Raw genomic sequence first — 72,089 nt, forward strand, 5'->3', positions numbered from 1 at the left:
CTTTTTGTAAATGGATGATTATGTCAGACTGAGGGTTTATTTCAAAAGGCTGAGTAAGTAATTAGAAATCTCCTGCATAACTTCTTCAAAGTGATGACAAACATGAGCATTTTAGACCATTGATTCACAACTAAAGATGGTTTTGCCTCCCCCACCCTTGCTCCCATGTGATAATTGGCAGTATTTGAGGATATTTCGGGTGTCACACTGGAGAGGGGTACTATTGGCATCTACTGGATACAGGCCAGGGATGCTGCTAAACATCCTACAATGCACAAGATAGCCCTCACACAAATAATTATTTGGCTCAAAATGCTAATAATGGCAAAGTTGAGAACCCCTGGCCTAGATAGTATCATACATAGAGTGACTGCTAAAAACAAAATCTAGCTAATCATAATCCTGGTCACTTTGCTTTAATTTTAAAAGCTGAAGGAATAAGCTCAAAAATTATACATTTTTAATTTTATTTTTTCTATTTATTTTCATATTATATGCAGTTATACATTTCAGGTTGAGCTTCTGCTTTGGTAGTTTTCAATGCATAACAAATTAGAGAAATGTAAACTATCATTTCTCTTATCAGATTGAGAGAGGAGATCCAGAAAGGCATAGTTTAGATTCAGATCTTGTGAATTTCAGTCAACTGTTCTCCCATTCTTCTCTATTCAAGCTGGTTTACAAAGAAACAGAGAAATAAGTAGAAGGATCATAAATACATAATAGATGGATAGAAGACAGATGAAGACAGATGATAGACAGATGAGAGAGAGAGAGAGAGATATTGAGAGAGAGAGAGAGAAAGAGAGAGAGAGAGAAAGGATAGGTAAAAAGAGCTTGGACCCTAGAGTCAGACTCCCTAAGTGTGCATTCCGGTTTCGTGAGTTACTAGTTGTGCAGCATTTGACAAACACTTAACAATTTAGAAACCTATGTTTTTAAAAACATATAATTGGGATAATATAATAAACCTACTTCATTAGGGTTGTCCTTAAGATTAAACTCACAGAATCCTTAGAGCCACACCTTACATATAATGTATTCAAAAATATCAACCCTCTATATAGCTACTTATACATTTTTACCTCAAATAATAGTGCTTTAAAAGATAAAGAATCTTATTACCTAAAATTATTTTATCTTTTCTGAAAGTGTAGATATTCTGAAAATTACACAATTATTTTGAAGAGCTTCAAATGATGGACATATATATATAACACTGCTTCTCTGTAAAGCTAGTCCAATTGTCATTGCATTACTGATCACCATTGGAAACGAGGAATAAAATGAAATTAGTGTTTTACCAGAAAATAACTAGATTTGCCAATCCTGCTTTTTCATATAAATATATATATATGGTTCATATACGTATATATATGGTTCATATATATATGGTTCATATATATCTATGGTTCATATATATCTATGGTTCATATATGTATGGTTCATATATATCTATGGTTCATATATATATGGTTCATATATATCTATGGTTCATATATATATGGTTCATATATATCTATGGTTCATATATATCTATGGTTCATATATATATGGTTCATATATATCTATGGTTCATATATCTATGGTTCATATATATATGGTTCATATATATCTATGGTTCATATATATGGTTCATATATATCTATGGTTCATATATATATGGTTCATATATATATGGTTCATATGTATCTATGGTTCATATATATATGGTTCATATATATCTATGGTTCATATATCTATGGTTCATATATATATGGTTCATATATATCTATGGTTCATATATATGGTTCATATATATATATATATGGTTCATATATATATATGGTTCATATATATATATATGGTTTTTTAACCATCATTTGAAATGTAGAGTGAAAATGAAATGTCTGCATCATCAGAAAATAGCTGGATTGACCAATGATGCTTTTTCATTTATATGTACGTATTGGTGTTTTCATGCTTCTGATCTAAATTGCCCAGGCTTCAATAATTTATTTGCCAGGCTTCTAAACTGCTTTGGGTGGTTTTGATTGAAGTTAACTCATTTTTTCATCACTGTCATTGATCTAAGTCTTCCTACACTTTTCTTCTTCAGTAACTTAACAGTTTCTTAACTTCAGTTTCTTAACAGTAACTTAAAAAAAAATGTATCCTTGTCTTCGACTTTCTACTTTAATCTTTCTTATCTTAAAATGTCTTATCTCACCGTCTGTGCTGGCTTGTTCCAAATGACTGTCACCTGAGGACTGACCTCTGTTATTCACTATTAAGTGATTAAATTCAGCAGGCACAGGAGAGCTTATTTTTAGACAGACTAAAGAATTCGACATCATGAATTATTATATGCTCAACCTTTGGCTCTTTAAAGACCACTAAGAACATTTATACCAACATCCTTAATTTATATAATAATAAAGCTACTCATAAACTTTACTATATGGTTGTATAAACATAAATTGTTGCATTTTAAACACGTAGTTATATAAATAACAGTAGAAATGATTGAGTAAATCTTTAGGTTTTTCATTTATCAATTTTAATGTTTAACACAAAGGATACTAGCATTCTACAGTGGAGGCTTATATGGAGAGAGATTTGGAATTTTCCTCTTTTAAACAAAATATCCTCTAAATCTTGCTCATAAAATTAGTTCATTGTAAAAATCGCAATTATCTGGAGATTCACCTTCTAATATTAACTTTGAATGAAAGAGTTGGAGGTAAAGAAATCTGGTGATTTGGGCATTTCAGTAGTATTGGCAGCTCTAACCCATGAAAATGGAAAAATCTCACTATTAAGTTTGCTGGACCACATTATTGATTTTTCAACATAATATCAATAAGAACATAATACATATTTTTTGAATGCTCAGATTTGCAGAGAAATAACCAATGACAAGAGAGATAATAAAATCAGATAAATAAAGGAAAGTAAGTCAAATTGCTATTTTCATATATCAATACCAAAACCATACACTTTTCAGAAAGATTTCTTATATAGAACTTTCTATACCATATGCTGAGTAACTGAGGAAGTTTCACAATCTTTTCTTGAAATACCAGATGCTAGGTTTGATGAATTAAGAAAGCTGGGCTTGAAATGTCTAATAATATATCTAGTTCTAAAACAGTATAATGTTATATTAATATGAAATATAAATTCAGGGCTACAAAAGGTAAAAGGGAATTTTGCTTTCTTAGTTTAAACTCTTCCTTATTATCATTTTTATTTTAATCACCACGGTTTAGGAATATATTGTCTGCCATTTATTTCCTGGGTTAATATCTCTCTGATACCTCTTATATACTCCATGCAACCATTTCTCCCAGTATCTTAGGCTAAACTTCAATGGTTTAACTGCATGTCTAAAAAAGATCAGCCTGGTGCCTTGCAGAAGTGTCACTGGAACTTGACATGAAAACTCATGTTTGTTTGTTTGTTTTTCATCTTCCTGTCCTCTGCTTCCATATAATCAGCTCAAGTGAACATAGCACAGGAAACAGATCAAGATGTTCTTTCCTTCTCAACACTAACACACTAGTTGGCCTTTGGTAAATAAATCATTTGTCTGGGAGCTGCTTCTTTCCCCTCCAAATTGGTATTTATTTGGAAAATAAACACTTTTTCTTAGACTTACATTTTTGAGATTCCACAAATTAAATGCCTGTAAAAATTCTTTGGGTTTTCTTAGAGAGTAAATAAACCACAACATTATAAATTAGAATTCAATGTGACCTAGCCTATGTTTGATTCATGAAGTTTTGCAGTGGAGCATTTAATACATTCTGGTAATGCTTTGATTTGCATATCTTATATGTGGAACAGCCACTCAAATTTGTGACAGCTTCCTTAAGATTCACCTTGGTCAAGAATTCCTAGAAGATGCAGCAGAGGTTCATAAAATATCTTTGGGAATACCAGAAAGATCAGTCAAAGTGTAGGAAAGATTTTGGGAAATACAAGTTTGTTATGACTCTTTTTTTTTTAGTTGTTTGTGAGATTAAAATATTATAAAAGAGAAGAATCTTGGACTTAAAGGCATATTAAAAATTAGGACTCTGTAATGTGCCAACCAAGGACTGCTTTTTTCTCCATTTTCAACAGGAACAACAACAACAAATGTCCAGTGACTCTTATAGAACATGATTTCTACTACATTCTTGAGTCAATAATATGAAAGCTATGAGAAGTGTGGTTTGAAAATCCAATTAAAATTAAAAGCTAAATATTCTAAGTCAACTTTTATACATAGAATTAACCTTATATAGACAGTATATTTTTAAAAATTAGCATGGAAAGCTATCATATGACAGATATTTTAGATTGTGATGTTTAGTTAAAAGTGTGTACAACTGATTCTACCGTGCACTACTCTTAACCTGTCACTGAGATTCCAGGAACCTTGTTCTTCACAGTGGGCTAACTGTTCCATCTTGCCCATTTCCGTTTATATTTTTTCTCCACCTTTTTCTTTAGCTCATTCTATGTGATTCCCATTCCCATTTTTAAATATTTGAGGGCCCTTAAAATGACACAGCTATTCTCTGAATAATTCTGAATTCATTGAGAGCTGTCTACGGCCATACCACCCTGAATATGCCCAATCTCGTCTGAATTCATTGAGAGATCATTTTTTAAATCTGTTAGAGGAATTTTGGTTTCTGGTAACAGTAAAGTCGCCTTGTGCAAACCATCTCTTTCATAAACAGACAAGCAACAATGAAATCTGGACAAAATACAATCAGACAAACAAATAAGCAAATTTTTGTTTGAATGCATCAAAGAATACTGAAGAAACCAGGACTTTTAAGGGTAGAATCCTGAAAAAAAAAAATGAAGAAAATGCGATACATATACACCATGGAATACTATGCAGCCATAAAAAGAATGAGATAATATCCTTTGCAGGGAGACCATTATCTTTAACAAACTAACACAGGAACAGAAAACCAATTACCACATGTTCTCACTTATAATTGGAAGCTAAATGATGAGAACACATGGACACATAGAGGGGAAAAACACATACTGGGGCCCGCTGGAAGGTGGAGGGAGGAAGGATGTGGAGGATCAGGAAAGATAACTAATGGGTACTATGTTTAATACCTGGGTGATAATATAATCTGTACAACAAACCCCCATGAGACAAGTTTACCTATGTAACAAACCTGCACTTGTAACCCTGAACTTACAATAAAAGTTTAAAAAAAAAAAAAAGAAAGAAGCTCTTTGAGGTCAGCCTAACCCTACTTCTCCCTAAGGGCAAGATTCTTAAGTGACAACAGTTGAGAAGTTAAGAAGTTGGAGCAGAGAGTGATAGCTAGAAGAGAGGTATTGAGTTCAGCATCAGTCAGTCTCCTGCGGCTTGGTCTCAGTAATTATGACTCAGATTATAGAAAATCATTCCCTTGTTTATAAATATTAGCTGCCTTCAATATTTATAAGACTTTTAGATCTTCACCTTTAGCTTAAATACTTTTGGCCATCCATGAACCAATTCTCTTGACTTCTACCTTCTAACCCAAATACATCTGGGAAGCCCAACTGAAACCCCAGAAGTAGTCATGACATCAGGTAAATATCAAAACTTAAGTTTTTTTGCTTATCTTTCTAATTTATGTCATGTAAGTAAGAGCTATTTTGCCAAATTCCTCTACACTTGATTCAGATTATAATGAACTGAAAGCAAGAAGACAATTCTATTTGAATGTTTTTAGTTTCTATTAATATATTTTTATTTAATCCATGAGAATTTACTTTTAGGTAGTATAAAGCTCTTTCTTTTTTTTACAAGTTATCTAAATATAAATCATTTTATATGCTAAAACTTTATTTTGTATTTTATACATCATTTCTTTTATGCATCATCATGTCCAACTCCAGAATTTAGGTAATTTAATATTTGTTCAGAGTGACTAATTTGTCAATGTGCTGATATTGTTGTCAAAATAGCTGAAAAATAGCAAAACTATGTTTCTACAATAAAAACTATTTATTAAAAAGTATAGGCTCCTATAGGCATGTCAACATACATTATGGGCTTAGCACAGTTTCTGGTACTAGTCAATTTAATGGTAAATATGAGTTTTTAATGGATGACATCACTTACAGTTATTTTTATTATTACAGTTTCATTTTATGCAAATAATATAGTTTCCTTTTCTTAAGTCACTGCTGTCTGTTGTGTGGTTCTTGAGTCCTTGGTAACAAAATCAATAGAGGAATAATTAGAATAAAAAAAACATAAACTTCTATTTATTTTTGTCAAAAACGAATAAAGGAATTAAGCTTTACTAATATTTAATATACGTCATCAGGACCCTTCGGTCAGATGTCATATCAAATGGAGTAGAGTTAAAATATTTAAAAAGGCCATAATTGTTCAGAATTCATGTGGCCACAGACAGTAAGCACATTTGGGATTAATCAAAGTTGAAAGACACCAGGTATTTAAAATAAATCCAGTTGTAACATTCAAAAATTTGAGGTTTTGTTTTTCTTCTTCTCCCCCCCGCACTGGATCAGCTGCTACAGAGATTAGGTTTCTCATTTCTGTATCCATACATAAAAATCTGCATTAAAATTTCTGTTCCTGGAAATAGGGTAGAAACCAGAAAAATCTGCAGAACATCTGATTAGTTTAAAACACAATTAAATGGATGACTAGTGATTGGAATTTAGTCATTTTGGGAATTAAATCCTGTGGAGCACAGCTGCCAAAAGCATCCTATATTTCACAGATTAGACAATGTTTAATTAATAGATTAAAAGTAAGCCAACCAAAACATAAGCGGTATTCACACTTGTATTTTGACTAGCCAAATATAATGTGTGGCAGGAAATTTAGGCTTATTTAATAGGGAGTCACTCAATTTCAAGCTAAAAAGCATTTCCTGGTCTGGCCATACATCACTGCACTTGAGTCATGATCAATTTGATATATATTCACTATTTATTTAGCTCATCATATAATACTATTCATGACACATAATAGAGGACATTATTTTGTACAAAAATTTTCTGCCATGATATTTTTAGAATATTTATTCAAAAATGATCTTTTCTTTTCTTTTTTTTTTTTTTAAATTATACTTAAGTTCTGGGACACTCGTGCAGAACATGCAGGTTTGTTACATAGGTATACATGTGCCATGGTGGTTTGCTGCACCCATCAACCCATCATCTACATTAGGTATTTCTCCTAATATCCCTCCCCTTGCCTCCCACCCCTAGACAGGACCCAGTGTGTGATGTTTTCCTCCCTGTGCCCATATGTTCTCATTATTCAACTCTCACTTATGAGTGAAAACATGCAGTGTTTGATTTTCTGTTCCCGTGTTAGTTTGCTGAGAATGATGGTTTCTAGCTTCATCCATGTCCTTGCAGAGGACATGAACTCATTCTTTTTTATGGTTGTATAGTATTCCATGAGGATGTGGAGAAATAGGAATGCTTTTACACTATTGGTTGGAATGTAAATTAGTTCAACCATTGTGGAAGACCGTGTGGCAATTCCTCAAGGATCTAGAACCAGAAATACCATTTGACCCAGCAATCCCACTACTAGGTATATATCCAAAGGATTATAAATCATTCAACTATAAAGACACATGCACACATGTTTATTGCAGTACTATTCACAATAGCAAAGACTTGGAACCAACCCAAATGTCCATCAATAATAGACTGGATAAAGAAAATGTGACACATATACATCAAAAATATTTTCTCTTTTTTTTTTTTTTTGAGGCAGAGTCTCACTCAGTCACCCAGGCTGGAGTGCAGTGGCGCGATCTCGGCTCACGGCAAGCTCCGCCTCCCGGGGTCATGCCAATCTCCTGCCTCAGCCTCCCGAGTAGCTGGGACTACAGGCGCCCGCCACCACGCCTGGCTAATTTTTTGTATTTTTAGTAGAGAGGGGGTTTCACCATGTTAGCCAGGATGGTCTTGATCTCCTGACCTCGTGATCCGCCCATCTCGGCCCCCCAAAGTGTTGGGATTACAGGTGTGAGCCACCGCGCCCAGCCATCAAAAATATTTTCTAAATGAAAATTACAGAGGATATATTTATGGGTATTTGACAAATATATTTGTCAAAATATATATTGTGCAGGCACGCACAATATTATGCCTCTTTCTTGTCTCAGCCAGTAGATGATTCCTTTTTTACAAGTGGGTTCTATAGTTCCATATGCTTGCATCCTATTTATTGGAAAATATTGAGAAGTCTTGAGTCCTGAGAACTACATCTCTACATATATTTATGTACACCCAAACAGATGACTGGTAAATGTGTTGCTGTCAGCTCTTTTTCCTGGTCAGAACTTTCTGTCCTCCACAGAGAGTCAGCTCTATTACTGGAGCTTCAGGGTGGTAACCAAGCACAATCTAAAAAAAAAGCCTTAAAATGTGAGCTTTAATATTAAAAGCAACAGTCTCAAAACCATAGTTAATATTCACCATCTTTCTTCTGCTTACCTTCAGCTAACGCTTCAATAGATCTACCTTTCTTTCTCAAAGTTGTCATCAAACCTTCATGAGATGTGAGTCCCGATTACCTTGCCCTTACCAGGACATGGCTAAAGTCATAATCAGCTTATTTTTTTTTTTATTATCTCACATAGAAACGCCAAGAGGTTCCTCTAGGAATCTTCTGAGTTTCAGACATCTTCACTGAGTCTTTCATGTTGCAAAAACCTTCATTTCTCAGCATGTTAATGGCCAGTTATCCCCACCCTACTACAGTAACTTCTTTCATGCTTGCTTTTCTATTGGTATGAGGAACTCAAAAATGACAGGATAAGAGTTGTAGCTATAAATTGATTGTAATTTTACTGAGAACCTGATGGAAGCCTGAAGACAAAGAATTCTGATCCTATAAGCCTCAGGTTCTGATAAGAATTACATGGAGATAAGAATTACATAGTCACCTCAGGTGCGGTGACTCATTCCTGTAATCCCAGCATTTTGGGAGGCCAAGGAGGGCAGATTGCCTGAGGTCAGGAGTTTGAGACCAGTCTGGCCAAAATGGTGAAACCCTGTCTCTACTAAAAATACAAAAAAATTAGATGGGTGTGGTGGCAGGTGCCTGTAAGCCCAGCTACTCGGGAGGCTGAGGCAGGGGGATTGCTTGAACCAGGAAAGTGGGGGTTGCAGTGAGCTGGGATCGTGCCACTGAACTTCCACTCTTACTTCTATTCCTTGATTCCTGCGCCCATGCCCTCTATCTGTTGGAAACACAGTACGATATAAGTCATTGGTTCAAAGAATACAGCTTTTAAAAATATGTTTTCGTGTTTGCTCAGGACAGCAGCTACTCAGTAATGCAGTATCTGACTGGGCTCACGAATCTTATGGTCATGTACTCATTGTCAAATTCTCTTTGATTTAAATGCATCCCTTGGCCCTAGACAACGCCAGCTGAAACCTGTGACAGTAAGTCACAGTTCTAAAAGTCTTTATATAGTTTCTTTTGCGTGGAGTAGCTCTTCAGCTTAATTAGATCTCATCTGTCAATTTTGGCTTTTGTTGCAATTGCTTTTAGTGTTTTAGTCATGAAGTATTTTCCTATACCTATGTCCTGAGTGGTATTGCCTAGGTTTTCTTCTAGGGTTTTTATGGTACTAGGTCTTATGTTTTAGTCTTTAATCCATCTGAGTTAATTGTTGTATAAGGTGTAAGGAAGGGGTCCAGTTTCACTTTTCTGCATATGGCTAGCCAGTTTTCCCAAGACCGTTTATTAAACAGGGAATCCTTTCCCCATTGCTTGTTTGTGTCAGGTTTGTCAAAGATCAGATGGTTGTGGATGTGAGGCATTATTTCTGAGGCCTCTGTTCTGTTCCATTGCTCTATATATCTGTTTTGGTACCAGTACCATGCTGTTTTGGTTACTGTAGCCTTGTAGTATAGTTTGAAATCAGGTAGCGTGATGCCTCCAGCTTTGTTGTTTTTGCTTAGGATTTTCATGGCTATATGAGCTCTTTTTTGGTTCCATATGAAATTTAAAGTAGTTTTTTCTAATTCTGTGAAGAAAGTCAATGGTAGCTTGATGTGGATAGCATTGAATCTATAAATTACTTTGCACTGTTCACAATAGAAAAGACTTGGAACGAACCCAAATGCCCATCAGTGATAGTCTGGATAAAGAAAATGTCGCTCATATACACCATGGAATACTATGCAGCCATAAAAAAGGAGTTCATGTCCTTTGCAGGGACATGGATGAATCTGGAAGCCATCATTCTCAGCAAAGTAACATAGGAACATAAAACCAAACACTGCATGTTTTTACTTGTAAGTGGGAGTTGAACAATGAGAACACATGGACACAGGGAGGAGAAAATCACACACCAGGGCAGTTGGGGGTTGAGGGACTAGGGGAGGGATAACATTGGAAGAAATACCTAATGTAGATGATGGGTTGATGGGTGCAGCAAACCACCATGATATGTGTATACCTATGTAAGTAACCTGCACGTTCTGCACATGTATCCCAGAATTTAAGTTATAATTTTTTTAAAAAAGTATTTATATAGAGGTGAAAAAAAGGCACTGAGGGCAGAGATAACAAACTCATATCCAGAATACAATTTAAATCTCAGGGATGATAAGCAACCCTCCCCTCCATGTAGTAAAGATGTAGACAATCAATCTAAGTAGTACCATATCAAGAGCTTAGTTAGCATCAGTCATACATTCAGCAACGACAGCAGATAAATTAGTCTTGTTGAGAAAAGCCCTATGTTATTGTGCTCATTAATAGGCACTGCATGTATCACCATGTCTATTTCATTCATAGGCCCACTGTACAAGTACTGAAATGGCTGATGACAGAGGATGTTTGACCGAGATGAGTCGTCTTGTTCACTTACTTTTGAAGTACCTCTTTTGAATGAGGCTTTAACATGACACAAAAACAAATCTGCATTTGTGTCCACTCCTATACCTCCATCAGCATGCCACTTCTCCTGATCTCTTACTTAGCCGCTGGACCTTTCTCTCTTCCTCCTTTCAGACCTCTCACCAACAAACCAAATCATTGCCACTTCTCAAGTTTGCAAGCATACCTTTACCTCTGATGACTTCTTCCATGAAACTAAGGTGATAACAATGTGTATTGTTCACAGTTCAGCTTGTTGGGAAGATTTTCCTCTCATCCCTGTCCTCATAGCTATATCTAAATGTGGATGTGGAGCAGTGGTAGTCCATTTTTAGCTTGTAGTAACATATGGAGTGAGTCATCAACAACTGCTGTTCTAGTATGTATCTATGCATGTATTGATTTATTGTGTAAACATTTCTTCTCTATAAATAAAATAAAATATAATTTGAATTAAATGTAGAACTTCGGGTAAAAGAAAAAATAGTAAAAAGAGAAGGCCAGGAATAAAATGTTGTTCATAAAATCAGACTGTGAAGTTTGGTGCACTGAAAAGATACAGAAATTGCTGCTGGGATAATAGAGCACACATCATGGATTTCCTTTGTAAAATATGTTTCTCTTCAGTGACAATACATTCGTGAAATATTTCATACCATCTGGTAGAGTTTAAGTATATGTGTGCCTCCCAAATTTATATGTTGGAACTCAAACCCCACAGTGATGGTATTAAGACGTGGGACTTTTAGTAAGTAGTTAGGTTATGAGGGCACAGCCCCCATGAAGGAATTAATGCTCAAGGGAACTAGCTAGTACTTTTTAGTCCTTCCGTCCCTTCCACCATGTGAGTACATAATGTTTGCCCCCTCAGGAAGATGCAGCAACAATGTCCCTTCTCAGGAGCAGAGACCAGACCCTCAATAGGTACTGAATCTGCTGGCACTTTAATTTTGTACTCCCAGCCTCAATAACTGTGAGCCATAAGTTTATGCAGTTTATATGTTACTCAGTCTCAGGTATTTTGTTATAGCAGCATAAAAGGACTAAGATACCATCTATTACATAATCAAAAAATATAACAAGAGAAAAAGGAAAAGTAGCAAATTCAACTGAGAAAATAAGGAGATGGCAGAAGGTTGATAAAAGTAAAAAGTAAACATATGAACAAAAGCTGATTCTTTGAAAAAATAAACTAAACTCTAGCCAGACTAACCAAGACAAGAACAGAGAAGACAAAAATTACCAGTATCAGAAATGAAATGAAAGTCATCGCTTATTAGCCCAAGGACTATAATAGGATAGTAAAGGAATACTAAGAATGACTATTGCCATAAATTTGATAACTTACATAAAATGAATCAATTTCTTGAAAGACTCAAACTAATGAAACTCACACAAGGAGAAATAGATAACATGATAGCCCTATACCAATTAAAAATTTTGACTCAATAATTAATAACCTTTGAAAAAATGTAGTACCAGGCCCAGATAATTTTGTATTCTACTAAACACTTCAGAAGAAAATAATACCAATATCCACAATCTTTTCTAGAAAAGTAGAAGCAGAGGGAATACTTCCTAACTCCCTCCCTGAGGCCAGAATTAACCTAATGCAGACCATTTATCCTCTTAAACACGGATGCAAAAATCCCTCGTAAAATAATGGCTAATTGAATCCAACAATATATAGAAAGAATTATATACCAAGACCAAGTAAGATTTATTTTAGGTAAGCAAGTCTGGTGTAACATTAAAAAATCAATCAACATAATCCACCATATCAGCAGGATAAAGAAAAATTATATTATCTTATCAATTGATGCATGAAAAGCATTGATAAAATCCAATACCTATTCATGACAAAAAAAAGTTTGGAAAACTAGGAATGAAGAATAATTTCCTTAACTGGATGAAAACATTTACTAAAAAAAAAACATATATTTGATGGTCAGAGATTGGACGCTTTCCTACTGATGTCCTTGGAAACAAGGCAAAGATTTTTTCTTTCACACTCCTATACAACATGTATTAAAGGACAAACTATTACAGTAGGATAGTTTGACAGTTCCTTACCTTATGAACTACAAATCATGCTTTTAGGTATTTATCTGACTGATTTAAAAAATAGAACACATACAAACCTGCATGTGGATATCTATGGCAGACCTATTCATAATTGTCAAAAACTTGAAGTAACTAATATCTCCCTTAAGAGGTAAGTGGATAAAGACAGAGTGGTACATGTATATGATGAAATACTATTCAGCAACAAGGAATGTACTATCAAGCCATGCAAACACATGAATGAATCTTAAATTCATATTTCTATCTGAAAGAAGAGTCTGAAAAGCCATATACTATATGATTCCAATGATATAATGTTCTGGAAAAGGTAAAACAATAGAGGCATTTAAAAACATCAGTGGATTCCAGGAATACAGGGTAGGGGCAGAGGTAAATAGGTAAATCACATGGGATCTTTTAGGGTGGTGGAAAACATTCTGCATGAAACTGTAATTGTGGAAACATGGTACCATGCATTTGTCAAAGCCTATAGGGCACAAAGACTAAAACTGAACACTATGGCAAAAACCCTTGTGATGGTTAATATTACGTATCAACTTGATTGGATTGAAGGATGCTTGGATAGCTGGTAAAGTATTGTTTCTGGGTGTGTCTGTAAGGGTGTTGCTGGAGGAGATTAATATTTGAGTCAGTGGACTGGGAAAGGAGGACTCATGCTCAATGTGGGTGGGCATCATTCAATCAGCTGCCAGCATGGCTAGAACAAAGCAGGTGAAAGAAGGTAGGATAAGCTGGCTTACTGAGTCTTCTGGCTTCCATCTTACTCCCATGCTGGATGCTTCCTGCACTTGGACATCAGACTCCAGGTTCTTTGGTCTTTGGACACTTGGACTTACACCAGTGGTTCGCCAGGGGCTCTCAGGCCTTCAGCCACAGACTGAAGGTTGTACTGTTGGATTCCCTACTTTTGAGGCTTTTGGACTCAGCCTGAGCCACTACTGGCTTCCTTCCTCCTCAGCTTGCAGACAGCCTATCATGGGACACACCTTTGATTGTGTGAGTTAATTCTCTTTAATAAACTCCCTTTCATATATACATATATCCTATTAGTTCTGTCCCTCTGGAGAATCCTGACTAATACAACCCTTAGGTATGGAAAACATTAACATCATTTAGGAGGTCAGGAATTATCAGAATAGAATGAAGAACGAGACAAACTAACCATATAACAAATTAAAAAAAAAAAAAAAACCTGGAAGCGCTGACCTCAGCGATTTTGGAAGGGAGTTTTTGAAACTAAACGTGGTAAGAACCAGATGTAAATATTGTACTCTAGATGATAGATTTCTCCCAACTAGGTACAGGTTAACAATTCTGAAGCCATATATATTCGAATATATATATGAAGGACATATATTAGAATTGAACAATTAAACTAAAGAATGATGAACAGTGGGAATCAGTTTCTCACGTTTAAAGTGGGCCATTACAGACCAGCAAAAGTAGAATTGTAGAATGATCAATGTGGTAATAAATTAGAAATCATCACTATGAACTCATGCTTGGCTTAAAATAGGTACATATAGTTATATAAAATAGGATAGAGAATTATGTGTGTATGCATATATGCATGAGTGTATCTGTATATATACACATATGATAACACATATAGGAACATATATAGTTACTATATGGTTAACCTATATGTAGTTAACAGCACATATAGAAACATATACAGTTCCTTATTCTCTCAGCTAAGCAGATCCAGAGGCAATGACACACCAGTGGCAACCATGACACCTAGTACCCAGATTTTGGTTTCTAATATCATTTTCAGTAGAAGGAAACAGTGAGTCTTAGAAAAATGTCTCATTCCAGGACTTGAAAGGAAATATATATGATGAGTTTGAAGCATATTATAATGCCAGAAAGTAGAATACTAAAACAAACAAAAGACACCCAAAAAACAAAAAGCAGCATCGGAAGTAAATAAAAGGGACACAAGAGCTAACTAAAAAAGCTACTAATGTCCATACCTGCAACAGTTTGGGCAACAGAATAAATAAAGTGGTATTAGATTAAAACCCAAAGTGTAAAATAAATATCCACGAGTCTATATTGATGGAAATAAATTACTGAACTAAAAAAATAGGTTGAGAAGAAAAAGTAAATCTCTTATGCAGATTAATTCAAGTAATTTATGTAGATGTTCTACCCTCAAAAATAGAGAGCATAACTTCCCAAATATTTTTAAGCCACAGCAACTTCCTTCCTAAGTATACAGTATGGATAGGAGAAAAAAGAGTAACTTGAAAGTGGAGAAACTTCAAATAAACAAACAAAAAACAACTAATCTGCCAAACAATCAAAGTCAACATCAACAGTCCTGTTGATAGTATATATCCTTGGTATTATGTCATGTAACATTACCTTGTGGTCTTCCACCCCAAAACACATAATCGGGCTTGTCATAAAAAAAAAAAAAAAGCAAAAAAACAACAACAACAACAAAAAAAAACGAAAACAAAACAACAACAAAAAATCTCCCAAAGGAGGGAGAGTCTACAAAATACCTCACCAGTAACACTCAAAACTGTCAAGGTTATCAAAAACAAGCAAAACCTAAGAAATTGTCTCAGTCAAAAGGAGCAACCACTAGACATAATGTGGTACGTTGAAACAGACTGTGGAACAGAAAAAGAATGTAAGGTAAAAAACTAAGAAAATCTGAATAAAGTATGAACTTTAGTTAAAAAAAAAAGTGCATATCAATATTAGCTCATTTGTTAGGACAAATGTACCATACTAATGTAAGCTGTCAACAATAGGGAAGACCAGGTATGAAAAATAAGTAAACTCTGTACTCTTTTCACGATTTTTCTCTAAATCTAAAACTCTTTTCGAATAAAAGTTTATATTAAAAACTGAGCATATTAGTTCCAAGATTAAAAGGAAAAAAAGGATATATTTTACAAATAAGAGAACTCAAAATTATAAGTTATTATTATTATAAGTTAACATTTAAATTATATTATTATAAGTTAAATTATATTATTATTATAAGTAAACATTTAAAAATAGATAAAATAAGATATTAAGAATGAATAAATAATTGACTTTATAACAAAGGACAAAATTTGAAAATGAAAAGCCACAACATAAAAATTTGAGCATAATAACTCTGAAGAGACCAGATAGTTTTGTGAAGCTGTGAGAATCTAAAAGTTTGTGAGGTTAAGGATAAGCTTTAGTGAAATTGAAAATGGTGATATCTCACGGTAACAAGAGATACGTTGAAATAGTCATATCCAGAAAACAAAAGAAAAGGAGGGATGGTGTATGGATGCGGGGGACGGGGGGGATCTATGTAGAAACAAACCACATTTTCTAGTGACATCAATCTTGCACAATAGGATTGCTGTAAACTTTGGTTCTGGAATATGAAATCCATCAGGGCTGAACCTCAGAACAGAGGACTATTTTTATATTTTTGTTTGCCTTTACTTTATACTTGCTTCTGAAACCACTGGAGACAAGCTAAGCTTTCCAAAGAAGTGATTTGCTTCTAGACCTCAGATAAAGTTGAAAGGTGATAAGAAGCCATGGGTGGTAGTGCCTTAAAAATGATGCATTTCTCTGAACTGTTAAAATGAAAATTAAACTGAAAAAAAGAAAAGAAAAAGAACTTTGATGTGTGAATGTATACTTAAAAGTTTAGATGTGGCATTTCTTGAAAGTAAGATCATATTAAAAATTAAGTGACTACATAAAAATTTCAATCATGCCAGGTGCTATTGTCTATCTTGAATATAAAAATTAACTAGAATTATTAAGGGTATACATATCTTCAGTTGAATCATATTATTCCAAATGAATATATATTACAGCATACACATTTCTTATGGTCTCCTAATACTTGAAAACAGAGAGAAATGTTCATGTTGAATAATCTGAGTCAGTTTTCAGATTGTTTTTTGTCTTTACTTTTATCCTGTACTGTCTTCAACATGTTTAATACACTTGCAGAGAAGCTAAAAAGTTTTTATAAAACAAGTACATCTGTCTCTGAGTTTCACCATCAACACAACTTCTTTCCTCAACAAATGCGTTCAAGTCAAAATACTCCCAGAGGCAAAGCTCTAAAAAAAAGGCAAATGGGAATCAAGGTATCTGTTATACATCTAAATACTTTAATAATTCATTAATTTAGAAATTTTTACCCTTTCCTTTATCATATAACACTTTTTTGAGAGAAAGAGGAAGAACTAAATATTTTATGCAAATATGAAAATAATATTTAATATAAATGTTTAAAATACTTGGTATATAAAAGTTCATTTTTATAGTGAATAGTTGAAATTTTTCAAAGTTGTTTTCCATAAAAGGGTAAATTATTCATTTGTGCATAACTCAAAAAGCATATTAATGTTTTCATTTGACAAATTAAATTATTCACGTTTTTTCATGTATTCTACTTTTATTAATATTGACTGTTTTCAGCATTTGGAGTAGAGCTTATGACCAAGAATAGCTTTGAGAAATTAAGACAATTAGGATTTGGAAGGAAATGTGTTGGACACGTTTACATATGAGACATTTATTCATTACAGTTACACGCAAAAAATGCAATAATTGACTAATGGAAAGAACATAAAAACTTGATTTTGAAGTGAATGTCCTTTGTTATTGAACAACGTAAGAGAACTGTAGTTTTCTGCAAATGTCTTACAATTTATTTTAATACAACATATAGAGTGAATTTTTTTCATTCTAGCTAGGTTCTATTTTAATCTGATGACACATTAAAGAATTTGTTAAATCACAAAGTGGTGTTGCTTCAGGGCCATAAGAAACATTCCAGTGTTCACATACATTTCTCTTTTTGCAGAAAAAAAAAATAAGTTATTAGTCCAATTCCATAAAGCTGACTAGTAACAGAGTCAGAAAAAGATATCTAGATGAGTTACCTTTTAACTACATCAAATCATATATATACTTATATATGTTTTATACATATGATTAATGATTATTTCTAGTTTACAAATATGCATTCTCCTCTAGAATTTTAGGTAACCCCAAAGTCATATTTAGGAAAATATGACTAAAATTGTTTATTAGTTTCTAATACAGTTTGTGCAAAGGGAAAGATAATTATTACACGTTTAACTGTTTATCTGTCTAGTGTGCAGCATATCCTAGTTTTCCTAAACAGGAAAGAGTAAGCATTTCATTAAACAGATTTTTATACAAAAATTCAAAACACAAAGCCCATGGGCATTTGCACACCCAAACACAGCATAAGTATATACAATGTATGTAAACTACATTGCAATTTTAAAAATATAGTCTACAAATAAACATTAAAGATATATGAAAAATAGAAAACAGAAAGAGATGAATAAAAATTGTTGAAAATAGATCATAAGGTAGTATGTGTTATTAAGGTCCTTTCCCCTTCTTTTTTTTAAAAAAAACTTATTTATATTTTCTAATTTTCCTGTGATAAATAATGTTTAGTGAAACATTTTTTAAAAAAACTTACATTTTCTAATTTTCCTATGATAAATAATGTTTAGTGAAACATTTTAAAAGTCAACATTATAAAAAATATGAAATCATATTTCTAAGTATATTTAAATATTTATTTGTGAAGGCAGGTTTAAGTTATATTTTTCAAAAGCAAAACCTGTATGATTATATATTTTAAAATATTTTTCAAATAATAGAAAATACAATAGAAGATAATTTACAAAATATCTGTTTTATTAGTGTTAACTTTCCAATCCTCAAAAGTATCCAAACATAGTAGTTCAGTCTGATGCTTTGTTTTTCAATCGTTTTCATAATTTTCACCAGCAGATGCATGAAAATTGGAATAAGTAATAGCACCTATCTCCTAAATGAAAACAATGCATCACATGACTATAACATCCATTTATTTAGGGCTTTCCCAACTCCTGCTACTTTTTAAATCCATTTCTAAAATTCCTTGAATAAGCAAATATTTAATAATGTGAAAATAAATGATGTTACTTTTTCTTTTCAAATTCTTCTCATGTTAGTTTTATTCCAACAGAATCAATGTCTATTAATAAAGTGGCCTGAATTGGGGAATTAGGAGAAAAGTAAGCAAAATTAATGAAAACCAAAACAGTATTTTTCTTACAATAAAATGAAAAATGAAGGAGAGGAAAAAAAGAATTTAAGGGGATGATTTCTTAAGACTATTAAAGGGTATAGTAAAAGGGTATCAACACAAAAGACATGATGGGAGGGTAAGTTACACAATGGATCATATCAAGATAATTAATCAACAGTTTTTACCCTCAAATGCCTGCTTGGGTATATGCTTAATTTTTCAAATGCTCAAATTTAAAAAAAAAGTTCAATAATAATTTCGGTGTTAGTCCATTTGATTTTGTTCACAGAATGAGTCAGCAATGTATAATGGAACAAATTGACTCTTGGCTGACTGGGTAAGTCGTTTAGCCTCTCTGAGCCACATTTGCCTTAACTATAAAATGGGGTTTGAAAAAAGAAGTCCACTCTGAAGGCTTGTGATGTGGATAAATGCTTTTAACTTATTACTTGAGCGCATTGAAGTCAGGTACTCTGTCCTATTTGCCTTTTTGTTCCCAGTACCTAGCCCAGAATCTGGTGCAAATAGACACTTCATAAATATCTATTCATTTTCTATTTCTTTCTATATAAATAAAACTCTTCTAGGCAGACCTTTGATTTCGATTCTGAGGCATATTTGGAATGAAAATATTTTAGAATCATACAGACAGGAGTTTGAATTTCAGCTACACGCTTCCTAAATATATGGTATTAAGCACAAAATTTGATCCTCGTTTGCATCGATGGAGATGAATATTTAAAAATAACAAAACTATACATCTTTCTACCTCCAAACATTGTTGAAAATATAAAAAATAACGTTTATTATATGCCTAGCTTTTCTTTTTTACTTGATCAAGTCCAATTTTGCTATTTTTACCTTTGAGTCTGATTACCATGCTGATTTTGTTTCCAAAGGTAAAGCAGCCCATTCCCTCCCCTGAAGAGCCACAGAAGGTGCTTTGGTTACAATAGGTTAATGGGACTAATCCACAATTCACACCTCTCTATGATCTCTCCTGGCTTGTGAAATAGGCTGTAGATTCGAAGTCAGGAAAAGCACAGCCTGTTGTTCAAGAAAAAAATAAAACAGCAACAACAAAAACTGCCCTTTTTATTCCCATGCTAGTTATATTAACTGCTATAGCTCTGCTCTCTATTTTGTCAACCCTATTTACAATTAGCCTTAGGGTCACTTTTGTACATTTGGTAAACATGATTCTCAGTGTATGACCTTATTCCTTCCTCTCTCTGCATTTCTTCAGGTGGGTAAGAGTTTATAAATTTTTTGCCTTGGCTCTGGTTTATCAATTACTTGTCTCAAATCTGCATCAGTCTTTCAAACAGCCTTGCCAAAATGTGCTGGAAAACAGGGACTCACTGAGAGTTACTGGCCATTACATGTTTAATCATATCTAAGTCTCTTAACACTTTCATTTTCATTTGAGCAAGTTTGTCCTGCTAGGAACAAAGGAAGCATAGGCTTAGGCTGGTGAATGAAACACATTCGGAGACTTTGGAATGGTGGCTGGCTAATTGCAAGCAACTGAAAGATTCCTTTACACTTGGGATTTTCTTTTCATTTTAAATTATAGCTTTTCTGCTTTTGTATATTTGATCCAAAGGGAGAGCCACAGGAATCTACCCAATAGCTCTGCCTTGGGAAAGGAGTAAGGTGAAAAAATGCTAACCAGTTCTGCAATTCTGATTAGTATAGAGAGGATACAGAGACAATGTGATCGAGATGTAGCGCAGTGAATGTTCTAATCTGAGCATGGCAAGGATCAAACATAAGACATTTAGAGATCCTTTGAAAGAGAAGGAATTAAAGCCATAACTAATGTGGAGAAAATATTATGCTACATGCATTCTCAGAGTAGGAAAGAAAACGGAAATGAATAGATTTTAAAAGTATGTAAAATGCGATTTTATAAAATTTTAGAATAAGTAGATTAGCGGAAGCATACAGTATTAGCAGGCAAAATGTTTCCACCCTTCTTATCATGAATGCCTTAATTATTGCCACAAAATGAAACACAATAGGACTTATTATTACCATGTCCATTTAGCAATGAATTTTATAATAGTATCTTTTTTAGTGGGAGTCTTTCTAGTCATATTGATGGAATGAATAATTATGATGTTCTGCTATGTTATAGATGGAAGGCTATGATAGGACATGTCCCACTGTTTCAAAGTTAGCTATGAGCTTGTTGTGTTTCAACCTCAAAACTATACAGAACATATTGATGTAGAAAACAAAACAATCTTCCACAATGGACACAGAGATTTCTTAGGTGAAAAGAAAATTAAGATTAATGAGGCAATAATGGCTGGCTTAGTGTATAGTCAACAGTTCCCTGTGGGCATTATACACCTCGTTTTGAAGTTTATATATGGCTTTATTTTTTTAAAAAAATTTACCATAAAATCCTTTTCCACACAACCTGTTATTGTTAGCTATAGATCACTGGTAACCTGTTATCTTTTTGTGCGTGTGGTTTTTTTGTTGTTGTTTGTTTGTTTACCCAAACAAATGAACCTAATATGTATATGATTTTGTTTTCCTTTTCTGGTTTAGCCTTATGTCAAGAAAAATCAATACATGTATAGTAAAAGAAAAAAGCTTACTAGGTATGTGGGCTTTTAAAATTATATCCCATCTGAGGTTTAAAATGTTATTTAAACATTTTAAATCATATGAACAAACACTTAGAATATTAGATACAATTACGCAAAAATTACATTAAAAACTTGTTTTCCTAAAACATTTCCTAAAAATAGCAAATCATGGCTTTGCTATTCTTAAATGTTTTGTTGAAATTATTTTCTTTATAACAAATTTAAATAAGTCAGATAAGAAAATTATTAAATGTTTGTGGGGAGAGGGGAGGAAAGTGAGTGGAGAAGATATTGTTATCAACAAAACATCAAAACTAAGAATTTGCGGAAATTGAAGATTTTCCTAAAAATGAATCTGCTTTACTTTTATGGTCTGTTTATGCTTAGTAGTTGAATTTTCAAAATTTCAGAGCAATGATATCGTTATATTCTGTTTTAAATTGGCTAAAATTATAAATGTGTATATAAATCACATAGTTTCAGACAATTTTCTTCCTAAAACCTTAGATGTCTGCTACAGATTTAGATGAATCATTTAAAACTTATTAGCTATATAAATATATATAATATATAATATATATAAAATATATAATATATATGGCTTATTAGCTATCTAATAAGCTATATAATAAGCTTATAGTTTATAATACAAGCTTATATAGCTATATATATAGCATATAGCATATATATATACATATATATACATAAAATGATTACAGGATTCCAAGTGTTGAATCTTCTTACCCTAAGAAACTGAAAAAAAAACATTCCTTGAGTTAGAGAGCAGCAGGATCAAATTACTTCATTGGGATAGGGCACTAAAAAGCTGAAAATATATTATCATTTCTTCTTTCTAAATCTGTGTAGTGGTAGTTGTATATATGGGAAGTAGGAAGAGATCATAAAGACTTCCATTTCTATTCACAGCCTCTCAGACTTTTTTTTTTTCATAAACGTCTGGCTCATTTATGCTGTATCATTCCTTCTCATCTCCTTTATAAGAATAAAGGATAATGAATAACGCACATATATACCTATAATAGCTGTCTTTTCATTTTGGGAAAATTATATTGTGTGTGTGTGTGTGTGCATGTGTTTGTATTTTGTTAGATTATCTTTCAAATTCAGAGAAGTTATCAAGCACTTGCCTTCCATATAAATATTATGATGCCATTCATGTTATTTTCTCAGTTGTCTTAAAAATTCAAATGAATTACTAAAGTTCCGTAACAATCTAATTACTATCCTGTGTCTAAACCATGCCTGTGTTATTCCACCATTTCTTTCCTTATTCCCCAAAGTAATCCCCCTGCTTTGTCTAGGCAAGTTCTCTTCTCGAAGTTTCATGAAAACCCATGCTCACCTCTTGTTTGGCACCTTTTTATATTCTGTTGGCTGATGGCTCCATTGTTCTCATCCTCCTTTAATCACTATTAAACTCAACTTTTATTTCCTTTAAGCTCTCAAAGAAGTCTGACTTTCTCAACCATTCTATTGACAAGTTCAGAGTTAATCACTAAATTCTTATAGGTCACTTTTTTGACATGTCATTCATAGTATTTTGCATTTTTTTCTCTCTTTTTGCCTTATGTCTACCAAATGCATCTCAATGTCCCTTTGCATGGAAGACATGTCTTCAACAAATGAATTAACAAGTCAAAATTCCTGGCTCTGCTGCTTATTAGTTGAGATACAAGTTAATTAATCATTCTTAGCTTTGATTTTTCCATTGAGAAAATGAAAAAAATAAAATAAAACCCACTTCAGAGCATTATGGTGAGAATAAAATGACTTATGTAAATAGCTTAGCCAACTGTTGCTTGTAGAAAGTTACCAAAATATAATATATAGGGTCCCTTCTCTCTAATTTTATATGCCCAAAGAGTACCTAGAGAAGTGTCTTCTATGTAACCATGCTTGGAAATTCTTGGTAATAATGAAAAACTACTGTTCTTGTGCCAGATTGATATTTTACATTCATTATTTTTCTCACCCACCATAAGAAGTACAATATTATTAATTTTAGATTTTTAAGTTAATGGCAAGTAATGTTATTAATACCACTCCAAATCAAAGCATGTTTTTGTTAGTTTTGGGTTAATGAAAATTAGAACTGTGCTTTTGTATATGAATAATAGCAAGCTAAAATTTTTCTTGTTAATTTACTATCCTTCAAACAAAATACCAAACCATACTGAAGACACAGTAGGGAGTATTTGAAAGGTGGCAATCTTATAAACCTCAATCTGTTTCTTAAATCCTTCCAACTCAATTTTCACATTAGAGGTAAATAATGTTGCCTCTCATTCTGACATAGGCTACCAGTTAAACAAAGCCATCCTTTTTTACCTTTCAATGTTTGTTGTGGACCTGGTATAAAACCTTGGAAAACAAAGAAAAAAATCTGTTTAAATAAAATGAAACCTTTGACCTTTTTTCCTCCTAGATTATATTAATAGACTAACAAAAATGTAAGCAGAGAAAGGTGAAGATATAAGGGATAGAAATAAATCTTTACTCTTGAAATTCATATAACTTATTAAGAGGTATAATCTTAAGCAATACCATAATATCATGATTTAATTTGTGATGATTTCCATACATGACTTATGAGTTCAACACAAGTATATTCATGATATCAACTTGCAGCTCTTTCTGTGAAGCAGTCTTGTTTGAATCCCTTCCCAATATCTAACTCATGAGACATAGACTCTACTATCTAAGCACTGAGTCTTCAGGACTAGTTTACCTAGGGAGAGGATTTCTCCATCAAAATAAGTGAGGTCATCAAGAAGCAGGATGTGCCATAGGACTCAGTGCAGATCATGTAGGACTGCTCAAGCCCATAACGCTCAGAGAAAACAGCAGTGTTGCAGGAGGCATAGACACGATGGAAAGAAGGATATTGGGCTAATAGACTTGGCTTATATTATAAATAGTGAGGACAAGCAAGTCAAGAGTAATACCTTAGAACAACTCTTTTTGAAAAAAAATTAGTTGGTTGAGGCTCTGCACTACATTATGGTTTGGAGAAAGCTAGTTCTAAAAACATATTTTACTGTTTTGAACAACACTTTGTAAGTTTTCCTTCTCTCAACAATAATCAGATATTATCTTTTAGGAACAGATTTAAAAGTGTATTTTACCTGAAGGAATTCTCTATTTTACTTAATTGGGATAAGAAGCAACTAACAGAATTGCTGAACTCATATTAGGTAGTAGGAAGTACGATTACATAGTGCTATTCTGAATTCATGAAAAGTTTTTCTTTCATTGTCTGCTTGAGAAACTTCTAGTCATCCTATAAAATGTCATTCAAAAAAAGTTACTGCTTATGGCTTCCATGAGACCTAGTCACCCTTCCAGAAGAATGATCACTTTCTCCTATGAATCATTTCTATGTCTTGCACACCACTTTATTACTACATTTTCTGTGGGATACACATTTTTAAAATTATTATTTGTCAGTTTCCTACTCTATAGTTAGATTCAACAGATAAGTGTATTTTTCATCTTTATTATCTCAGTACCAAATACAGAGTTTACTAAATAGTATGTGCCCAATAACTGTTATTTTCACTATATTGAAAATGATAAATCAGGTTGTTGATTATAAAATAATAAGACTCATTGTAGCATGTAATCAATACAATTTTCCTAAAGTGTTTGAAAAGTATACACCAAAATATTTTAAGAAATAAATATCAGTATTATTAAAAACAAGCTGTGAAAATATCTACTTTGATGTAAAATGTTCATTTGGAGGTGTAAGCTCTCATTTCCTTTAAGCTTTCAATATGTACCCCTCTTCTTGCTCAAACATATTGGTTATTCCTTCAGAATTCATACCTACTGGTGGCTCCTTTTTCTTACCCCTAACCTGCCTCCTTCAATCTGTCATCTTGAATTGCTAAATAAAGCACAGGCCACATTCTTGGGGATAGGTTTGGTCAGCAGATACATTTTGATTGGTCCACTGAGAGTTGAAAAATGCTTGGATTAGTTGCAAGAATTTGAACTAATCCAAGTTGCAAGAAATAAAGATTTGTTTCACACAACACTGGATATCATGCGACTTTTCGACTGTGAGAAGATCAGGCTACGGTGAATCTACTTTCCTGTAGGTCCACAATTAGATGGAGCTGCCACACTTAAGTGAGGTCATCTCTTTGGTTTCTCACAACCCTTACCAATTCCTTTTGCCTTATTTATGCCCCTGCCTGGCCCTTGTAGATATTTTATTTATAATCCTTGGACCAGACCTTTTAATTTTTTAACTTTTTCTCCCCAAGCGTTGCCTTCTGCCAAACACAAAAATGGTACTCACACTCCACTATATTTCTACTCCTTGTTTCCTCACTCATCTAGAAAACATTTTGAGTAAAATTAACTTTTATATTGTTTTGTTAATTTTATTAAAGGAAGTTTTAAGATGAGTATTTTGTGTTTTGAATTGCAAACACTTAAATGTTTGCAGGTTTCATAACATGAGACACAAATACATACACAAAGAACAATAAAGTACATAGAAGAGTTAAATTTTATAATTCAAGGTCAATGTACTTTATAAAACTTCAAATGTTAAATTGAGACTGATAGCTCTAAATGATGAGAAAACATGGACACGTGAGGGGGAACAACACACATTGGGGCCTGTCGGAGGGCAGGAGGTAAGAGGAGGGAGAGGATTAGGAGAATAGCTCATGGATGCTGGGCTTAATACCTGGGTGATGGGATGATCTGTGCAGCAAACCACCATGGCACATGTTTACCTATGCAACAAACCTCCACATCCTGTACACGTACCCCTGAACTTAGAATAAAAGTTGGAAAAAGACCCACAAAACCTGTTAGCTCTGAGGAATTTTACAGTTGACACAAGCAGAAAGGTTATCTTTTTCATAGATGGTAGAGGACCATCATCTTGAACTTTAAAATATATGAATGACTCCAGAGAAAATTTTAAAGAAGTAAAACAAAAGGTAGTAGAAGAGATTTGGGAGATAAATTTCTCAAAGTATTTTTTTTTAAATTAAGAAAAGAAAACTAGGTGATGGCCTTAAATATCCAAAAATGACTGATTGAAGATGTCAGCAACAATTGTCCCTGAAAAATTATTTTGGTGTCATGCTTCTGAAGGGGTTTCCTTACCGTCTAACTTGTTATAATAAAAATAGCTGAACTTGTAGTTTGGAACTTTGTAGTGAAAGCTATGATGCTCTAACATATTAAAGATGATTGCAAGCAAGATTGTCCAGTTGGGCTATTAAAATGAGTCACTTTAGAAAACTGACATTTTCAAAATTTCCTCCCACAGTTAAATTGTTCCAGAAGAAATTTAGAAATAGCACTGCTTATGGATTGAAATTTTAGATGGGTAATTTGCCTACATAGATTCAAAAGTCTAAATTCTTAATTTTTTTTTCTGGAAATAATAAGATTAACTTAGTAAATATGGTGTTCTTATATTAAAGAGCTGAGCATTACAAGTATAACTATGATTCTATTATTGTTATATGAAAAAAACAGATTTTATTTGATTTTTATTTCTAACACATTTAAAAGGGCCGAATCCTATTTAAAAAATAACCGTGAAATTATTTCAGGGCATCTAGAATTCTGCCTGCCTGAGAGGAGGTGATACCAGCCAGTTATATGAGGAGGCGGGAGGAGGCGGTGTTTGATGGGTTGGTTTTTTACCAATGGGTTAGTAAAAAAAAAAAAAAAAAAAAAAAATGAAGCTTTTTATTGCTTCGGTTTCTTCATCTGTAAACTAAGAATAATAATAGTGCCAAGGACCTTGGACATAAAAATTACATAAGCTAATGCATGCAAAACACTGAGATTAGTGTAGGCTCATATAAGTATTAAATAATTGTCAGCTGGCATTATTATTTCAAAAGACCTTAGTAAGTTTAGACTGAGTCCAAATAGTATAGCAGTCATAAATGATGTCCATAAAATCTGTGTACAGTTTGAATATGTCATAAGTTGACTTCTGTGTAATATATGACAATCTGCAAATTACAACAGAGAAAAAATCTACTCAAAAAATAAATAAAATTGTTAATGATTTCTTCGTTCTAATTATGTTTATTTTTCCAAATAATATATTGACTTTATAATAGCTGAATTCAAATGTATCCAAAATTATGTGACTATGTTAAAATATAAATTTCTACAATTAAATGTTGAAAAACATCCTGCTCATCTCAACATGGAAAGGTAGGACTTTGGCTGGAACTCAGGTACTATGGTTGAGTTGAAGAAGAGGAAAGCACATAAAATAGCATTTGGCCGATTATTTTCTCCTAATACAGAAATAAATTGAGGAGGCTGTGAATACACTGTATAACAAGGACACTATATAAGAAATATCAGTGTGTTAGCACTAAAATAGTTCATTATTTATGTGCATTAGAATAAGGACATTTGATAAACTTTTTTGATTTACTGTTTCATGTAAAGATACATTACAGTTTATGTGCATTAGCATAATTTCAAGGCCCCAAAGGTAAATGTTATGGGAAGATAATTTATTTTGTTCATATGGTTTCTCCATTTATTTTTTTGTTTATATCTCAATAATATATGAATATTTAAATTTCATGATGGCAACTATATTTACAGATAATTGAAGCCTGGATATTTTTAATTTAAAAAAAGATATTTGCATGGTCACTCTTCTAGCAAGTAAAATGATTTTGCATTGGTTATTTATGCGCTAAAATTTCCACAAATATATTCTAAATAACAATTACTGTTCTAGCAGAATATAGTGGACTAAAAAAAACTATATTATAGTTTGCAGAAAAAGATGAGACAATTATTCATGATCAAGTAGAGTTTTCTAGACAATGAGCTCATCTCAGTAGTACATAAAAACAATACATTCAAATATAATTCAATAAATGGGCTAAAACCTATTTAAACCTTGAAACCTGTTATTTTTTCTCCAGAAAATGACAAACTTTAGAGAGAATTGGAAACTTAAAATAAGTAATCAGAGATTTCTTTCTAAAATATGGCTTAAATATTGACTTTGTTAGAGAAGAGTGTGTGTGTGTGTGTGTTTGTCTCTACAGTAAGTGAAACAGAATTCTAGATATTGGAGATGCAAGTGGATTGAATACACCTGATCTCTGGGAACATATGCTAGATGAGGTAGGTAAGTACACTGTCAAGCTCAAGCCCATGTGGTAAACAATAATCAAATGATTTGGGAGTGCCATCGAAGGGAACCAATCTGCTTTCAGGATGTCAGGAAAAGGGACCTAGAGTTAGGCAGACATTGGAGAAAGGCAAAAGAGTTCAGCAAATAAGGAACTATATATATATATAGTGGTCCCTAGATCAGTACAAGGATAGTGGTGGCAACAGCAAAAGTAATAGAGTTAGGGAGGAGATGGATAGACAGATAGGAGAGATATGTGTTCTTAAATAATGACTTAAGAAAAATAGCATAGATTGAAGGAAAATACTCAGGCTTCCAGTAAAGATGAAGATTACAATCACATAGATAAACAATACTGTTGTTAGAACAGGTTTGTGAAGGTTATGCCTGACATAACTGAAAAGGAATAAAGGTCAGTACATATTAAGTAAATAAAGAGGGTGTCTATCATATTGATACTTTCTCTGTACTTCTTATATATATATATATATATATATATATATATATATATATATTATACCTGCCACTTTATAGAATACACATACCTATTTGGGAGACCATCTTTTAGCCATACAGTGATGCTATGTCATACATGACTAAATGACCCATTTTAATTATGTCTTCATTTATAAAAAGAAAAAAAAAGTTTTAAAAATTTGTACTCTATATTTTTTCCACATCCTGTTTTAAAAAAAGCATCTTCAATGTAGGACATTCTCAAGTTTATTCCTTACATTTTTGAGAATCTTTACTCTTTGCTTAAAAGGAGAGTTTTACCCCAGCTTTCTCTTCTTCTCAAGTCATTTTTCAGACGTATAAGTATAAAAACCAATTTATTATATAAGAAATGAGATAAAGGGCATAGAATTTAGGAATTGAGATTGATGACATGCTGTATATTATTCTTCTGAGCTGAGGTAACCAAGGTCAAGCAGAAGTAAGATTAAATTGTTATCCCTTGGATTCTCAAAGTCTTTCCCCAAAATATGTAGGAATGAGACATGGAGAAATTGTAATTCAAATGTCAACAGAGACTTAGTAATTTATCTGAAATGCCCAGACACAGAAAAAGATCAACAATTAAATGCAACATGCTACACGCAATTGAGATAATATTCCCGTAACTAAAGACCATATTTGTATTAATGGTAAAGAATATATTTGTTTAATTGGAATTTAAAACAATACATTATCTAAAGCAAGAAGTTTTATTTAGAAGTATGACTGGTACACAGCAGGCTTAGTAAAATTTTAAAACATAGAAAAATAGGAGATACAGTACATTATTATAATGGTTTTGAAGGTCTATCTTTAAAATAATTTGTGAATTAACAGTAAAATATATTATTAAAAATGAAATCTTTGTTATTTTAAAGTGACTTTGGTATTCTTTTACTCAATTTCTTTCATTTTAAAGATAAGGGAAATAAGACCAAAAAGGCTATGATTTGATAGCGTTCAGAAGGCAAGTAAATGTCAGAACTGAAACTGGAACCTAGGTCTCATGAGGCTTTGTGTGCATGTGTGTTTTGTTAAACCATATCAGTTATGGATTTGATTTTTATTTTCTGGATAACCTATTTAATCTAAATTTCTATTAATTTAGTAGATAGTCTAGTTTTAAAAATACCAATTAACATAGGAAGTTTCCAAAAGATATAAAAGAAAACTATTTTAAACAGCATTTTTTTGCATTTTTTATGCTTAAAACAGACATTAATTTCACATACTAAACCCTAGTGATGTTTTATTGTCATTTTTAAGTGAAAAGCTCAGTAAATTATTTTACTTGCATTTTTTACACAGTAATGGCAGACATAATGCAATAATTGCCATGCTAGTGAACAGTTCACTCATCTGCCTGGATAAATTATTTAATATTTGCTGCTTCAATCTTAATATTTTCCAATAAGTTTGTTAATTATGACACTTCATTATGCTTACTAAGGGAAATTATGAATTTGGGCACTGTGGTTCTGGTCTATTTCTGAATAGTTTGTATAAAACACTCGTGTATACACACAAAAAAATAGAATGCTAAATTGCAAAATGTTGGCCCTATTTCTTCTATTTTAGTTCATTCTGTGATTTGACATCTATAAATACCTATCTTCTCTATTTTTTATTCATAGTGCCCAAAATGCAATGTTAAATAGTTTGTCTATGACTCATTGACTTACTTTACAGATGCAGAAAATGCTCACAAATTTCATAGTGATTTACTGAACGGAAAATTTGATTTTAAACCATGATTGCATAGGTTGAGGGATGCTGTAGTGGTGACAGAGGAGGTGAAAGTCAGGAAATCTGGTAATCTATATGGTGGCTGTGGTTAGGCTATTATTTAACTCAAATTGATACCTCATTTTAAGTTTAGAATACTTTGTCTATTTCATCAAATTAATGATTTTCAGTGACTGCAATTGCACACACTAAATCTAAAGTGATCAATAGCTCCTAAAGAAACTATATTAATAATGGGGGTGATACCATTATGGCAATTTCATGAACTATATTCTATGACCTATAAAGGCGTTAGATGTTTGTATCTTCTGATTGTTTCTCTAATCTTATATACCATTTAAGTTTACTTCAGGAAAGGCATGTTTAATAAAGTAATTTAAAGTGCAAAATTAAAAACTATGTTTCAACCAAATTTATAAGATAAGTTCATTGGCATGAAAAAGAGATACCATATTCCATTATTCAGATGATTATGCTTATTAGAGCAAAAATCACTTGATATGTATGATAAGAAGGTTTCTAGCAGATGTCTCTTTGATGTAAGATATAAAACAGCACATACCTCATTAAACAACACATCAAAAGCATAAAAATACAACCATTAATCTATATTTCATAATTTCCCTATTATAACTCTAAGTGAAACTCATAGAACACAAATGAAAGAGCTATAGAAGAAAGTAATATTAAAATTTATATATGATTTAGTCCTTGTTCCTTTGAATTATATTAAATAGCTGTTGGTCCAATTTGACTATAAAGAATTTTTAATGATAACTTAGGAAATTTTTTCCAATAGGAAAGATGGCCCTTTTCATTCATTTGTCAAAAAATGTATGCTATCAAGAAATGTTAGACTTGAATGGGATACTGAGTACCATCAAGCCTAATTTCTGCATTTTACAGATGAGTATATTGAGGCACACAGTAGTTAACTAACTCTATCACCCCCATAATTAATTTAGAATATTGATGAAAATCGAAATTTTTAGACTAATATTTCAATGCTCTTTCTATACTCTGCTGTGCTATCTTAGAAGCATACTTTCTATCTCAGAGACTCTTAAATCCTTAGAGTTGGAAAATGCCTTACATTAGAGATGTTTATAATTCAACAGCATAAACACAAACCTATAAAAATACCTATAAAATATTAATGTTATAGGTATGCAATAAAAACAACTGATAATGTGGGAAGCTCCATAAGAAAAAGAACCCACTTTAGGAAGAAAAACATTGCAATGAGGGAAAGCTACCCAATGAATTAAGATATAATGAATGGAGAGGTCAACCAAATGCAATGTGTGAATCTTATTTGGATCCTGACTTAAATAAACCAATTTCAATTTTTAAAAAAATTATATATCAATCAAGGGAAAGTGACCATTCACCGGACATTTAATGATACTAAGTATTCTTGAAAAATGACAATAATTTTAAAAACCTGTAGGTCTGATCTGTTTCATCAGACACTTTCAGGACCAGTAATTTATCTATTGGTGCATTGCCTAACAGTAGACAAACAATAAGCTTGTGTTGAATTTGTTGTTTTTTCATTTATTAAAATTATAATATATGGAATAAAAGTAAACATTTCTAAGTTGTAAATTGCAAGTATATAAAAATTTTTAAAATCATATGCAATTTAAGAGTCATGAGAGTTTCAGAACACATTAATTTACTCAAATTTGTATTCTACATCAAAATAATTTAATTTTCCTCTCAGACCTTGTACTTGATGCTGAAGGTCAAAGGTTTAAATTTATATGCTCATCTCTCTTTTTGGATTCCAACATAGTCCTAATTGAAATTTGACATATATGACTATTAGTTGAAATTATTCCTTTTCCATGCTTCATTAACAATACACTTTACTATACTACAATGATAATGCTCATAATAAAAGTCTCCTATGCAATGTGGATTACATTGAAACATGATTGATTATCTCAAATGTAACATAGAATTCGTATTATAAAATTTAACATGCTGAAATTGAGTCTGTGACTGGAATTTAAATATATACTGAAAGAAGCAAAATCAGTTTTCATTATTAAACAAGAGCAAAATTTTGAGAAACAATTTTCTTTTGCTTAGTTATGTTTTAATTAGGGATAAATATGATATTCAGCCTTTTCTGTGAAAACATTTTCTTTGAACATTAATTTATTGTTATAAATTATACATAGTTTTAGTTTGTATATTGTTTCTAAAGTGTGCATGTTCCTGTGTTATTATTACTTTGTATTTAGTTCCAAGTACAGTGTTTTATAAAAATATGGCTACTTATAAAGTCTAATTCTGCAAAGTACGTTTAACAAAACAGCTATAGAATGAATACCTGCTGATTTCCGCTACAGCATCAATGTACTTTCTCTTCTGCCAAAGGTAACCTAGCTTTCCTTTAGTAGAGTTTGCCTTTTCCCTGTATAGTAACAGTCCTGAAGTCCCCACCCAGTTTAAGCCAATTGCAAAATGTTCGGTCACCATATCTGGTTTAAAGACAACATGAATAATATATTTGCTGAGACTTTCTGGGAAAGAAATTTTCTGATTCTTCTGAAAACAAAACAAACAAATAAAAAAGCTTTCTAAAGAAATGCTCTCTTTTCCTTTAATAGGTAGAGTATGAGAGTATGAGTGAGCCCTATGAGTGCTGAAGGCATTTTTCTACCTAATGATGACTCTAGTACTGGAGGAAGCAAAATTGGAAAAATCTTAGAAAAAATGGATATTTAACCTTGACCAAACATGACTGAAGGCTTTCTTTCCTACCTGGATTATAATATATTTTTCTATACACAAAAATAATGTAATTTTTAAAGTTAATCCTTTGAGAGCTCAGATTTTTTACAACAGCTTTAACAAGGCAATAGTTTTACTGTGTGCTGTGAGCTGATAGATTGGGAACTTTCAACCACTTACACTATGCCTAAAGAATTCAAATCTCTGGAGAAAGATTAGGAATGTGCATTTACACAAGTGCTGTTATCTCATTCTGCTGTAGATGGTCATCTACCAGACAATTTGAGTTTAAGTTTTACCTGGGAGCTTTTAAAAAATGCAGATGCTAGCCCCCACAGACCTCACATCCAAAGATTTTGTTCCACTGGAATGGGGTACAGGTAACAGTGTTTAGAGCTCCATAGCTTGTTTATGTGCAGACATGGTGCCAAGACTTCTCAAACTTTAACGTGCAGACAAATCATTGATCAATATAGTAAAATGCAAGTTCTGATTTAGTAGGTCTGAGATGAGGCCTGAGATCTTGCATTTCTAATGAGTGTCCCAACTCTAAAAAACAAAAATCAGTTAATCAGACTAGGCATTGACAGGCCTATTACAAGTGAAGTAGATAAAGAAAGGTTGGTACTAGAAATTATCCACTGTACTGGGGCAAGTGTAAAGAGCACAGATCCAGTTAGAAGTTAATAGCTTTGTTTGCATCACTAATTTTTTAAAGGCTAGGAAAGTCCATTTTAATATTATGCATTTAAGAGAGAAACTAGGTATTAAAGAAATTAACATTTAGCAATTGGAAAATATTGACTTGGTAGCAGGGAGTCTGTTATCCTTGCTGTTACCCTGAACATTTCAATTTCAGAAAGTTGCATGACTTTTGAATCTCCTCCATGTAAGACATCCTGCTTGACATAAGGATTTATTTCTGACTTTCCATCAGTTTCTAATTAATAGCACCACCGTGTGCTACATGATGTGAGAATTGAAAATCTCTAAACAGTACCACAGGAGCACCACATTGCACTTCTACTTGAAAAAACACCTGATCAGTTATCCAGCTGTTTCCTCCAGATGTTTTCTGCAAACTCAAAGGTCATTGTTTCACTAAAATTGAGATTAATTTGGCTTAAACATATCTTGCTCACTATAATAGAGCTATTAAAATCAAGTTTTTAAATAGCCACAGGTATATACAATCAAAGGTTGTAGAACTTATCAAATATATGTTTCTAAAAGTGCTTTCTCTCCACCTTTGTAAATCTAAATGCAAAATCATATAGTTTGTATGTTTTGCAATAAAATGTGTAGGACACATTCTTTCCTCTGAGTAAGTATCTCATGACGAACAGGAACATATCATTATTAGTACAGAGTAATAACAGAATTCACTATAAGATGAAAAGCTCAGCAAATGGTGACTGCTCTTGCAATGCCAAATAAAATATGATATCTTCCCCCAAGCTAATATGGAAGCAAAATAGTAAGACATGACCTAAAGGATACAGTGTATGTGTCTGTATGCTTTACTTTATAGCATTTTTGTAAAATAATGTGATTTTATTGGATTGCGTGAGATTGTGTTATAACCAGATACTATTAGAGTCATAGGCTTGAAAAGTTGTCCTTCATAAGGGGTATTATGGCATTTAATTACAAGTATTCTTTTTCATAATGAAATTAGAATGCAAACACCAACCCTACAATAAGTCTGCACTTGAATAGCAAACCAAATATTCCTCAGAGGTCATAATTTTATAAGTTTGAGATTAAAAATAACATCTAATCTTTACTACTGCTGTCTTTCCATCCCTAGGAATATTACTTATTTTTCATTAATTACTTATTTTATCTATTTGATCACCAAGTTAAATCAAAATCTCAGAGAAGACTACAGCAACAACATTTATCAAGCTCCATTGTGTATCTGTCATTGGGTGTATACTATTCTGTGAACTATGGCCTTCCATGGACTATTAATAATGAGACATACTTACATATCAATATTTATTTCTATGATGTATGTCCCCTATGACAAAAATATACCTTGGTCTATGATTAAATGACCTTTGTTTACAAAAACCATTATTGTGTACTAAATTATTAGTCCTTTTTCCTTTCAAAGAAGAAAAAAGCTGTTGAAATATGAAATGAAGCTTTGAGTGTCACAATGTTCATAGCCAGATTTAAATTACCAAACTAATAGCCAAAAAACCCAAGAAAAAAACAAAAGAGTGGGAGATTGAAAGACACAATTGTTTAAAAAAGAAACAAAAAGATAGAATGGAAACATTTGGTCTTAGCATGAATATAACAATAATAGCAAAAGGAGTAGAAGTGGCACAAGAACACATGCATTGTGTGGGTTGCTGTGTGTTGAGCACCAGGTTAAGTCCTATTTATTTGTTATATAGTTCTTCTAATCCTATTATATAGGTATTTCATCATTCCCCCATTATATCTGGGGAAATTGAGGCTTGAAAAACTCTAATCAATCTGTCAAATCTCAGATCATTATTAAGAGGTAAAACCAGGGACTCAGACCTAAATCTGACTTCAAAGCCTGTTGTCTTAACCAATCTACACTTGGTAGCCAGAAAGCAGTACACAGAAAGTATGTATTTTTAACTAAATAAAATTACTCTGAAATAATTTCCTACTCAAAAGAAATTATCTTAAGATAAAAAGTATTGCCAAAATCATGCTGACTGGCATCCAGGAAAAAATAGGAATGACAAAGAACAGTTAATTAATATGGCAGGCATGTTGTGATCACTTATTTATTTATTTATTTATTTGAGACAGAGTCTCACACTGTTGCCCAGGCTGGAGTGCAAGGGTGCAATCTCTGGTCACTGCGAGCTCCTCCTCCCAGGTTCCTGTGATTCTCCTGACTCAGCCTACCAAGCAGCTAGAACTACAGGCGCTCAACACCACACCCAGCTAACTGTTTGTATTTTTAGTAGAGACGGGGTTTCACTGTGTTAGCCAGGTTGGTCTCGATTTCCTGACCTCCTGATCTGCCCGCTTCAGCCTCCCAAAGTGCTGGGATAACAGGCGTGAGCCACCGTGCCCAGCAGTGACCACTTTTATCTATACCAAACAAAAATATTATAAATAAGATATATTAAAATATAAAAACACATTTTAATGCAAAGAAAAAACTCTTTAGATCAGAAATAGAACAGGAAACTAAGAGGTGACTAGTGACTTACGTCGTAAGGTTGTAACAGAAGAATCTAAGGATCAAAATCACTAGTGAAGTCCAGCATTTGCTCCTGTGTGAAAATGAAACTGATGACACTCCACATGAGACGAGGGACTAGAACCAAGTCCCCTCTATAAAACTAGGAATTGGGACCCTTCTCACCCTCATATTGGGGCTCAGGACACTTTAAAGTAGGGCACTTTTACAGGCTGAGTACTTTGAACTAAAGAAGTAGCTTCAGATTGACTTGGCAATGTGGGCTCTTTTTTGGTTCCATATGAACTTTAAAGTAGTTTTTTCCAATTCTGTGAAGAAAGTCATTGGTAGCTTGATGGGGATGGCATTGAATCTATAAATTACCTTGGGCAGTATGGCCATTTTCATGATATTGATTCTTCCCACCCATGAGCATGGAATGTTCTTCCATTTGTTTGTATCCTCTTTTATTTCATTGAGCAGTGGTTTGTAGTTCTCCTTGAAGAGGTCCTTCACATCCCTTGTAAGTTGGATTCCTAGGTATTTTATTCTCTTTGAAGCGATTGTGAATGGGAGTTCACTCATGATTTGGCTCTCTGTTCGTCTTATTGGTGTACAAGAATGCTTGTGATTTTTGTACATTGATTTTGTATCCTGAGACTTTGCTGAAGTTGTTTATCAGCTTAAGGAGATTTTGGGCTGAGACAGTTGGGTTTTCTGGATATACAATCATGTCGTCTGCAAACAGGGACAATTTGACTTCCTCTTTTCCTAATTGAATACCCTTTATTTCCTTCTCCTGCCTGATTGCCCTGGCCAGAACTTCCAGCACTATGTTGAATAGGAGCGGTGAAAGAGGGCATCCCTGTCTTGTGCCAGTTTTCAAAGGGAATGCTTCCAGTTTTTGCCCATTCAGTATGATATTGGCTGTGGGTTTGTCATAGATAGCTCTTATTATTTTGAGATACGTCCCATCAATACCTAATTTATTGAGTTTTTAGCATGAAGGGTTGTTGAATTTTGTCAAAGGCCTTTTCTGCATCTATTGAGATAATCATGTGGTTTTTGTCTTTGGTTCTGTTTATATGCTGGATTGCATTTATTGATTTGCATATGTTGAACCAGCCTTGCATCCCAGGGATGAAGCCCACTTGATCATGGTGTATAAGCTTTTTGATGTGCTGCTGGATTCAAGCTGGAGGCATCACACTACCTGACTTCAAACTATACTACAAGGCTACAGTAACCAAAACGGCATGGTACTGGTACCACTACAGAGACATAGATCAATGGAACAGAACAGAGCCCTCAGAAATAATGCCACATATCTACAACTATCTGATCTTTGACAAACCTGACAAAAACAAGAAATGAGGAAAGGATTCCCTATTTAATAAATGGTGCTGGGAAAACTGGCTAGCCATATGTAGAAAGCTGAAACTGGATCCCTTCCTTACACCTTATACAAAAATTAATTCAAGATGGATTAAAGACTTACATGTTAGACCTAAAACCATAAAAACCCTAGAAGAAAACCTAGGCAATACCATTCAGGACATAGGCATGGGCAAGCACTTCATGTCTAAAACACCAAAAGCAATGGCAACAAAAGCCAACATTGACAAATGGGATCTAATTAAACTAAAGAGCTTCTGCACAGCAAAAGAAACTACCATCAGAGTGAACAGGCAACCTACAAAATGGGAGAAAATTTTCACAACCTACTCATCTGACAAAGGGCCAATATCCAGAATCTACAATGAACTCAAATAAATTTACAAGAAAAAAACAAACAACCCCATCACAAAGTGGGCAAAGGACAGACACTTCTCAAAAGAAGACATTTATGCAGCCAGAAAACACATGCAAAAATGCTCATCATCACTGACCATCAGAGAAATGCAAATCAAAACCACAATGAGATACCATCTCACACGAGTTAGAATGGCCATCATTAAAAAGTCAGGAAACAATAGGTGCTGGAGAGGATGTAGAGAAATAGGAACAGTTTTACACTGTTGGTGGGACTGTAAACTAGTTCAACTATTGTGGAAGTCAGTGTGGCGATTCCTCAGGGATCTAGAACTAGAAATACCATTTGACCCAGTCATCCCATTACTGGGTATATACCCAAAGGACTATAAATCATGCTGCTATAAAGACAAATGCACACGTATGTTTATTGCGGCACTATTCACAATAGCAAAGACTTGGAACCAACCCAAATGTCCAACAACGATAGACTGGATTAAGAAAATGTGGCACATATACACCACGGAATACTATGCAGCCATAAAAAAGGATGAGTTCATGTCCTTTGTACGGACGTGGATGAAACTGGAAACCATCATTCTCAGTAAACTATTGCAAGGACAAAAAACCAAACACCACATGTTCTCACTCATGGGTGGGAAATGAACAGTGAGAACACATGGACACAGGAAGGGGAACATCACACTCTGGGGACTGTTGTGGGGTGGGAGGAGGGGGGAGGGACAGCATTAGGAGATATACCTAATGCTAAATGACGGGTTAATGGGTGCAGCACACCAACATGGCACATGGATACATATGTAACAAACCTGCACATTGTGCACATGTACCCTAAAATTTAAAGTATAATAATAATAATAATAATAATAAAGAATTTCATTAAAAAAAAAGTAGCTTCAGAACCAAGGTCTCTCCGACCTTGCCCCACTCCCCTTTCTGTCAATCCTATTTCTCTCCCAGACACAGGAAGAGCTTTCTCTGAAGTTTCCCTTATCTGATTAAGGGAAGTTCCTACAAAAGGAAAGCAATTGTTGTCAAGTCCTTTCTAGAATCTACATTAAGTGAAGAAGATTAACTGAGATAGCAAGGTAAGAGACCAAGATCTCCAGCCATCCATGCCCAGGACACCATGCCCATGCAGACTGTTTTTTTTTTTTTTTTTTTTTTTTTTTGAGAAACAGAACCTCACTCTCTCCCCCAGGCTGAATTGCAATGGCATGATCTCGGCTCACTGTAACCTCCACCTCCCAGGTTCAAGTGATTCTCCTGTCTCAGCCTCCCAATTAGCTGGGATTACAGGAGCATGCCACCACGCCCAGCTAATTTTTGTATTTGTTAGTAGAGACAGAGTTTCACTACATGTTGTGAGTTCTATTCTTATATATGGTCTGGCCATTGTCCATTTGTACAGTGTCTCTCACTAGAAAAGTTTTCCAGCAGAAACTGAAGAATTATTTTCTTTTTTCTTTTGATACGCTATTAATGCTAAGCTATCAGTACAATGGTGTAGGTAGGCTGCCAATTATGGATGATCACTGTATTTCACAGTCTAGGAAAAATTATACAGTTCAAAATTTGTTCAAAATGTTGTACAATTTTTTGTAAAACATCTCTGATTATAGCACTTGTTTCTTCATTTGTACTTTCTCCTAAGCATTATCAACTGCAGGCCATCAGTTTATGCTGAGGTATCAGTTAAGTGATGGAATAATTAGTGAGAACCATCCCATTTTTATAACAGAAAGTATTTGTAAGTTAGCATTTTATAAAATAGTTACTTAAGAGAGTAATGTATGTCAGTCATATACAGCTGAGTCCAAAAGAATCCTAATTGCTCTCTGGCAATTATGATAATTTTCCTGGCAGGAAAATCCAAGAGGAGTATCTGCAAACATAAATCTCTGATGAGAGAATACACCCTCATGTTCAACAGCTTTTAACAGTATAGCATATGAAGGTGAGTAGCCCCATGAACTTTCTGTCTCAGTCAAAATGAGAGGGTATCTCCCCACTTCTTTCACAGTGAGTGGAGTGGGTGATATTACCAGGATCAGAAGTCTCCAATTCCACCCCCTATTTTCCACAACCTTTATTTTAGGATTCTGATTTCTAGCCTCTTGACAAAATAGAGCTGCCAGTTCCCCTCGTAAGTGCCTTTATGAACACATTTGGCTGCCTGTCTTTAGAATATCCTTAATCCCAGCAGGAATGCTTTTAAATGTATTCCCAGAGCAGGTGTCCTCTATTTCTCTCCTCTTGACTGCCATCATCCCCATCCTCCATCCCTTCTGCCTCTTCAGTTCATAGCAGAAGCTGCAGGCACAAGCAGCATGCCCTGGCTCCAGTCCTGGCTGGAGCTGCCTTGGCAGTAAGCACACCAATATCCACCAAATAGCATGTCTTACATTCAAACTGTGGAGGAGGAGATTGTAATGAATTCAATCAAAATTTAAAGTTAACATAGACGATCAAATGTAAAGGTAACTCAAAATACAAGGACCTAGGTAAAGGAACTATTGAGTCACCTAAATATTTATTGACTGAAAGTCCCACTCTGTGTCTCATAGTCATGCAGATGCTTAAATTATTGTCTGCTATTTCTTACATCTTGTGTCTTCTTAAATTTGCAGTTTTGGAGGAAAACGGTCCAACTTTTGAAATATTTTGGGTTACTTTTTGCAGACTTCAATGAGTTGGATTCTATCATTAGTTTCTTAGAAAGGAAATATAAGATGAATAATCTGCCTATGGCAAATAACCCAGGACCATACAGAATCAAACAGGCACCCTGCCAAATTGCAAATGGCCCAAATTTCAAAATCACATTAAATAACACTATATAGTGAGAATGGGCAATGAATCACAAAATCACGTTATAATGGGAATGGGAAATGAATGAGGAGCTAAGAGTAAGAAAAGTAGATTTTGAATTCCCTGATCCCTCCCAAGCAGTTTTTCAAGGATAGATTTTCCTTAGAATTGTGAGTAATGAAGCCTGGGTGCTTGTGTACAGATCACCTGTGTTTACCAGAACAGCCTATTATTTCCTTTTGTTTCAAACGGAAGTCTAGAGAAATGCCATTAGTAAGTGATTTAAGGAGGGAGGAAGAGACAGAATCTTCAATATTCAAGTCTAACTTGAATATTGCTACAATTTGACTTAATTTCAAACTTTTTTCTTTTTACTTCCTCACTGTCACTTAGGAAGAATTAAACAGCAACTAACAAGCATTACTTTAAAAGGTTTGGTTTGTTTTCCAGATAAATCCAAAGCTTATAAATAGGAACCGATCTACTGCTCAATTTCTAAGGCAATACCAAGATCCCCGTAATTACAACAGAAAGCGGATGGCTAAACTGGTCCAGCTACCCATAAGGGATCCCTCCCCTCTCTCAGCACCAGGGATGGAGGAAAATAGGCAGGCAATGTACCCAGTGCTTAACGTATGAAAATATGGTTTAGTCACATCAGCAGAATAAGAAACTTACTCAAACTCTGAAGAAATGTATTCTTAATATCCAGGAAATAAAGTATGTAGATAAGAGGTCACAGTATGCTCTGTTTCCTTTTCTTATTTTCAAAGTGGGAATTTTTATAATGGCTATCTTGTTTGCCTTTCACCATTATAAACACGGTTATAACTAGAGAATGACTATTTAGATCATATGTTGGGACATTAAGAAGAGTCACACCCCAAAACAATTAAGTATGAAATCCATGAGAAAACCTGGACTTGGAAATGAATGCAGTAGATGAATTTAACACTGGTTTTGGTTTTGGTTTCTTTTTGTTGTTGCTGTTATTGTTCTATGAGTAAACTGGTTTGTTCACTAATAGAACAAGAGATATAGTTGCATTACATTTATTTAGGGCATTTTTGCCACTGCAAGGTTGGCAGAAAGATAGGTAAATGTGCTACAACTAATAAAAGAACAGAATTTTGTAGGAACAAAGAGCTGTAGTATTTTTCTTTTTGGCTTGCATAAACTACCAAATCCATGTTTTGCTTTAAGTTAATCTGTATTTTATATTTGCAATTGAAACAGCCATGGTTAATAGGGGAAAAGATATAAGAAATGGGATTGTTGGTGGTAAAATTTCATGCATAACTCCTAGTAGCTTTTTTCTCCTCTTTCCTACATCTGATTAATGTCTGGTCTTTCTCGCAACTTTTCTTCTCTTTCTCTGAATTTTTTCAGTTTCCTTTCCCGGATTTCTCCCACAGGGTCAATCTCCCAATGCAGTTATGTGAAGGAAAGTTTATTGGAAGTTTTGTGATAAAGTGATAAGCATTTAAAGGTTATAATTTTCCTCTAAGCACTGCTTAGATGTAATGCACAAATTTTGATATGTTGTGTTTTTATTTTTATTTACTTTAAAATATTTTCTAATTTCCTTGCTTTTATTAATGGGTTATTTAGAAGATGGTTGTCTGATTTTTAAATATCTGAACACTTTTCATGAACTTTCAGTTATTGTTTTCTGTATTTCTTCTGTTTTGGTAAGGGAAGGTACTCTATGATTTCCATTTAATTTATTAAAAGGAATTGCTTTATGACCCAGAATATGATCAGTATTTGTGAATACTTCATGTGAACTTTCTATGTGAACTGTCTTACAGTTGTTGGTTAAAAGAATTTTTAGTTGTTTAGCCAAAATAATTTTGGGCAAGTAGAAGAAAATTGGAGTACTTAATACTACCAGCTTTCAAGGTTTTTATAAAGCTATAATAACTAGAACATCTTCCTCTCAATTTGTGACAATCAAATATATCTCCAGACATTAACAAACTTATGGGATACAAACTTAAAACTGGTTTAAAACCACTGATTTACCTACACCTTTACTTTTTCTTTTTTAGAACTTATATACTGTATCTTTTACCAAAAATTTATTTTACTTTTTAATTTTGTTTGACTATATCTGTTCATGTAACATAATGATAATTTTCTTCTTTTAATTTGTATTACTGATATTTTTGAATGTATCATTTTTATATTATTTTCTATGACATTCTTGACTCTTTGTTATTTCTTTCCTCTTGTACCTGATTAATCAATTTTAAAAAATCTCTTTATTCAAGTCACTGATTTTAGTGACATACATTGCATTTTTACCATGCCTAGATACTTGATTTACCAATGCTTAAAGCTAATTATTATCTCTCATCTCTCCTCCAAGAATACAAGCAAGCATTTCAAGATATTTGAGATCAGATGCACCCACGCATTTTACTTGTATAGTTTGGATTTTAATGCTTCTTGCAATAAGTAGAATAAGCACCTCTTCTCCCAAAGATGTTCATATATTCTAATTCCCAGAACCTGTAAATATGTTAGATTACATGGCCAAAGGCACTTCGTAGATGTTATTAAGAATCTTGAGAAGATGAGATAATCCTGGATGGTCTGAGTGAGCCCAATGTAATCACAAAGATTCTTACAACTGAGAGGGTGGCAGGAGAGTGAGAGGAGTTGTAATGATGAAGCAGAGATGCGGGTGATGGGATTGCTGGAAGAAGAGCAGGAGTCAAGAAATTTAGGCCACCTCTAGAAGAAGAAAGGAAGTAAATTCTTCCTTAGAGCCTGCAGATGTAAGCCCTACTGATGATGTCATCCCAGTAACACCCATTTCAAATATCTGACCTGCAATCCCTTCTTAAAACAAGTTATCCATTTGAAAACTGCTGATGTCTTTGAGATATCATTCCCATAATGTGTTTTTCCATAGATTATTGGTGAACAGGTGGAGTTTCATTACATGAGTAAGTTGTTTAGTGGTGATTTGTGAGATTTTGGTACTCCCATCACCAAAGCAGTACACACTGCACCCAATTTGTAGTCTTTTATCTCTCACCCGCTTCCCACCCTTTCCCTAAGTCCCAAAGTCCATTGTATCATCCTTATGCCTTTGTATCCTTATGGCTTAGCTTCCACTTATGAGTGAGAACACGATATTTGGTTTTCCTTTACTGAGTTACTTCACTTAGAATAATAGTCTCCAATCTCAGCCAGATTGCTGCAAATCATTCCTCTTTATGGCTGAGTATTATTGTATCATATGTATTTACCACAATTTCTTTATCCACCAGTGGAATGATGGACATTTGGGTTGGTTCCACATTTTTGAAACTGCTAATTGTGCTGCTATAAACATGTGTGTGCAAGTATCTTTTTCATATAACTTTTTTTCCTCTGGGTAGATACCCAGTAGTGGGACTGCTGGATCAAATGATAGTTCTATTTTTAATTCTTTAAGTAATCTCCACACGGTTTTCCATAGTGGTTGTACTAGTTTACATTCCCACCAGCAGTGTAGAAGTGTTCCCTGTTCACCACATCCACACCATCTGTTTTTTTTTATTATTATTAGTATTTTCTGATTATGGCCATTCAGGAGTAAAGTAGTATCACATTGTGGTTTTTATTTGCATTTCCCTGATCATAAGTGATGTTGAGCATTCTTTCATATGTTTGTGGGCCATTTATATATTTTCCTTTGAGAATTGTCTGTTCATGGCCTTAGCTCACTTTTTGATGGGATTGTTTGTTTTCTCTTGCTAATATATGAGTTCATTATAGATTCTGAATATTAGTCCTTTGTCAGATGTATAGATTGTGAAGATTTTTCTCCCACTCTGTGGGTTGTCTGTTTACTCTGCTTACTGTTCCTTTTGCTGTGCAAAACTAGTTTAATTAATCCCAGCTACTTTTCTTTGTTTTTGTTGCATTTGCTTTTGGGTTCTTGGTCATTAAGTCCTTGCCTAATCCAATGTCTAGAAGGGTTTTTCCAATGTTATCTTCTAGAAGTTTTGTAGTTTCAGGTCTTAGATTTAAGTCCTTGATCCATCTTGAGTTGATTTTTGTATAAGGTGAGAGATGAGGATCCAGTTTCATTCTCCTACATGTGGCTTGCCAATTAACCGAGCACCATTTGTGAAATAGGGTGTCTTTTTTCCATTTTATGTTTTTGTTTGCTTTGTCGAAGATCAGTTGGCTATAAGTATTTGGCTTTATTTCTGGATTCTGGATTCTCTTCCGTTGGTCTATGTGCCTATTTTTATACCAGTATCATGCTGTTTTGGTGACTGTGGCCTTATATTAGAGTTCAAAATCAGGTAATGTGATGCCTCCAGATTTGTTCTTCTTGCTCAGTCTTGCTTTGGCTATGCGGGCTCTTTTTTGGTTCCATATGAATTTTAGGATTGTTTTTTCTAGTTCTGTGAAGAATGCTGGTGGGAATATTTTAATGGGAATTGCGTTGAATTTGTAGATTGCTTTTGGCAGTATAGTCATTTTCACAATATTGATTCTACCCATCCATGAGCATGTGATGTGTTTCTATTTTTTTGTGTCATCTATGATTTCCTTCACCAGTGTTTTGTTGTTTTTGTTGTAGAGGTCTTTCACCTCCTTGGTTAGGTATATTCCTAAATCTTTTTTTTTTTTTTTTTTTTTTTTTTTTTTTTTGCAGCTATTGTAAAAGTGGTTGAGTTCTTTATTTGATTCTCAGTTTGGTCACTGTTTTTGTATAGAAGAGCTACTGATTTGTGTATATTAATCTTGTATCTGGAAACTTTGCTGAATTATTTTATCAGTTCTGGGAGCTTTCTGGAAGAGTCTTTAGGGTTTTCTCAGTAAACGATCATATCATCAGCAAACAGTGACAGTTTGACTTCCTCTTTACCAACTTGGATGCCCTTTATTTCTTTCTCTTGTCTGATTCTTCTAGCTAGGATTTCCAGTACTATGATGAAGAAGAATGGTGAGAGTGGACATCCTTGTCTTGTTCTAGTTCTCAAAGGGAATGCTTTCAACTTTTCCCCATTCAGTATTATGTTGGCTGTGGGTTTGTCATAGATGGCTTTTATTACATTGAGGCATGTCCCTTGAATGCCAATTTTGCTGAGGGTTTTAATTACAAAGCGATGCTGGATTTTGTCAAATGCTTTTTCTGCATCTATTGAGACTATTGAGATGATCATGTGATTTTTGTTTTTGATTCTGTTTATGTGGTGTGTCATATTTGTTGACTTGTGTATGTTAAACCATCTCTGCATTCTTGGTATGAAACCCACTGGATCATGGTGGATTATCTTTTTGATACGTTGTTGGATTCGGTTAGCTAGTATTTTGTTAAGGATTTCAGCATCTTGTTCATCAGGGATATTGGTCTGTAGTTTTCTTTTTTGGTTATGTCCTCTCCCGGTTTTGGTCTTAGGGTGATATTGGCTTCATAGAATGATTTAGGAAGGGTTCCCAGTTTCTCTATCTTGTGCAATAGTGTCAGTAGGATGGGTACCAATTCTTTTTTCAAAGTCTGGTAGAATTCTGCTGGGAATCTGTCTGGTCCTGTACATTTTTTTCATTGGTAATTTTTTAATTACCATTTCAATCTTGTTGCTTGATATTGGTCTGTTCAGAGTATCTAATTATTCCTAATTTAAGCTAGAAAGTTTGTATCTTTCCACAAATTTATCCATCTCTTCTAGGTTTTCTAGTTTATGCACACAAAAGTGTTCATAGTAGCCTTGAATGATCTTGTGTATCTCTGTGGTGTCAGTTGTCATATTTCCCATTTCATTTCTAATTGAGTTTATGAAGCTCACCGCAGCAGATCATTCCAATCAATTTGTGAGGAAAAAAACAATCTTGTTCATGCCCTAATTGAAGAAGCCTGAAAATTTGCAGCAGAACCATTAGCTAACACTGTAGACATCTTGATTGGTTCAGTTTACATAATTCTGACTGAAAAATTAAAGTTGAGCAAAATTCCACTGGAAGGATGCCCAAACCATTGTACCCAGATCAGCTGCAGACAAGAGCAGAACTTTTAATGGAAATTTTAAACAAGTGGCATCAATATCCTGAAGCATTTCTTCAAATAATTGTAACAGATGAAACATGGCTTCGCCAGTACCATCCTGAAGACAAAGCATAATGAAAGCAATGGCTACCAAGAAACGGAAGTGATCCTGTCAAAGCAAACGTGGATCAGGCAAAGGTCATGGCAACAGTTTATTGGGAAACTCAGAACATTTTGCTTGGTGACTTTCTGGAGGGCCAAAGAATAAGAACATCTGCTTATTATGAAGTGTCGTAAGAAAGTTAGCTAAAGCTTTAGCAGAAGAATGGCCAGGAAACTTCACCAAAGGGTCCTTCTCCACTATAACAATGCTCCTGCTCATTCCTCTCATCAAACAAAGGTGATTTTGTGAGAATTTTGATAGGAAATTGTTAGGCATTCACCTTATAATTCTGATTTGATTCTCTCTAACTTGTTTTTGTTTGCTGATCTTAAAAAGAATCTTTAAAGGGCACCCCATTTTCTTCAGCTAATAATGTGAAAAAAAAAACACCCTGCATTTACTTGGTTAAATTCCCAGGCCCTTAGTTCTTTAAGAATAGACTAAATGGCTGTTATAATTACTCACAAAAGTATCTTGAGCTTGACGGAAATTATGCTGAGAAGTAAAATTTAGTTTTTAATTTTATCTTTTAATTCCATTTTTCCACAAACTTTTTGAAATCCCCTCATGTGTAAAACCTACAGCAATTATCATACTTAATAGTAATTAAAAAATCTGACCTCCTGAATTATAATAAATTTGTGCTGTTTAAGCTACTAAGATTTTAGTAACTTGTTACAGCAGCCATAGGAAGATAATAAACGACACTGACTCTATATCAATTCCCATTCCAAACCCAGTACTTACCATTTTTACTTTGTCAATTTAAGTTTAGTGTTATTCATGCGTACACAATTGTATCTTGCATCACATTGCAACATTTTGGATTCAGTTTCATTTGTCACTAACAACAGCCTTACGTAGTACTTTGAGTGAAGGTCTTTGTGTGGTGCCGTTCTATTCATTTTTTGTGTGTAAAATCATTATTTATTATGCCTTAAACCCAAGTGAGAGATTTATCTGGGTATAGAATTCTGTTTTCTCCAGTGCCATCAATATATTACTCCTTGTCTTCTTGCCTATAATGCGGCTTTTGGGAGATAATTAGTCATAGTGTAGCTTTTACTTTTGTTCTCCTATAAATTGCTTCTTTCTACCTTTTTTAGTTAATTAGCTACTAATTCAACTATTTCCTTTTATAGTTAATTAGCTACTAGGGAAGCTAATAAACTGTAAAAGTCATTCTCTTATATAATTTTTTTTTAAAAAAGAGTACCCTTGGAGTAGAATCACTTAACACTGATTTTAAAAATTCTATTGACAGCTAGTGCCTCAGGCACAAGTTTGGGTTTTTTTTGTTTGTTTTTTGTTTTGGCTTCTTTAATTCTTTATTCAGCTATAGTACACATTTCCATATTACTGCTTATTTCTAGTGTCATTCTAAACTTAATTATTGTAGCTCATTTAGTTGGTAAACATATTTTATTCTCTATTTACATCCATAAATTTGAAGCATTAAAATATATAGCGTGTTTTGTCTATAATATTAATTTAGGTATTCTTGAATTTTTTCCTGATTATTCTGGCTAAAAGTTAATAAATTTGACCTTTTCATGTAACTACCTTTTGATTTCATTGATTTTCTGTATTGTTTTTCTGTTTTATCTATTTTTACCCTGATCTTTATTATTGTCTTTTTTTCTATTTCCTTTGGGTTTAATTTGTTCTTCTATATCTATTTTCTCAAGGTAGATGGTGAGGACTTTCATTTGAAATTGTTCATCTTTTCTAATACAGATGTTTACTGCTATAAATCTTCCATTAATTACTGCTATCTTTTAAATATATTTTCATACCTCTTTCTAACTTTATGAACATGGGGAACACAGTCGAAATTGTTTTAATAGCCTTGGCTGCTAAGGTTGATTTTATGTCAGTTCTAAGTCAGTTTCAATTGATTAAATTTTCTTCTCATTATGGTGAGAATGCTCGGTAACTTTTGCTACTTTGTATGCTTGGCAATTTTTGATTGAATGTCAGACATTGCAGATTTTAACTTCTTAGCTGCAGAGTATTTCTGTTTCCCTATAAATATTCTTGAGATATGTTTTGGGCTGTGGTTAAATTACTTAGGTACAATTTGATTTGTGTGTGGGGATGGGGTCTAACTTAATATTTGTTACATAGAACTAGAACAGTACTGGACTAGAGCTCGTTATTCTATAAGACTAACATAAGACAGTTCTGTGTACTCTGCTCAATGCCTATGTTCAGTCTGTCTGAAATTTTATTTTCGGCCTTATTAGAAGCATATTACCACTAAACCTTTTAGATTTTCTCTCTACCCTTGAGTAGTTTGCTCACATACCTATCAATACTGATCAATACTTAACTGAACCATCCAAAGGGTCCATTTGTCCATCTCCAGAGTTGTAGCTTTGTGCAACACTCTGCTTTGCAGTACTGTTTTGTGGACGGTAGCCGCTTTGGTGTCCTTGGACACTAAACTCTGTCTTCTCAACTCATGGTGTCCACTAGGCTCTGATTGGATTCTCCCTTCTTCTATTGAAGGCTCAAAATTCTCTCAAGGCTACAAACTATAGTATCATAGGGATCACTTCATTAGCTTTTTGTTGTTGTTGATGTTCATTTGTTTTAATAGGAGGCTAAATTTAGTCCCTATTCATCTTAGCTGAAAGGAGAAGTTCCACTTTTAATAAATGTTAAGATGTTTTAATTAAGTGCCAAATTTGATTTCCTGTACGTATGTAAAATAATCCTTGTACTTTTTATTATAATATAAATCTAGCACATGTTGCTTTATTTTTAAATACTTCCTTGGGATTTTAACGTTCTAAGAAAATATTTTGCCATTTAAAATGACTGAGAAAGGTATACAAGGGCAATTCATTATTTAATAACTACAATTATACTTTATGTGTAAATACCTCTGTTCATATAGTCACCCACTATAATTTACAGGAAAAAGTGCAGAGTTAATAGTAGGAGAAAGAAAAGATAAAACCCAACTCAAAAAATTTTATTCTATAATAAATAATGTTAATTCATAAGAGTATATTAACCTGCTATCTGATCATTAAAGTTGTTGTTTGCATGAAACTGTTTTCTTTAAAAATACACAAATGCAGGGTCAGAGACCTATAGGACTTCATCTCTCCTTCTTCTTTCATAAGATCTGAATTCCAACATGATAGATTTTTTTGGACCATAAAAAGATTCTTGTTCTTAAAAAATTACTATTAAACATGTAAACTCCACTTGAAGGTTTAAATTTTGAGTCTTTATTGGTTCACACTTAACAGTGATGATAAGGCCTTGCAGCAACAGGATACCAGTTACCAAAGGTCAAAGGAGTCAGTTATAAACAAAAGAAACTAGGTAGTGTTGGAAAATAGTAAACCAAATTATTTTCATAGCAACTTATAAAGTCAGTTTAGTTTATCTTTTAATTAACAACTGTACTGCAGAACTATTTTATTTTGTTGGTGTGCAACTATTATTCAATTTGATATAGTCATTCCTCAGTATCTTTGGGGAATTGGTTCCAGGACCCTCATTGATACCAAAATCAGCAGATGCTAAAGTCTCTTACGTGAAATGGCATAGTATTTGCATATAACCTATGCAATCCTCCCGTATACTTTAATTATCTCTGGATTACATATAATACCTAATGCAATGTAAATAGATGTTATATTCGTTTATATTCTTATTAATTTTTATTTTTGTCTTTTTTCCGGATATTTTCTATTTGTGGTTGGTTGAATCTGCAAATGAGGAATCTGTGGATATGATGACTGACTGTACTTTTAAGGTTTGAGGCTATTTTAGCCTCAGTACCTGCAGTACAAGGGTATTTATCATCAAATTTTACTATGAGAAGAAAATTATCTGCTCATTTTCTGACACCTTTCTCTAAGAGGCTTCAGCTATCAGAGAGATGTTTGCTTTAGATAGGTTCTATCTAAAATGCAGTATCTCATTCACTGTGATAAACCTGCTACTTCCACACCAATGTCTTTTCAGTGGAAAATAACAGTAAAATCCTTATCTGGCCCAACTCATAGTGTCTTTCTAACATAGCCAGTAATTAAAGTTAACTTAAATAAAATGAGAAAAATATAATTACAAATGAATATAATTGGTCGCACAAATTTAGAGCAGAAAGTGCTGCCTAGCAAACAGGTATATGAAAAAGTGCTTGACATCATTCATCAGCAGAGAAATATAAATCAAAACTACAATGAGATATCATCTCACTGCAGTGAAAATGGCTTTTATCCAAAAGACAGATAATAACAAATGCTGGTGAGGATGTGGAGAAAAGGGAACCCTTGTATACTGTTAGTGGGAATATAAATTAGTACAATCATTATAGAGAACAGCTTGGAGACTCCTCAAAAAAGTAAAAATAGAGCCACCATTTGATCCAGCAATCCTACTACTATGTATATACCCAAGAGAAAGGAAATCAGGATATCAAAGACATGTCTGCACTCTCATGTTTATTGCGGCACTATTCAAAATAGCCAAGATTTGGAAGCAACCTAAGTGTCCATCGATAGATGGATGGATAAAGAAAAGGTGGTACATATACACAATGGGGTACTATTCAGCAATAAAACATTATATCTTTTCATTTGCAACAACATGGATGAAACTGGAGGTCATCATGTTAAGTGAAATAAGCCAGATACAGAAAGACAAACATCACATGTGGATGCTAAACATCATTTGTGGATGCTAAAAATTAAAATAATTGAATTCATGGGAATAGAGAGTAGAAGGATTGTTACCAGGAGCTAGAAAGGGTAGTAGGGGCTTAGGGGGTGATAATAATGATTAATGGGTAAAAAAAAAATAGAAAAAATAAATAAGATCAAGTATTTGAAGCACGACAGGGTGACTATAGTCAACAATAACTATATTTTAAAATAAGCAAAAGAATATAATTAGCTTGTTTGTCACACAAAGGACAAATGCTTAAGGTGATGGATATTTCGTTGACCCTGATGTGATTATTACATATTGTATGCCACTATGAAAATATTCCATATACTGCATAAATACATACACCTACTATGTACCCACAAAAATTAAAAATTAAAAAAGAAATACTACCTAGACTAGCGTTCCAGTTCTCCAGCAGTACATGATATTTCTAAATGTATTTCATCAGTGAATATAAATGATGAGAGTCTTTCCTTACAGTTTATGATTAAGTAAGAGCTCCACTAAAATCAGATTTTCTGATAACGTCAAATTTGAACGAATTTTTCTTCATGTCGGATTCAGGTAGTTATTTACTTTCTCCACTTAATATTGCTCTTATACTTTGTACTGCTAAAATGTCATGTGTTTTATCAACAAAGAAAAATTTGAAGGGCCTTAAAATGCATTTTCTTATTTTTTATGTAAACATTTCTCTTTTATCTTTTGCATGACGTATTCTCTCTACTCAGAATCTCTAAAAAAAATGGATGACATGGAGAAATCATCAGTGCATACAAAATATGACTGTCATCATTTAAAATTCAAAATCTCTTCAATCTTCCTTTTTAACGTAAGGATCAAGCAAATTGGTATCACAGCACGTTAAAGTTGTACTTTAATTCATATTAAATGAAATAAAAACACTGGAGGGTGGATTTAAAAGAGGGAGTGTTGTAAAGGAAAAAATAAAAAGCTTATGATAGCGGGTCCCTTTCCCCTGTTCACTACCCACAGTCACCCCCATCATTATGGCCAAAGCTTTGTAGACATGGTTCTCAAAAGCAACTAGTAACCAAGAACCTAGCACTATTTTTTTTGGCTCCTTACTCAGTTACCTCCACTTCACTCCATGTTCACTAGGAGTGCAAATAATAGTAAGTATCTTTTAGTGAATATTAATATTAATATTAATTTAATGAGTATGATTTTCTAAATCATAAATTATAGAAAATAATAAAAGCAAGTGTGATAATAAGACTATAGGTAAAAATACCTATGTCTCTCTCTATATATGTATATATGCTTACATATATAAGAATATGCTTATATATGTAAGCATTCATATGTAGCAGATAGATTATATTCTATAAACTATTATGACATAGAACTTTTAGATTAGGCTGACAGAAAGATAAGTAGGATATTGTTTATATATAAAATCTAAGTACTTTCTTTACATATCTTTGAAGAAATCTTCAGTAGTAAGTCTCGATATTATTCTTTGACAAGAAGAATTTCCTCTAAACAGCCATTTATTACCTATTGTGCAAATAAAATTTTCCAAAGAAGGAAAATTCAAAAGCAATTTAAAATTATCATCCTTATCTTAAGGTGATTCAAAAACTAACTGAAGATATTTGCATGATTTTTATTCTGTATTCACTATCTGCCTAAATGATGTGTGGTAAATAGCATTATCTAGTTACATAATTCCAAGCACCCTGTCTATACTAATTTCACCCACATCACACCATAAGCTATGGCATCTCTAATGAATTCTGAGGTACATATGATTCACATATCCCTGTGGCTACTGCTTTGATTTTAAATGAGCATGGTCATTTAAAATTCTTTCAAATGAGGATGTGTTGAATGACTGGTGAAGAATATAGACTCTGGAGTCAAACTGCCCAGGTTCAAAGACTAACAACTTTATCATTAGTTACTGTGAAGATTATTTGAGATGATATTCATAAAGTTCTTAGAATTGTGCCTGCATAAGTGTTACCTATTTATTTTATTGACTGACAACATGCTACCAAGGAAAATGTCATAGTCATTCATCTCCTACATTCCCACAACCAATCAGTCACCAACTTATTAATTCTGCCACTGTAACAGTTCTTCAATTTATCTTTTTTTTCATTAAAAACATCTGAGTTCAGGATTTTATAATCTCTTCTCTAGAAATCTACAAATTGCTAACTGATCTCCAGTTTTCTAACAGCTACATTCTCAAATATATCATTAACACTTCATCAGATTCCTCTTCTAAAGTCATGAATAACAACGTGAGACTCCTCTTCAGGGCTCTCTTAATGGTTCCCTATCGCTTACAAAAAAAAAGTGTGGCATTCAAAGCCTAATCTGACTCTATATTCTTTTAAACAACAATTTACTCTTCGCTATATTTTAAATTCTACTGTTTTCCCTAAGCCTCTTAAAACTTTTCAGACATTATCCTCAGATATTCTTTTTTCAGAACAACCTCCATTTAAAATTTGCAAACGTTTTTTAAGGTCCAGCATAAATGCCATTCAGTAGAGAAATTCCTACCTCCCATAGTGGACACTAAGCATTGCCTCATTCTAAGTCAAACAATTATGTTACCTGCATCTCTATTATGAAGCTTAATTGATTACATATAGCTTCTCCTAATAGAGCATAAAACCCCTGGAAAGCCATTTTATCATCTTCATTTTTGCTTATGCCACAGCGTTTCGCACATAATGAATATATAATTTCCTCTCTTTAGCCATTAATTTTTACTCATTAAGAGAGGAGAAGACCATACATTAAAGTGACATTTTTAAAAAGTCATAAGAAACTACATTTTCTCAGTCTTTGAATAAAAATGTATCCTTTTATTAAATGTTTAGATACAACTTTTCCTTTCAAAATCATTCTTCATTCATTTCCTTCATTCTTATCTGTTTGTCAGTGTTCCTCAGAAATTGGAGGCCAGCTTAGTATTTTTACTTATTAGGTAAGTTTTTTCATATTTTTAATTTGTGTTTTAGTTTTAAAATTCCATTTAAAATTTATACAATACTTTTTGCATCCATTTAATAATTAAAGAATGAAAGAACTAAAATGGCCGTGAATCTTTTTTTCATAATTTCCTTTGCACTCCAAAAAAGCCCTTTCATTTTGCATACTAAGATCTGCTTTTTTTTCCTGCAGAAAGTTTTCTTTTGATTAACATTTTTATCCAAATCATTCTTTTTTCTTTTTCATGAATGCCTGTAATTCTAAGGTATAATCTTCATTATCACTTCTCCGTATTTCTCCGATAATGTACATTCGTATTCCTTGCCTGATCTCTTTGGTCTGCATCCTGAGAATGTTATTCAGATCTTTACTCTGTAACACTGATTCAGTTTTTATCAATGTCACTTTTGCTTTCAACCTGTTGTATAGAGATTTCACTTCTACAGTTACCACTAGTATTTTTTGGTTAGTTGTTGTTTTGCAATTCTATATTATCTTTTTCCACAATTTAAAAATGTCATAGCTTTTTGTCTTTATTATTTTCCATTTCTTATTCTGTCATTTTTTTCTGTTCATGTTACATAAATATTCTTAAATAATATTGTTAGGGTGACCATACATCTTGATTTATGCAGTAAATCCTGCTTTCTTACTATTGTCCTAGTGTAAATAGTACCCATTTTTATTTTCAAAGGTGTCCCACTTCATATGATAAATTATGTGATCATCTGATGAATGTCAAACATGTATTTTCTAAAAGTTTCATCTTTTGACTAATAAGTGTCAATTTTTTTTGTTTTTGTGAATATTAATTAGGTTGGTGTTTCCTTTCTCACTGTTTATTTTTCTTGTTCTTCAGTATTGTTTGAAAGATCTATTTGTCTTAATGTTTACTCATTCATGAATGACAAGAGATCTATAGAGAATATTTGTGCACAGAATGTGTATTTGACCTCAGCTCTGTTCAAAGAATTTATCTCTTTGTTATTTTAACTATTTCTGTACCTGCTGACTATACCCAAATTGTTGAAATGATTGCCCTCCGTTTTGCAAATGCAAGTGCATTCTGTAATACGTGTTTTGTCAGAATATGCTTCCACCTTTGTACAATTGTAAATGTGAATTCTTTCGGAAAAATCCTAAGAAAGAATAATTTCTCCTTTAATGGGAGAAATCTCCCAACTTGTCTTACTTTCAGGTGGTAGATATATTTCATACAGAAATATGTATCGTACCCATACATATGTACTCCTATATCCAGAATCAGATTATCCTTCTTGTTATTCCCATGCATTATACATGTGAATTATCTTCAGTTATATCTCATGGTTTAGCTATACACTTTAAGAAATTAAGAAAGTCAGAAAAATAATGAAATAATCATCAGGAAAAGGAAGGAAAAGTGCCTCAAAGAATTTTCTATTTCTTCTTAGCTTCCAAGACTTTATCATTATCTGTTCCAGTGTAATAAAATGCTCTCTAACTTCAGATTTCTCTGAGATCTTTCATTCTCAGGAAGGAGGAAGGAGCATTTAAAGACAACAAAGAGAAAGAATGAGCACAATATGAGCACAATAAAATGTTCATGAAATGGACATATGGAGTAAGAACCTTACTCGACAAAGAATATTTCAGATTTTTCCTCCCAAATAATCTCTGGTATCTAATTCCTAGCACTTCACTTTTTCTAAGTTGATTGCCCCCATGTATCAATGGACCTTCAAGGACTTTTCTCCTTCTCTTGTTTATTACTGAGACATTTTCTGTTGTATCCCCGATAACCAAAACTTTTTGTCCCCTGTAAAGAAGTTCTACAATAAAATGTCAACGAAAATGTTATAATCTCTGAATGTTCCCAACAAAACAGGATCCTTCTTTTCCTCTCAAGTTCTCGAAAAGTTAAGATGAAAGAGTTAACATGAAGCCAAAATATTACCTTTCTTGCTATGGAGTGCAGTCTGAGGGAATGCAGCTTTAAGCGTGTTGGCGGAGAAGGCCTAATAATACTTGTGGTATTATTGAAATATGCCCCCCAAAAAATGCCCTCCAAAATATACTCATCCTAATTCCCAGAACCTGTGAATATGTTACATTATATGGCAAAAGGGACATTGTAGGTGTGATTAACATTACACATCCTAAAGATTATTCTGAATTATCCATATCAAACCAATCTAATCACATGAGTTCATGGAAGCAGAGGGCTTTCTCCAGTAGGGTATGAAAGATGCAGCAGAATAAATAGTTGGATTTACCAAAACTTAAGAGAGAACTGGCCCACTGATGGGTTCCAGAACACATGAGAAGGAATGTGGGCACCTCTAGGAGCAAAGACTATCCTTGACTGACAGCCAGCAAAGAAACAGATGTTTCAGACCCACAACTATAGGAAATTGGGATTCTACAAATTACCGGCTTATAAGTAGATTCATTCCAGATAAGAGCCTAACACTGTAATTTTGGCCTTGAACAGTCTGGAGCAGAGAAACCAGCCAAACCAACACAGATTTCTGAAACTGAAAAAATATATATTTTTTGTTTTAAGCTACCACTGTTTGTAGTAATTTGTTACAGAAGCAATAGAAAACCAATACATTACTGTATGCCCTAAATAAGCAGACTTATCTGCCCAATTCCAGCAAATGATGAGAAAGGGAAAGATCCTAAAGAGTGGACAGTTTTGTGGAGGACAGAGTACCCTGCAATCAGGCAACTGCGAAAGGAAAGAAGAGGTGAGGAGAGCACAAGTCTTGTTTTTCTCCCCACTTTACCTATCGTCAGTGAATAATTATTCTTTTAGGTAGAGAAGTAACTCCAAAAGACTAGGATAATGTTGGCCAAGTTCTCATTCTAGGAAAAAAACATCAGAGGCAGAAAAGAATTATATGTCCTCATTGAGATATAAATTAATTGACATTCAGATATAATTTTTCAGTCTAAAATATACTAATAAACAATTTTATTAGTGAACATAGACTATATATCTATCTCAAAAGGACTTTGTTATTGACTATAAGTAGAAAGATCATTTTGTAGTCAAGTTTGGACTTCTTCATAACTGTCATTTATGCAGCATATTTTCCAAAAACATAATATTAAGAAAAATAAAATTAAAAACTAAGATAAATTATATAATTAGATATATAATGTGAACACTATTGCCAAATTGAATTTTTAAAACTTTAAAAATTATATTTACTGAAATATTTTTAAAGTTGTATGAAATATTTACTATATATATGACTATTCAAAATTTATGTCAACCCTAAAAGTGTGTATATTGATATCAGTTACAAATGAATATAATTAATTTTATAATTAACCTTAATAACATGACAAAAAATTTGTGACTTTTATTAAATTTTTTTATTATTTAGTTTCAGATTACAAAAGAATTTCTTTTAATTAGTAAGGCCTTTAGGCCCAAATGTTAAAGGTATAAAATAGTAATTAATTATATGCAAATGAAATGCATTGACATAATATAATACTGCAACTCAAAACTTTTGCTTACTATACAAGGTTTTATTTTATGTGCAAAATGTAGACCAGTATTTTACAATTTTTTTCAAATAGGTATAATAAATATTGTAAATAGTAAATAATTTATTCTAAGTATACTTTTTGTTCTGAAAGAAAATTTCAGGATAATACATTTGTGGGTTTTTTTGTTTGTTTTATTCTTTTTGATAATGAGGGGTGAGATAAGGGAAAACCCAGATATATGAGTTTTAGTTCACTTACAAATTTAAATAAAATGTAAAAGTTCTTTAGCAGGCACCACTACTAATGCCATATGATAAAAATATAAATAAAATAATGCATTTAATTATAAAAATGGGAGTGAATTTCCCTCACTATTGCTGATCACTTATTAAGAGGGTATCACATATGAAACATTAGTCTATATCTGTACTGTCCAAGATGGTAGCCATTGGTCTATAGGCTATTCCAATTTAAGTTAATAAAAATTAAATAAAATTTAAAAATTAGCTTGTCATTTAAAATAGCCACATTTTGAGTGTTCAATAACAACTTGTGGTGAGTAGCTACCATATTGGAGAGCACAGGTGTAGAATATTTCCATTACTACAGAAAATTCTATTGAACAGTGCTGATCAATATGCCGAAGATCCAAACTATATGATAGAGTGTTTTCATTCAAGGATTTAAAGTTTCAAATGAATTCTAGAGATATTAAGTGCTAGTCTAAATGTCTTTATGAACCAAAATAACAGCATGGAAGCTGATGAGTTGAGGGATTAAAGGGTAACAAAATCTTATCCTTGTTACACCAAGGAAAATCCTCGCCATCTCCTTTTTCTGCATTCAGTCCCTCCCCTCTAATCCTTGCTCATTAGGACACTTAACACGATGTCTTCAATTATTTTAGGATTGAAAGAAGTGACAGAGAAAAGGAGAGACAAAGGGAGGAAGGGCTGAAGAATATGCAGTTTCAGCTTTCAAGCTACACTCTGCAGAACTTCCACATAACGAAGCAGCACTAAGATAAATTACCTGCTTGTAATAGGGAGAAGGAAAAATACAAGAAGAACAAATGCAAATAAATATCTCAATAAAGTATTCTTCTACAAAAAAAAATCAAGGATGTTTCTTTACTGTATGTATTCTCACCCTTAGCTTCCAATGCCTTTTTTATAGTGAAGAATTTTTTCTAGAAATAATGAAAATAGTAGCATTTGTATTATTCTAAATAATATTTTCAGAGAAATGATGAAAAAGGATGATAGGAACAGTAACAATAAATTAATGAAAATGTGAAACCGCATAAACTAGGCTAGCATACAAGTAGAAGGTCTCCCAACTGTTTAACCTTTATTCTCAAAAGGAAAAAGAAAAAGCGATTGCAATCACATTACGAGTGCCTGGCCTAGGTTTTCAACATGATTAGGAGATTTCATGCATGGTGTCCTAAAGAGAAGGCAATCAAGAAAATAATTTTGCATGCTGTATATTAATGAATCTCACCATATTAATAGTAGTAAAGGCACGAACTGCAATTACTTTTTCCTTTTCCAACTCTTCATGTCTTTAGTATTTATTTCTTAATAAAACAAGCCAAAAAAAATTTTTAAGTGATATAATGACCTATGAAAATTCAGTAAAAGTTTGGATCCTAATATACACATTAAAATGATAAAGTTTACATAGACATTTAAAAAGAAAATGCTAAGAATCTATTTGGAGTTAGTAAAACGTTATACAAACAAAGAAAAATATTTGTCATTGTGGGAGGATTCATGATAGAGAATGATAAGTAATTTAATGATGTGTAAGGAACTTCAGTGTGAATGTCTTTAAACCAATGCAGAAAACAGAAAAATTCTTGGAATAAAGATTAAAAGATATAAAATCAAATCCCGACAGATTTAATCAAATAATAAATGCAAGAAAACACAACTTCAATAATGAAAAATTACAAAATATATTTTTTAACAAAAATAAAAACTAATGGCAATAGCAGTCTATTTTTGCTTGCTTATGCTTTTGTGTCTTTCTCAGCAACTTAAGGCAGAGAAATAAGTAATTGTATTTTGTGGCATAATAGTCATAAAAATAATAGGCTTTGTGTGGTAGAATTGACTTTAGGAAAGTAAAAAACATCATGTACTTTGAATAAAATTAATAATAGATTATTAAATTTATTTAGAAGATTAAAAAGAATGTTTCATAACTATTTTATATGTCCTATGATAATTTTGAATAATACCATTTAATAAGTAGCTGAACAAGACTAAAGAAAGACAATGGGAAAAGATAGTCTTGTGTAGTCTTAAATAACTTTGACATCTGAGAGGATTTCTGATTGCTTAGTTCATTTGAGTTACAAAGAACAGATACAAGTAGCTGTTTCCTAAACCAATTGTGAGTTATTGTAAGGACCAATAAAAAATGTAAAGAAGTATGAGAGAGTATCCAGAAGAGGACCAGCCTGGATTTCAGTGAAGTGGCTGGGTTTTCAAGATACAAATAAGTAATCTCCTTGTCCTATCTTCTCAACAGCAGCAGGTGTCTTTTTATTTATTTATTTTTTTTGAGACGGAGTGTCGCTCTGTTGCCCAGGCTGGAGTGCAGTGGCGCCATCTCGGCTCACTGCAAGCTCCACCTCCCAGGTTCACGCTATTCTCCTGCCTCAGCCTCCCGAGTAGCTGGGACTACAAGCGCCTGCCACCACGCCCGGCTAATTTTTTTGTATTTTTAGTAGAGACAGGGTTTCACTGTGTTAGCCAGGATGGTCTCGATCTCCCATAACAGTCTATTTTGCCATCACAGAATCTATTTTGATGCATGTATATGTTGTGTATATCTATCTATGACATTTAATTTTTGTTAATTGTAAGTATACAAACCAAAATTTTTATTGTGGTTAGCTCCAGGAAGTAAAATTTTTGGTGATAATGAAGAAATACTCTTATTTAACTTTATAACATTTCCTACTATGAGTTATTTTATTTACAATTAGCATCTGTCATTTTGTAAAAAATAATCCTATCTGCAAAAGTATAAATTAAAAAGTCATGAAATAGTGCAGAGAAATGATAAGGGATTTGTAATTAATATTTAAGTATCTATTTTAAGTTGTCATGATTATCTTCTCATTCAGTAAAATATACAAGCAAAACACTATTCACAGATCAAACTAGGGGTCAACCTACTAAACTTTGGAATTATCATGTTACTACTAGATATCCTGTTAATTGAAAAGTTCTTCTTTACTTCAGGGTAAATTTCCAGAATGACTATTCTTTCCTCTTTACCAGTATCCTTTTTCCACCTTCATAAAATCCAAGCAAGATAGAAATGTTCAAAGGGAAGACTTTAAGGCTTACTTCATTTTCAGACTTGACAATCAGCCATCAGAGGATCAGATTTCACAGGAGCTACAATTCCCTAAGGCATTTGGGTCAAACTAAAGGGCCCTTTCTATCTCTGATAATATCGAAATGCCGACTACCTGCCTACTTTCAACCAGACTTATCTATGTGAAGTTACACCTTGACAGCCCAGTTCAGATATGTCCCCCCTCACCAATGACTGAATTTCAAACTGCCAAGAAGTATTTCTCACTGTACTCTGACACACAACATGTTGATTTTTCTGCTTCACTAGCAAATGAAAATGAAATTACCCACAGGGTTTCCCAATCCGAACGGCATTCTGTCATTCCTGACACCAGAAATTCTGTTTTCCTCTTGCAAAGTACTATAGGGATATTCTGTGTGAGCTCCCTAGTAGCATACAAAATGGTTTGAAATTAGAAGCAAAAATCTTCGCCTTAGTTTAGGATTTGGTCATCTTAAGAATAATGCCATATTCAAATTTTAAGTATTAGGAAAGAAGAAGTACTGGCATCCCAGTCACCTAGTTATTTGTAGTCATTCTATGTAATTTAAGGGAAAATAAAAATTCAAGGCAGTACAAATGCCAGCTGACAACAATCTCCTCTTGCTGAAAGGCTAATAGGTCTCTTGTTAAAGCATCATCAGAATTTACTTTTTTTTTCCTTTCACACACTTAGTATTTTGAATGCTACATTTTTACCTTGTGAGAGATTTACTTTTCTATACCATTTATTTGGTATCCAGTTATAATATTAGAAAATGTTGTCTATTATATAAGGAGAAGGAGCATATAACAGAAAATGACTATAATTACGAAGTTCTTCCTGTATGTCAGATAATATTTTAAGTGCTTTAAAAGGGTTACCTGAGGCTTTTCTAATGGAAGCCTCAAAACAGTTCTACATGAACAGTTGGAACTATTTTGAATTGAGGTACGGATAGATTCAATGACCTTCCCAAAGTCACTCAGCTTTGAAAGTGACTAAGTGGAACCAGGATTTGAACTTAAGCAATCTGATTTTAGAACTCAACACTCTTAACATGAATGTACACCTAATATACAAAGTGCTGCCACTGGAATTCTTGAAGTGGAGCCACTGATGTAAAGGAATACAAAAATTCTGATAGACTGTCCGTGGAAGTGAGGACACCTAGAAGCAACCTAGCAAATGTGAAATTTTACTGAAGAGTTTTGTAAGAATCTGCAGATTCTTTTTTTTTTTTTTTTTTTTTTTTTTTTTGAACGAGTCTTCTCTTCCCCAGTGAGTGCAGTGCCATCTCCTCACTGCAACTCCCCCCCACCCCCCCCCCTCCTGATACTACCCCCCCCCCCCGCTAATTTTTTTTTTTGTAAACGTTTCACCTGCAGATTCTTAAAACAGAAGATATTTCTACACCATAACTGAAAATCTCATTCCCTAGAGCTTATTGCAAGTGACTTCCATTCATATATCTAGGGATATAATTTTCTGTAAGTATTAGAGTTTATAATAACATATTATATAGAAATTTTAATAAAAGATGTTTTTACCAAGTAACTAAGTGAAATATCAGGACCTCCCTTTATCATCTTTTACATATTGAATAATCATTGTAATAACCAATTTCAGAATACACATTGCTTTCCTTAATCCACTGACAAAATATATCATAAAGAAAAGAAAAGCTACACAAGAGCTGATAAATATTTCTATATCTAAAATATACATAATTTTCTTGGAAAGAATACTTAGGAAATTCTCATGATCTGAAGCACAGAGTCTTAGAATTATCCTTCAGGTGTTTAAACTACTTTAAACGATCTACCTACACCAACAGCTGGTTCCCAATGTTCCTGCCAGTTTCAATGAAAACTCTCATCAACAGCCTGCCATACCTGGTAAGCCTATTGCTTTTACATTCAAATTTCTTGAAAAAGAAAAAAAAAGTCATTTCAAAGCTTATGACTATAAATGGGTGTGTAAATATGCTGGGGTATTTATAACCATCCAAGCCCCTAATTCTGTCTCTGCTTTCTCTAAGGACTTCCTTTTTCATATTTTTTTGAAAAAATCAATTATATTTCCTCTTCTACAACTGTAACTCCATTCTCTCCTATTTCATGCTTCTACCTCTTAATGACTATCTTTCCTCCTCCTTCTGTCTATTTCCAAGCTCCTTGCTTTCATTGACCCTGTAATATGATTTTTATTCATACCACTAAATTGAAATAACACTCAAAATTTCATAAATAATCTCCTAGTTGCAAATGTTATGGTTGATATTAAAAACTGTAGTCGGTATATGGTTTTATCAATTATTCTATTGAACCATTTATTCTTTGAGTTCCAGAGAAACTATGACAATTTGATTGTCTTCCTATATATCTGATAATTTTTCTCAATTTCTCTTGCTATTTTCCTTTCTGATATGGTTTGGCTCTGCCCCCACCCAAATCTCATCCTCAATTGTAGCTCCAATAATCCCTACAAAATCATTCCAAATGAGGATCTATTGAAAAATTGGTGGGAATATAGACCTGGTGGGTGGCGATTGAATCCTGGGGCAGGTTCTACTGTGCTATTCTTGTGATAGTTAATAATTCTCACAAGATCTGATGGTTTTATAAAGGGCAGTTCCCCTGCACATGCTCTCTCTTGCCTGCCACCAGGTAAGATTTGCCTTTGCTCCTCCTTCACTTTCTGCCATGATTGTGGGGCCTCCCCAGCGATGTGGAAGTGTGAATCCATTACACCTCTTTTTCTTTGTAAATTACCCAATCTTGGGTATTTCTTTATAGCAGTATGAAAATGGACTAATACAGTAAATTGGTACTGGTAGAGTTTGGGTACTGTTATTAAGATACCCAAAAATGTGGAAGTGACTTTGGAACTGTGTAACAGGCAGAGGTTGGAACAGTTTGGCAGGCTCAGAAGAAGAAAGGAAGATGTGGGAAAGTGTGGAGCTCCCTAGAGACTTGTTTACTAGTTTTGACCAAAATGCTGATAGTGATATGGACAATAAAGTCCAGGCTGAGGTGGTCTTAGATGGAAAAACTTATTGGGAACTGGAGAAAAGATTATTCTTGCTATGCATTAGCAAAGAGACTGGTAGCCCCTGCCCTAGAGATCTGTGGAACTTTGAACTTGAGAGAGATGATTTGGAGTATCTGGTGAAAGAAATTTCTAAGCAGCAAAGCATTCAAGATGTGATGTGTGTGCTCTTAAAAGCATTCAGTTTTATTCATTCACAAAGATACGGTTTGGTATTGGAACTTACATTTAAAAGGGAAGCAGAGAATAAAAGTTTAGAAAATTTGCAGCTAACTGCAATAGAAAAGAAAAACCCACTTTCTGAGGAGAAATTCAAGCTGGCAGTAGAAATTTCCATAAGTAACAAGGAGCCAAATGTTAGTCACTAAGACAATGGGGAAAGTATCTCCAGGGCATGTCAGAGGTCCTCATGGCAGCCCCTCCCATCACAAGCCAAGAGGCCTAGAAAGAAAAAAATTGTTTTATGGGCTGAGCCCAGAGTCCTGCTGCTTTCTGCAGTCTCTGGACTTGGTGCCCTGCATCCCAGCCATGGCTAAAAGGGGCCAATGTACAGCTCAGGCCATTGCTTCAGATGGTGCAAACACCAAGTCTTGGCAGCTTACATGTGGTGTTTGGCCTGTGAGTGCACGGAAGTCAAGAATTAAGATTTGGGAACCTCCCCCTAGATTTCAGAGGATGTACAAAAATGCCTGGATGTCCAGGCAGAGGTGTGCTACGGGGGCAGAGCCCTCATGGATAACGTCTGCTAGGGCAGTGAAGAAGGGAAATGTGGGATAGGATCCCCCACACAGAGTCCATGCTGGGGCACTATGTAGTGGAGCTGTGAGAAGAGGGTCACTGTCCTGTGACCTTAGAATGGTAGATCCACTTATGGCTTGCACCATGCACCTGGAAAAGCCACAGACATTCAAAGCCTGCCCATGAAAGCAGCCAGGAGGGTGGTTATACCAAGCAAGGCCACAGGGGTGGAGCTGCCCAAGACCATGGGAACCCACATTTTGCATCAGCGTGAACTGGATGTGAGACATGGAGGCAAAGGGGGTCATTAGTTTGACTGCCCTGCTGGATATCAGACTTACAATGGACCTATAGCCCCATTGTTTTGGCCAATTTCTCCCATTGGAAATGGGTGGACTTACCCAATACCTGTATCCCCTTTGTATCTAGGAAGTAACTAACTTGCTTTTGATTTTACAGGCTTATAGGTGGAAGGGATTTGCCTTGTCTCAGATGAGACTCAGGACTATGGACTTTTGAGTTAATGCTGAAACGAGTTAAGATTTTGGAGGAACTGCTAGAAAGGCATGATTGGTTTTGAAATGTGAAGACATGAGATTTTGGAGGGGCCAGGGGTGGAATGATAAGGTTTGGCTGTGTCCCCACCCAAACCTCATCTTGAATTATAGCTCCCATAATTCCTATGTGTCATGGGAGGGACCTGGTGGGAAGTCATTGAATCATGGGGCAGGGTTTTCCCATGGTGTTCTCATGATAGAGAATAAGTCTCACAAGATCTGGTGACTTTATAAAGGGCAGTTCCCCTGCACATGCTCTCTTGCCTGCTGCCATGTAAGACATGCCTTTGCTTCTTCTTTGCCTTCTGCCATGATTGTAAAGCCTCCCAAGCCATGTGGAACTGTGAATCCATTAAACCTCTTTTTCTTTATAAATTACCCATTCTCAGGTATTTCTTCATAGCAGTATGAAAATAGACTAATACTCTTTCCTTCTACTATTCTTCGAATATTCCTGATATCTAATGTTGCTAAATGTTCCTTTTTGAAATTCTCTCCAACTTGCTAAACATGGGATTCTCTCTACTACTGCATGGTTTCTAGTGTTCTCTCTACTATTCCATGATATCTAAAGTTGCTGAGTGTTCCTTTTTGAAATTCTCTCCCGCTTGCTAATCATGGGATTCTCTCTACTACTCCATGGTTTCAATTCATACCTATATGTCACCACCTACCCAGGACATTTACAGATTAAATGGCGAACAGAATTCCAGACTCACATTTCCAAGCTCTTCTATATATCTCACTTGGATGTCCCACAAGCATGTTAAATTTAGACAACCTCAAATTAAAATGTATCAACAAATCTTTATTACCTCCATCAATCATCCTGCCTTCGCAAGCCTGCTTCTCTGCCTGCTTTGCCTATTTCAGTTAATAACATAACTATTCACCCAATCACTCAGGCTAGAAATTATAAAGTCAAGTTTGATTTTACATTCTCAACATTCTTTCCCATCAATTCCACTTCTAGTCAGTCTAAAATTGTTGACTCTTCAACTCCAGAAAAAAAATGTCTTTCTCTTTTTAAATTGTATCCTTTCCAACTAAACTGAAATAATAATTTCCTAAGATTACTATATTACATTACTACAAAGAAAAGTATTACATTTTCAAATTATAAATGCTCTATATTTAAAATCTTTAGATGACTCCTCCTGACCTAGAAGAAAAGCCAAAGTCTAGAATTCTTCGGGCATGGGATGCAAAATGATTCATAGTCTGGCTCCAGGTGCATTTCCAGTTTTACCCACCATAATTGTCTCCCATATGTTTTTTAATCAAACTTATTATTTTACCTAATTTTAGACTCACATGCAGTTATAAGAAAAAGTACACAGCGATCCTTTGTACCCTTTGACCATTTTTTCACAATGGTAGCGACTTGCAAAACTATAGTACAATATCACAGCCAGGATATTCATATTGATACAGTCAAGAAAAAAATGTTCCATAAAGGATCACTCATCTTGCCTTTTCACACAACCCCTTCCATCCTCACTACTTTCTTAACCATGGCAACTACTATTCCCTTCTTCATTTCTATAATTTTGTCATTTCAAGAATGTTACATAAATGGAATCATACAGTATGTAACTTTTTGGGATTTGCTTTTAACACTTGGCAAGATTCCTGTGAAATTCATATATGCCACAACATGTATAAATTGTTCCATTATTGCTGAGTAGTATTACCCGGCACGGATGTACTGCAGTTGATTTACTATTCACCCATTGAAGGATGTCTGGGTTATTTCTAGTATTGGACTATCAAAAATAATGCTTCTATAAACATTTATGTACAGGTTTTAGGTAAACATGAGTCTTCATTTATCTGAAATAAATGTCTAGGAGTACAATGGGGGAATAACATGATAGTTGCATGTTTAGGTTAAGAAACTGCCATAATAATTCCCAGGGTTGTTGTACCATTTTATATTCCCACCAGCAGTGTATGAGTGTTTTTTTTTTTCTCCACAGTCTTATCTGACATTGTCAATATTTTCTACTTTAAACATCTTATAGGTATATAGCAATATCTCATTGTGCTTTTATTTTTTATTACCCTGATAGCTGAATGATGTTGAACATCATTTCATGTGCTTATTTGCCATTTATATATCTTCGTATGTGAAATCTCTCTTCATGTCTTTTGTTCATGTTTTGACTGGATTTTTTTTTAACTTTTTAATTCTGAGAGTTCTTTATATATTCTAGATACTAGTCCTTTGTTCCATATTATTTTCTCCCTGTATGTAGCTTGTTTTTCCAATCTCTTAACAGAGTATTTCATAGAGCCATAGTTTCAAATTTTAATTAGATCCAAGTTATCATTTTTTCCAAGAAAATCTTGCTTTTAAAAAAAAAAAAAAACTAAGAACTCTTTGCCTAGCCCTAGATCCTGAAGATTTTCTCCTATATTTTTTTCTAAATGTTTTATATTTCTTCATTTTACATCTAAGTCTGTGATATATTGTGATTTAATTTTTGCATAAGGTATCAGACTTACATTGAAGCTTATTTTTCTTCTATTGATGTCCAATTGCTACAGCATTATTTGTTAAAAAGTCTATCTTCTCTCCATTGAATTACTTTTGACCTTTGTCAAAAATAAGTTGGGCATAGAAATATACTCACATTTGTATGAGTATAATTCTGTGTTTTCTATCTTGTTTTACTGATTAAATGTCTATCACTTTTCCAATATAAAATAGTCTTGATCACTGTAGCTACATAATGACTTTTGGAATCAGAAGATGCATTCCTCCCACTTCATTCTGCCTTTTCCCATTGTTTTACCTATTCCAATTCCTTTGATTATTTCTTGAAGTACTTTTTCAGCACTACCCTCTTCCTTTACCTTCTAAGCTTCTCTGAAATGAATGTTCAATCTTTGTTACTATTCCATGGGTGCCTGAGGCTCTTTTCTGTCTTTATGCTTTTATGGTCTATTTTCTTCATTACTCAAAGTGGATATGGGTTGAGTATCTTTAATTTGAAAGGCTTAGGACCAGAAGTATTTCACATTCCTATTTTCTTCTTTCAAATTTTGAAGCATTTCTGGTTTTGCATTTTCAGATTTGGAGTGCTCAACCTATAATTTGTAATGATCTATCTTTTAGTATCTTGACTCTTTTCAATGCTCCCTCCATTCTGCTATGGAGCTCATCTACGGAGCTTTTTATTTTCATTATTGTATTTTTCAATTCTAAAATTTCCAGTTGGTTCTTTCTTATGTCTTCTATTTCTTTGCTCAGATTTTTTATTCTTTCATTTGTTTCAAGCATGTTCAAGCTTGAGCTATGTTATCATGTCTGCTTTAAAAATGTTTTTAGCTAATTCTAACATCTGTTATATTGTGTTAGTATCTATTGATTGTCTCTTTTCATTCAGTTTGAACTCTTCCTGGTTCTGGATATGATAAATAAAGCCCAACTGAAATGTGCATATTTCCATATTATAATATGACACTCTGGATAATATTTATGCCTTCTGTTTCAGCTGGCTTTATCTGCTGCTCTGGTAGGAAGAGGGGTGGCACTGCTTTCTTATAGCCACATGAAGTAGAAATTCAGGTTATTCACACAGTCTTTGACACTTTGGGAGTGGAGATCCTCATTACTGCCAGACTCCCTTTGGGGTCTCCACTCACCATTCTATGGAGTCATCTCAATATCACTGGTGATGATGAAAGTCCCCACTCTTCACTAGGCCTCCTCAGATACCAGCTTAGTGTGGAGGGAAGAGGATGGGGTGGAGTTTCAGGTTCTTCATATAGCCTCTGCTGACAGGATATACAAGGGACAGAGACTCATTAATGGCTTCTGGGCAAAAGCTTTAGTGTCCCCCATTGGCCTTATTGGTTCATGCTCTCTCATTGGTCACCCAGAGGGGATGTTGGAGAACCTTATTACAACCATTAGAGGGTAAAAATCTAGATTTTCCAGTTTGTCTTTGCCAACATGGATGGAGGTGTGGCCACATTTTCTCCTGGAGTGTTCATTTGGAGTCCAGCAGTTATTGTCTAAAAGATTTGTCTTGTTAGGCTAAGCCTTTCCTGAAAAAGAATCAACCTAATGGATCTTTTGGACAGACTTCATTTCTCAGAAAACAGGGTTATGTTGGGTTCTTTTAATCTGTTCTTGTTAATGTTTCTGGATTGCCAGTTTCTTCGGCTCCAAATTAGAGATAAATGTTTGTAAAAGAAAATACTCAAGGTACTTGCCACCATGTCATTTCTTGGGTCCTGACATTCCCAGCCAGTTTGCCTTAATTACATTTTCTTAGGTCTGTTTTATACATAATGTCCAGGGATTCTAGTTGTACTTAGTGGAAGGAATGTTTGTCATATGTATTATCCTCTATTCATGCAAGGCAATTTAAAATTGCCTAGACACTGTCAGTTCTCTTGCAAATCTTTGCTTTTGTTGGATTCCAAGAACATTAATCAATTTTCTTCTTCCATGTATCCCCATTTTACAGATTAGAAAAGTAAGACAGAATAATTCAGTCAGTCATTTAGTTAGGAATAGTCAAACTTTGGACGTGAACACAGAATTTCATGCCTATAAACTTATTTCCCCCCACAACACACTGCCTCATGCTGGGTGTCACGTCATGATCTGCATAAGCCTCAGAAGCATATAGGCATAGTTTAAAATTCTGTGTCCTCATCCAAGAGCTTTGAGACTTTAAGTAACTTATTAAGCAATTGAGTTTCTCTGACTCTCTGTTTCTTTCTTTATAAATAATAATAAGAATAAGGATATCTATTTTCCAGGTTTCATTATGAGTAGTAATAATAAATATAAGTCACTTCTTACAACGGCTGGCCTAAGGTAGTTATTCAGTACAGGATAGACATATTGCCATTGCTAGTTTCTGTATTTACAAAATATAAGGAATAAAATGTGCATAACAGAAAACCTTAAAGAAATGGGAGACTAAAAAGGAGCTCGAGCCAATTCTAGAGATTCAAAATTGTTTCTCAATTCGACAATATGTAGAAGAGAGAATGAGCCTTAGCAGATTATTTACATATGTATTACAGATGCATTATGGTTATTCATGTGTTTGCCTCCCTCATTATACTACAAACTTTTCAGGGAAGGAAACTTTCTCTGACTAATTGTGAATCTCCATCAGGGTTTTACAGAAGGAAAATGCTTAACTAATAATTATCATATTAAATTAAGTTGATATTTTGACTATCTACTATTCATTTTCACTGTTTATAAAATTGTTTCCTAACATCACACTGACTGGGGTGTGAATACATTTGAGTTTCAAGAGCAAATGTTGAAAAAATATACCCGGCGCCAAACTAAAGCTCCTGATTAAAGCTCTGAACACAAGGTGACATAATGGGACAATGAGTGCTGGAAACTAACAACCACTTATATTCAACAGTAGTATTAACAAATTTCTAACCAATATGAATCTATCTGATTTCGAAATGAGAAATATAAATTCTGGGAATTGTCTAGAATTTCTGAAATCATAA

The 72,089-nt window shown here is 33.6% G+C and overlaps 1 long non-coding RNA gene across 1 annotated transcript; it reads left to right on the forward strand.

Annotated features, from left to right (window-relative positions):
- Positions 1-5,468: 5,468 nt before the first annotated feature.
- On the forward strand, positions 5,469-35,954 carry LOC115832524. Its single transcript, XR_004028046.1, has 4 exons — positions 5,469-5,577; positions 10,802-11,103; positions 19,336-19,509; positions 33,701-35,954. It is a non-coding gene; the product is annotated as an uncharacterized LOC115832524 (long non-coding RNA).
- Positions 35,955-72,089: the final 36,135 nt, after the last annotated feature.

This window comes from Nomascus leucogenys, chromosome 22a, assembly GCF_006542625.1.
Source record: "Nomascus leucogenys isolate Asia chromosome 22a, Asia_NLE_v1, whole genome shotgun sequence".
NCBI classification, from domain to species: domain Eukaryota; kingdom Metazoa; phylum Chordata; class Mammalia; order Primates; family Hylobatidae; genus Nomascus; species Nomascus leucogenys.